The sequence below is a fragment of the Danio rerio genome, chromosome 19, assembly GCF_049306965.1.
Source record: "Danio rerio strain Tuebingen ecotype United States chromosome 19, GRCz12tu, whole genome shotgun sequence".
Lineage (NCBI taxonomy): Eukaryota > Metazoa > Chordata > Actinopteri > Cypriniformes > Danionidae > Danio > Danio rerio.
Window position 1 is genome coordinate 17,203,687 of NC_133194.1, and position 72,089 is coordinate 17,275,775.

General features: G+C 36.8%; 1 protein-coding gene and 2 non-coding genes across 9 annotated transcripts; all 3 read left to right on the top strand.

Moving 5' to 3' along the window:
• The first annotated feature begins 17,528 nt into the window (after positions 1–17,528).
• On the top strand, positions 17,529–17,666 carry snrnau11 (small nuclear RNA u11). Its single transcript, NR_037952.2, has one exon. It is a non-coding gene; the product is annotated as a small nuclear RNA u11 (small nuclear RNA).
• A 1,268-nt stretch (positions 17,667–18,934) lies between these two features.
• gmeb1 (glucocorticoid modulatory element binding protein 1) lies at positions 18,935–43,483 on the top strand. Of its 7 annotated transcripts, XM_073930994.1 has the most exons (12): positions 20,384–20,471; positions 23,944–24,074; positions 24,254–24,335; positions 26,087–26,238; positions 26,346–26,395; positions 32,524–32,645; positions 32,725–32,828; positions 34,394–34,542; positions 38,071–38,193; positions 38,332–38,469; positions 39,685–39,807; positions 41,559–43,483. In XM_073930994.1, the coding sequence occupies exons 4-12, from the start codon at positions 26,108–26,110 to the stop codon at positions 42,371–42,373; spliced, it is 1,755 nt and encodes a 584-aa protein (XP_073787095.1). In that variant the 5' UTR covers positions 20,384–20,471; positions 23,944–24,074; positions 24,254–24,335; positions 26,087–26,107; the 3' UTR covers positions 42,374–43,483. The 7 variants fall into 7 exon arrangements, with proteins under 7 accessions (NP_001188372.1, XP_021323796.1, XP_005159599.1 ...); NM_001201443.1 differs by lacking the exons at positions 20,384–20,471; positions 23,944–24,074; positions 24,254–24,335 and adding exons at positions 18,935–18,945; positions 20,167–20,191 and having other exon boundaries at positions 41,559–42,398; XM_073930993.1 differs by lacking the exon at positions 23,944–24,074 and having other exon boundaries at positions 20,384–20,639.
• On the top strand, positions 24,674–24,807 carry LOC137488581 (U11 spliceosomal RNA). Its single transcript, XR_011007658.1, has one exon. It is a non-coding gene; the product is annotated as a U11 spliceosomal RNA (small nuclear RNA).
• Positions 43,484–72,089: the final 28,606 nt, after the last annotated feature.

Sequence of the window (72,089 nt, forward strand, 5' to 3'; positions counted from 1 at the left end):
GTGGTATTTAATAAACTCATTACCTTCAACACAGTTCAAAACTCTTTTCAAATAAATAAAATTAACTGTTTGTAAATTTAATAACCACACTCATTTCATTTAATACAGTTGATAGTTGGGTTTTACAGTTTAGTAATACGAAAATGTCTATATGATTTATAATTTGACAAATTTGTAATATTTTCTGTCTTTCTTTCTGATATATTATATGAGACTTGCTTTGTCCCTAATTAGCGGATCTAATTGGATTCGCATTGTAAACATTAAATAAAAGTTAAAATTTATTATTTTTTATTTAATTTCATATATTAGGTTTTTAGTTAGGAGAGCTCTTAAAATCATTCTGCATAAATACACAGATTTTTAAACAAAATTCTCAGCAGAAATAGCAAAAATGTCTGCAGACTCTGTCTGGCCCTATAGTTATAAGTTTAAGTTAAATTTTTTTGTTGTTGTTGTTGATGATGTTCTGCAGAATTGCTAAATACATTTTTTTTCTATATTTAAATTAAATTAAAATGCCATGTAATATGATAAATAGAATTTAAATATTGTTAAAAAAAACTTAAGGAAGGTTAATAAATATTATTTTGTGCACATCAAATTTTAAAAAATAATTTTAGTATTTTTTTGAATAAATTGTTACAGTAAAATAACTATTAAAATGTTATACCCTGCAATTAAAAAAAAGAGTTAAATTTACAGTAAAATGTATTCACTTTTTATTCTACCGGTGAAAATATGGTGTAAACAACTTATGGTAAACTATTGTATTTCATTAGTTCATGATGTTAATATACCAATGTTTTAAAGTACTAACATCTACACATTTTATCTTTGTTATGCAAACAAAGACCAATGTGGTGAAGTCACACGATGAATCCATTATAATAACAAAAAGCTTACTCAATAGCAGAGAAACATCCGGAAGGCAGGGTTATTAACACAACAACTACTCACCATGATACACATATAAAAACTAAAGTAAACATTATTCATCAATATTAGATATAAAATAAAATATGTACAAAACTTTTAAAAAGTAGAACCAAATTAATGTAAAAAATAAGAATAAGTAAAAAAAAAAAGTTAAATTTGATTTCATGCCAAAAAAAAACAAAAAAAAAAAAAACAGGCCCATTCTTGAATCAAACTACTCCTGGGTGCTCTAGTTAGATTGACTAATTTTACTGTGATTGGCCATTGTGTTGAAAAACATTGTAAGAAACAGATGTGATTGGCTGTATTGTGCCATGTAAATAAAGAAGCATGCAATGTTCTCCATAGCAAAACAAATTTGCCCTGCATATTTACGAAATCCAAAATTCTACCAAAATCCTCTTATTGTTTTAACCTAATATGTTTTTTTATTTATTTATTTGAGGATGTTGATCTCACCCTCAAGCACACTCTGCACTATGTTGTGCTTTAATGAGTCTTGTAAGACTGGAAATGCAATCTTATAGCAATTTCTATCATTTTGATTTGAATGAAATGTATAATCTCAATCAAACAGTGAAATATGAACAGGCCTTCTTTTGAAGAAGTTAAAACTACGTATTTGTTTGGAATCTTTTTAAATGTCAAATTCCTCTCTAAAAAACATCCCTATTGTCTGTTCACTTTGAAGGACATGTTGCCTTGTATAGGAGTCTGAGGATGTAAAGGCACTCTTATGTCATTGTGAAACTACATTTGGTGAAAGGAGCAATAAAGCATTTCTTTTACAAGCATTGTTTTAGTGACACATTGTACAACAAAACAGTAGATCCTCATACAAAAAAAATTTAGACTCTGTATTTAATTGTCTTTTTTCTATACACTATTATGTCATCAAAATGTTGTATTAACGCAATATCACACTCTTAGAAATGTGTTATGGCTGTATATTGTCACTGGTGAGACACTACACACAACGCACACCTGCCACCAGTACTGATATACAGCCATATCGTACTGCTACTAGTGTAATATTGCGCATAAATATATATTATGTCACCTTGGATTTATAAGGTTCTATCTGCGTTCTGAATGTTATATATGATACACATATATATTCTTTTTTTGATAATTTAAAGTTTGCTCTATGTGAATTAATCACAGGTATGTTTTAAAGGACACTTTTCGAATTAATAATAAAAAAAAATTGGGGTTAAAGTCAGTGCAGTTTATGTTGTAGATAACAAATAAAAGGTACTGTCAGGTTTCCCACAAATCTGATTCATTAATTGAAAAATACATAATCTCTTGCAGTGATTAACACTGTGGAGAGGGGATCAGGGATTCTCCAGCAGCTCCTGTGTGAGTGGCTTGAGGATCATTTGTTATGACTTTTCTGTTTTTTTTTTGCCAGGCATTAATGCTCTACGTAAGCACATGGAGATCTGGCATGGGTAGCAAACTACAGGCAGGCATTCCCAAAGCAAAAGCAACCTTTTTTACATGACGCATCAGATGATCATGGATGATAAGACTTCCTCTTAATCAAGACCCAGATGCAGATACCTTAGGACATACCTTGGGATAAGATAGAAGAATAGAAGAGGCAGAGATTCGGTGTGGAGCATTAATGAAAACCGGCTGAAATGCTGAAATGTTGGTAAAATATAAACCAAAGACGTAAACAATAGTCAATGCTAACAAACTGCATGTTGAAGATGATCTAATGAGTGGTTATTTAAGTAACTGTAGCTTTTCTATCAGCTTAAACTGATAGTCATTCTCCTCTGACCACTGACATTAAAAATATATTTTTGCAGTCGGAACTGTCATCATTCAATAAATATTTCCTCTTTTTTGGTCCACTATATGTAAACTCAGATTGTCATGAGTGAACATTGCAGTGGATCAGTAGTTTCTGAAGTACTCAGATCTTCAAATATAGCCTTTCTCCCCTTTTTTGATAATCAGTTGGAATTTTAGTTGACTTGACCGTCTTGATTGTAAATAGATTGAGGCTCATGCACATCCTAACATGTTCTTGATAAAGTGGCATTATATTGATACTGGGATTCTAAAGTTTAAACCAATACAGAAAAATTGTTCACACTTATAATGGCTTTAATAATATGGCCACTACATAAAAATGGCCACTCATAGTAAATGCCTACACATCTTTTAAAGAATTTCAGGCATGGTTAGGTTTAGGAATGAGGCTTATATGTTAGTGTTTTGGGGGAAAGTTCAGATAAAAAAAAAACTGATGGAAATTAATGATCTAATGGAAATTAACTGATTATGGAAAGTGCCATCAATTTTTTTTTCTTCTAAAATGAGCATTTTTAAGGCTCCTGTGTGTAGGTTCAATATTTTCGATTTTATGGCAAAGAATAGACTCTTTTCATTACGTTTAAAGTGAAATAACTGAACAAAAACATATGAGCCTGATAAAAACATTCATTTAAAAAGAAAATGTCAGGCAACACAGAAGTTTTTGCATCTGATTTCTTCACATGATATGTATAGTAACCATTTAAAATGGTGTGAGACAATAAAAATAATTCTTCTTTTTGCAGTTTTCTAGTCTAAAGCAGTTATTTATGTTAATTTGTTAGCATAACAGCTGAGCTGTGTGACCGGTCCTCGCTTTACTCTGCGTTGTGTTGTGATTAGGCGAAAGGAACCAGTCATATGGGAATTAACAGGCTTTTATTCTGTATGAATAAAGCAAACAAATGGCAAAGCTGAGTATATGTGCCTTCCTTAGGAGCTCACCAACCTATTAGTGAAAGGGGTAATTCTCACTACAAAGCTTGCACATTCATGCTTATAAACTTTATCCACAATACATGCCTCATATATATTCAACCTCTCATACATGTTTAAACATCAATGTAATGCACTTTAGAACACCATTACATGTGTTATTATGATAAACAACACTTATATGTTATATTTTAACCGGAGCTTCAGTAAAACTCACCTCTCCTCAATCGCGTTTGCCGCGAACTGAGTGAGAGCAGGCGGAACCGGAAAACGACACTTAAAGGGGCCACGCGCAATTTTCCAAAATACACCAACACATTGAAAACAAACACAACTATGATTTCATTAACTCTGAAATATAAGATATATAAAGAACAACTTTGAAAATACACAATTAAATAAAAATAATTGATGAATAACAAGGAGAATTTTGAGTGAAATTAATAAAAATAATATAACACCTGTTACATTCACCTCCCCTAATTTCATCAAAATTTCTGCACATCTATGAAGAGGAGTTTTCAAGAAATCCCATTACATGAACATCATAATTACAGCACTGAAAGCTATCTGTCCTGACAGATACAGAGGAATTTGAGGTTGATCAGGCCTCAAAACCTCTTAGTAAAGTATGTTGCCAAATACACCATACCACATGTAATCATTTGTGTGAAATCCTCACTCACATAAAGTGTCTTATATGCAATTTAACAGCATCGATTATCTGCCAAAATGACCAAAAAAAAAAAAGTAGACTTGTCAAAATATAGTGTCATCAAAACAAACTTAAAACTGACTGAGACTTTTTTAGAAAACTGTTCGACAAGTTTGGCATTTTGAATGGCTTTTGGGCCATGGTCTCTATAAGACGGTTGACTCTCTTTACGACTCTACCAGCTCGTGTTGTAATTTTGCCTTGTTCGTGATCTGACGACAACACATCTACAATCACTGAATCACCAACGTCTGGATTGGACATAACAGAATTCGCAGATGGACTGTCACTGTTAGAATCACATGGACTTGAAGCCTCATCAGAAAGGATTTGGATTTGACTCCCTGAATTGGAATCACCATGGTAAGTGTCACTACTATCAACATCTTGTTGTATTGGTTCGTCAACAGACAGTGAATTTGGTGAATGTTCTCTGTTTAATGCCCCTGAATATGTTTTGTTTCTAGAAGTCTCATCCTCCAGACAATCAGTGGAATTGGATAATAGGCTCTCACACTCTGAGTCATCTGAGCACTCCTCAGTTGCTGATTCGTCTGATGTCTCCTCTGGAAGTGTTACAGGTAAGAAACTAATATCCAAGAGCATGTTCCGATGAACCACTTTGGTCAGTCCTTTATCATCCTCCACCTTGTATATGTGTGTTTTAGGGTCACTATCCACGATGGTATAAACGGTAGGTTCCCATTTATCTGCTAACTTCCGTTTGCCTCTTTCGCTTTTGTTGGCAATCAGCACTCTGTCTCCACAGTGTAGATGTACCCCTTTTATCCTGCGGTTATACATCTCAGCCTGTTTGTTTTGTTCTTGTGTAGCATGTTTTTGGGCAATTTCAGCTGCTTCTGAAAGGTGAGACATCAATGCAGCAGCATAGTTGCTATAATCAACAGTTACAGGATCATTTAAAACTTGTTTAAACATTACATCCACAGGCAACCGTGGTATGCGCCCAAACATAAGCTGAAAAGGGGCATAACCTGTTGTTTCATGTACTGTTGAATTATAGGCGAACGTCAGAGTCTGTATCTGTTGTGGCCACTTGTCCTTAGATCTCAAGGGCAATGAACGTATCATAGTCCCCAATGTTCGGTTAAACCGCTCTGTGATGCCGTTGCCCATAGGATGATAGGCAGTCGTGCGAGATTTGGAGACACCAGAAAGCGCCAGAAGTTCAGCGATAAGCTCGCTCTCGAAATTTGTGCCTTGATCTGTATGGATTCGCTCAGGGAAACCATAGACACAGAACACATGATCCCATAACTTCCGAGCGACTTGCTTAGCTGTTTGGTTAATGCAAGGAAAAGCATGTGCGAGCTTAGTGAAATGATCTGTCAAGACCAACACATCCACTGAACGTTGCTTATTATCCTCTGCACTCCAAAAGTCAAGACAAACCAACTCCATTGGCGCAGAAGTTTTTATGCTTTCCAGTGGGGCTCTAGCAGCTGGCTCAGGTGTTTTAGCCAGAATACACCTCCTGCAACACTTGACATACTCCTTAATCTCATGGTCCATCTTGGGCCAGAAAAATCGCTGCCTTGCTAAATGAATTGTTCTAGCCTGTCCTTGGTGACCAGCAAGATCATGGAGACCACTCAAAGCTTTTTCCTTCATACATTGAGGGAGAACATACTGGTGGCGTTTCTGTCTGCTTACTGGGTCCTTTGTCACTCTATACAAGATCCCGTCCTGGATTTTCAGACGATCCCACTGCTTTATGAGTGTTAGAGCTCTGATATCCAACTGGTCTCTTTCTCGTCGAGAAGTCTTTTCCGAATTACTAAAGGGAGAACTTTCGAAATAGTACTGTCAAGCTCTTGACTCCTTTGCAACTCATCATGAGAAAATCCAAGTAAAGAGATTTGGTTAGCAGCTGCAACCTGACAGACAGATTGTGCCAACTGGACTGCACGAGTAAATGTAGCAGTTTCCCACTCATCATGGACTTGGCAAAGTAACTTGATGACTACTGAGTCACATGGTTGCTCATATCTGGATAGACATTCCACACGATCATTACACTTGTGGCACTCAACCTTTAACCGAAACGCATCTTGTATACCATCTTCCTTAACGGCATCAGCTTCAGTCAGGAGATGGTTGTAGCTCTCATTCATGAGTCTGTGACTAACTGTTCTCGCAAACGGGTCTCTACTTAAAGTGTCAGCCACCACATTCTTTGTTCCTGCGATATGCTTAATGTCAAAAGAGTAAGGGGCTAGCTTTGAGACCCACCTTTGTTCACAGGCATCAAGTTTTGGCTTTGACATTATGTAAGTAAGCGGATTGTTGTCAGTCCAAACTGTAAAGGTGTGCCCTTTAAGCCAATGGCTGAACTTTTCGCACACGCTCCACTTCAAAGCCAAAAACTCAAGCCTGTGAGCAGAATACTTTTTCTGTGACACACTCAAGGTCTTGCTGGCGAAAGCAATAGGTCTGGCTATTTCTTCCCCAGCTGGAACTTGGGAAAGCACTGCGCCAAGCCCATCCAAAGATGCATCAATAGAGAGAATAAGTGGTTTTGAGAAATCAGGGTGTGCTAGAACAGCACATTTCAACAACTTCTCCTTAAGCATGCTGAAAGCAACATCGCACTCATCTACCCAGTCACTAGGATTCAGCTTCCGAAATGTGCCAACATGCTTCCCAGATCTCACTTTACCTCGTCTCTTTTGACCTGCAGTTAGAGCAAAGAGGGGCTTAGCAATCGCAGAACAATTAGGAATGAAATGTTGATAGTAAAAAATCATTCCTAAAAACGACTTAATTCTCTTTGGTGATGGAGTGCAACCATCCTCCTCCATGAGCTGTGACTTGGACATTTTAGATATAACATCTACCTTAGCAGAATCCACAGAAATGCCGCTTCCAGAAATAATATGGCCTAAAAATTTTACTGAATCACGCAAGAACTGGCACTTCTTGGGACTCAACTTTAGGCGATGCATCCTAAGCCGGTGGAAAACTATTTCCAGCCTGTTCAAAGCTTCTTCCTCAGTAGATGCAAATACAAGTAAATCATCCAAGTAGCAGAGTAAGCTGCTAAAGTTCATGTCTCCAAAAATGCTAAGCATCATCCGCATGAATGAAGCTGGGCTGTTGCACAAACCCTGGGGCATGCGGTTGTACTCATGTAGCCCCATAGGAGTAACGAAAGCGGTGTACTTCTTGTCCTGTTCCCTCATAGGCAAATTATAAAATCCTGAGGTTAGGTCCATCGTACTGAAGTAATTATTACCTCCTAAAGCAGCCAAGCAGTCCGACTGATGGGGGAGTTGGTGAGCATCTTTGAGCGTTCTTGCATTAAGCCACCGAAAGTCTGTACAAATGCGAAGACTTCCATCTTTTTTCCATACAAGCACTAACGGTGATGCATATTCGCTGACAGATTTTCTAATAATCCCTTGCTCCTCCATTTCAGTTAGCGCTTGCCGCAGTTTTTGGTAATGGGCAGGAGGAATCCGACGATATGGTAATCGGAAAGGCCTCTCATCTGTAAGTCGTATACAGTGTTCAAATTCCTTGGCTTCGCCACAATCTAACGAATGTTTAGAAAAGACATCATTGTACTTGATCAATAACTGAACAAGTTTCTCCTTAGATGCATCCGTGACTTTGCAGAGATCGATGTCAATTTCATCCAATCCAACATCATTTAGTTTTGAATTTGAAGTACAACTTGTATTCGCTTGTATCTCTGAATTAACCATCTGTATCTTTCCAGTGCCCTGCAAGATGGGGAAATCCTCGACAGCCAGACAAGGTGAAACATCTGCCAGTCTACGATTTTTTCTCAGTGTGACAGGTAGGTCAGATAAGTTGGTTATCTTCATAGGAACCCACCTATCACCCCACATAGATGTTATCACCCGTGCAACCATGATGTTTCTTGGCATAGTCTTGGAAGTTGTTGGTTCAACCAAAATAGTGCTCCCTAGGGACAATGGAGTCTTACTAGGCAGTCGACCCCACACTAAATGTTCTTGTCTAGCAGCAAGAGTGACAGCACGCTGGAGTTTTACTGTTCCAATCTTGTGAGGGATCTCATCATGTCGCCAGCGTGTGATATTTGACATCACATCCAAAAAGTGTTCCCCTTCCTGTGATAGCTGTGTGGGACTCTGTGATATGAAATCCCAGTACTCATCAGTGTTCTTCATTTTGCTCACGATGTGTTTTATCAAGTTAGTACCAAGAATCAAATCATCGTGCTGACCTGGGACCACAAGAATTGGAACTCGACAGCAAATGCCATAAACTTTCATGTTAACTTCGTACAAACATTTTGGTTGCGCCGTCCTACCTCCAACACCCACAAGAACAGTATTCTCCGGGAGTGCTCTCTTATCCAAAACAGCGTTTTCAGACAGCAACTTTTGTTCGGCTGCTTCACTTAGTGTACAGGACATAGAGCCGGTGTCAAGCATTCCGTTCAAGTGGAAGTGATCATTCACAATCACAGAGGTATAGAATAAATCGTCAAAAGGCCTTATTTTCTGTATATTTTGTGTGTATATAACATGAGTACCATCAGAAACTGCATTACATGCATTCTCATACTGTCGTTCCAGATCCATTATGAGGGTTTCATCATCACCCACACATCCCCTCACCGAATGTGGGTCTAATGGTTTAACGGACCAGTTCCTTGTGAGGAGTAGTTTACGTCTGGACTGTGTCGACTACTCCAGTTCGGGCACTCTCTCTTTCTGTGTCCATATTCAAAGCAAGACAGGCACAAACCTTCTCTTCTGCAATGCGCTACTGTAGAATGATTAGTAGCTCTGCACACTTTGCAAAACATCCGTCTCGCATTCGCATGTCTATAATCTTCAGGTACAGATGGAGTCTGTGCATTTTGTTTCAGCACACGATCAAGCAGATTTATAAGAGACTGTGTGCAACTGTCGCTTGACTGAACTGATGGTGGTAATGGTGACACATTTTGACCTGCTGATACATCTGGTTCATTCCCAGACAATTCAACATCCAAAGTCGGTGCTTGAGCATAAGTGGCAACAGGCTTCATAAAGGCAGAACGATTAGACTGTGCCTTCATCTGCGCTCTTTTCTCAGCTTGAAATTCATCAAGGCGTTCTTGTATTTCAGCTGCAGTCCATTTATCAGCAGTCTTAAATTTTAAGATGGCAGAAAGAGAATGATCAGGGCAGTATTTAACAAACATCATCGTCACTTCACGGTTGGGATCTTCAATACTTCGTCCCTGTCTCCTCAAACACTCATCTGCTATATCAACAGCTTTATTAAGCCGAATCCAATACTCCATAGCAGTTTCTCCTGGAACAGGTAAGGTACCATAAAAATCAGCTAGCGGCATCGAAGAATATGTCAAGTCACTGAAATGTTGCTTTAGTATGTCTGTGACAACTCTTGGGTCTTTTTGTGGCTGCAATAATGGGTTGCTACGAAGAGTAATCTTTATTATATCTTTGGCTCTGCCTGTTAAGTTCGACATAATTTCATCAGCTTGTTCAGGTAGAGGGATGCCTTTCTTTCTTAGATAAACGTTCATGAGTTCTTCCCACTCATGTACTGTCAATTTGTCAGATCCATCCCCTCTGAAGCAGGGGGGTGCCTTAACATCAGGCTTCATAACCAGCTTCATACCAGTTAAATTGAGAGACGGTGACTCAGTGAGAACCTGGCTTGTTCTTATGCTCTGTGGTTGATTATCAATAGTTTCATTCTTTTCGCTACCTTTTTTCAGCTGATCAGATATTGACTGACCTATTTGTTGAGCCAGCTGTGTGATCAAATTACTCAGGTCAGTGTTACTGCACTTATTATCATGTGACTCAGCATTTACACACTGTTCAGTATTGTGCACCCTATCAGAAGTACGGGTAGAGCAAAAATTGGGACTACCAAAATTAACAGCTCTTCTTAGTGGGGTATGTTCAAGTTCACCAAAGATACGCCCCCTAGCAAAACCCAATTCAAACCCATTACTAGCTGAAAGATCTGTCTTCTCACCCTCTTGTGACATCTTAATTAATAATGATCACCAAAAATAAACAGTTGATAAAACAAAAAAAATAGTCAGATCATTAACGTAAAATTAATTCACAAGTAATTGTTTTTTTTTTTTTTTTTTTTTTTGTCCTTTATATTTTTTCTACTGTCTTTGGTAAGATTAATTTCAAACTTTCAGCTTCTTTTTTTCTGTATGCACGGGTTAATATCCAACCTCTTCCCTTTTGACACAGATACCAGCAGAAATCAGATGTCCAACGATGCAGTACACCCCGGCGACCAAACTGGCGTTGATCAAGCAGAATCCATGATGACACATCAGTTGAAAGTCACGGCACCAATGTGACCGGTCCTCGCTTTACTCTGCGTTGTGTTGTGATTAGGCGAAAGGAACCAGTCATATGGGAATTAACAGGCTTTTATTCTGTATGAATAAAGCAAACAAATGGCAAAGCTGAGTATATGTGCCTTCCTTAGGAGCTCACCAACCTCTCCTCAATCGCGTTTGCCGCGAACTCACATAAATAAAGTTGAAGTGTGTTTAACATACACCAAAAAAAAGAAACATTATACATAAATTCAAAAACATAACAGAAGCATAAACACATATGTAAACACATACCTGTATGAATAAAGCAAACAAATGGCAAAGCTGAGTATATGTGCCTTCCTTAGGAGCTCACCAACCTATTAGTGAAAGGGGTAATTCTCACTACAAAGCTTGCACATTCATGCTTATAAACTTTATCCACAATACATGCCTCATATACATTCAACCTCTCATACATGTTTAAACATCAATGTAATGCACTTTAGAACACCATTACATGTGTTATTATGATAAACAACACTTATATGTTATATTTTAACCGGAGCTTCAGTAAAACTCACCTCTCCTCAATCGCGTTTGCCGCGAACTGAGTGAGAGCAGGCGGAACCGGAAAACGACACTTAAAGGGGCCACGCGCAATTTTCCAAAATACACCAACACATTGAAAACAAACACAACTATGATTTCATTAACTCTGAAATATAAGTAATATAAAGAACAACTTTGAAAATACACAATTAAATAAAAATAATTGATGAATAACAAGGAGAATTTTGAGTGAAATTAATAAAAATAATATAACACCTGTTACAGCTGCTTATGTGTAAACTCAAGGATAATGTTGTCCAGTAAGATTTAATAAATATCCAAATAGCATCTTGCGCAGCAGGGGAAGCAAGAACATCTGATCAATGTTGCAAAGTCACAATCGGCCTAGATTTAAAATTTTAATCCTGGTGTGCTGTTGGGGATGTTTTTACCCACTCTGAGGTGATTTTGAATCTTAATTTGGCCAGAACTTTCAGCAAATGGAATGATTTTTGGTGACAAATCTCATTTTGACATATATTTTAGGAAAATGCTTTGAAACTATTTTATAAATATATATTTATTTGCCATGGCAGGATATAATTATGCATCCTTGATTGTTTGTGATTTTCCCTGGGGGGAGGTAAAATTTGTAATTTTACTGCTGTACATCAGTTACAGCTTTTATATGGTGTGTGTGTGTGTGTGTGTGTGTGTGTGTGTGTGTGTGTGTGTGTGTGTGTGTGTGTGTGTGTGTGTGTGTGTGTGTGTGTGAGAGAGAGAGAGAGAGAGAGAGAGAGAGAGAGAGAGAGACCTTTGCACACTTACCTCAATCCTCAATATGTTAGAAAATCAAGCAGTTTTAGCTCTCAGAACATGGTAAACAGTGTACTATGTACGCACACTGTAGTTTGCTGTTTTACTCCATAGAACTTCACATAAAAGCCAGACACTTATTTGCCTAAAGTGCAAATGCTGCCAACTGTTGATCAACAGTAAAAATGACATATTTTACCTTTTCACAACAGGGAAAAGCACCAACAATCAATAATGTGTGATTACATAGTATAAAGGCTTTCAAAGCATAAAAAAATTGTCATTATAAAGGAGGTCAGTGAGCCAAAAAACATCCACAAACATAATGAAAGAGTTGTCAATTCGTTATTTATTTATTTTTTTTATTTGGTATATTGTAAATCCGATGGTTCATTCCACTGTGGCGACCCCTGATGAATAAAGGAACTAAGCTGAAGGAAAATGAATGAATGAATTAATGAATAATGTAAATCTAACACAATCTCACGGGAGTCACGGCAATTCATAACATTTTGCTTAAGTGGCTAATTTGTATGAAATCACATGATCTCATTTGTACAATTTAGTACGATTTGCTTATCCCCCAATGATGGTTGGGTTTAGAGGCAGGGTTTGGTGCCATGCCTCCTTTTTAAAATTGTACATTTTTGTATGACTGAACTTGAATTTCACGAATTCATCTGACTTAGCCACTAAACTGAAAAAAATACAAAACTAGTTAGGTTTTCTTGTAAGATCAGGCTAGTGAAATATCTAAGTGTGGTCTCAGATATTTGACCTGAATAAATACAAGGAAATAAAACAGTGCTGCATAGTAAACCATCAACCAGAAAAATGTGCACATACACATAATGGTTGTCAAAAATAAATAAATAAATAAATAAAACTATAATATACATCACAACACGCAAAAACAACACATGATGTATGTTTATTTATAATATAATGACTTGCTTGGCAAAATATTTATTCAGTAACTTGTTTTTGATATTCTAACAGTTCTTCCCACAAATTAAAAATCAAAAGATGTTATGACTTGATGTCCATTTAATCTAGTATCAACAATTAGGTGCTCTGCTCTTACATTAGGGAAAGTGAAGCAGCTGCAGCTGAAGTAAAGTTGATTCATCACTGATTTTATTCTTATTTTGATTGTGACAATTTAACAAATTGAGTGTGTTGTCACAGCAAATATGCAAAAATAGGGACAAGCTATCTAAGCACAGCTTGAAGGCAATTATCAACAGGCAGGTAGTAATGCAACATGAAACTTGAAAAAATTCTTGTTGAACCAAACATTAATAGCATGTGCTTTACTACAAAATTGTGTCAGTGTTCTCGATGATCCGGAAACAGATCCTTGTGTTAATAAACACGCTAGCAACCTCAAGCATCTATTAAAAAATAAAAAAAATAAAAAAACTTAACGTGGCCTAATTTGAGTACTTCTTACAATGTAAGAAGTAAATGTGTGTGTACCAAGACTGAGTTTTTGTTTAGCGTAATTAGCTGAACTTGTCATTTGTAAACCCTCTAAAAGTAGGTATAGCATCTTTAGATGTAATTTCCCAGCCACTTATATTTTTGAAATAGTGAATTTGTTACATCGTTCACATAGTGAACATCCTCAAATAAAAAAAAAAAAAAACATATAAGGTTAAAACAATAAGAGGATTTTGGTAGAATTTTGGATTTCGTAAATATGCAGGGCAAATTTGTTTTGCTATGGAGAACATTGCATATAGTGAACTGCAGAATGAACCGACACTGGAAGCTCATTTCTTTTGAGAATTGTGTTATGTTTGAGGAAAATTCATCACATTTACAGTAATAAATTTGCAGATGGTCACAAAGCTATATTAAGTTTAAATATAATTAAACTACATTTTATCACAATTGATCACATCCATATTTAAAATTTTACTTGCATAACATGTATGGGTATGTCACTTTAAAGCTAGTAATATCTCGTAATATCTAAAGTAATGACAAAACAGGTGATTTTGCTGACATTTTAGGATTATATGGCAGAACGGTATGCAATGCCATCAGTCGACAGAGACATTTCCCAGTATTTTTTTGTTGCAATCATGATATTACAATAATTAACCCCAAAAAAGTGAAAGCAATGCAAACACTTTCCTATAAGGAAAAATTCTAAACACATGCGGACATTTTTTCTTTCTTTTTACTGAACTTTCTTTTTACTGGCTTATTATGTGGTCTCTGTTGCCATCTTGTGGATTGACAACGTCAGCCATTTTTGCTCTGCTTAATGACAGGTAATAGCTGCAGATGGTCTGTATCTCCCAAATATATATATATATATATATATATATATATATATATATATATATATATATATATATATATATATATATATATATATATATATATATATATATATATATTTAAAATAGGCTCTATCCTTATAAATAAACCCAGTAGTTGCAATCTAAACAACTATGTTCTTGCCTAAAAAAAGCCTTAAAGGTACACTATAGTGTCCAACAGCTGCATTATTTGCAGTGTTGTAAAGTAACTAATTACAAATATCCAAGTTACTGTAATTGAGTAGTTTTTCTCAGAAATTGTAATTTACTAAGTAGTTTTAAAAATATGTACTTTTACTTTTCCTTAAGTACATTTTTAGTGCAGTATCTGTACTTTTACTCTCACTACTTTCCTTCAACCTGCAGTCACTACTTTGTTTTTTTCTTGTTTATGGGAATTAAAAAAAAAATCAGTCCTGTAATTCCTGTCCAAATCACACATAGAAGGTAAATTGCATCATGAAGTACTTCAAGACATTTGCACTTTACATTGCAGCGAACTGTTTGGAAGCATTAAGTGTCCAGGAAGATGCTCATAATCTTTACACGCATTGACCCAGAGACTGTTTAGATCAGGGATGCCCAAACACAGGCTGTTTCTCAATTCCATGAACGCAGAGAAGACGTGGAGACGGGTCTTGCCAGGTGTCCACGGAAGAATGAAATCAGGAGACCACGAGGGCAGAGAATGCATCCTTCAAGAAATGAGATGCTGCGTTCTTCCTGATGGTCACATGACCTTCACGCGTTTTAAATGTTAAATTATTTAAACATTACAGCATTCATACAGCCATTTATTGTTTCCCCCCTTTTCAAAATATATATGCATTAAAACATTATAAGCACCATTTAAACAAAACTGATTTTAATACGAATTTCAGCAAACAAACACTCTTAATGTGTTTATTCCTTTATTAAGATGTTCATGGTAATGTTTACTTTCACCGTTTCATTTAGGGAAACTCCTGAGGTAAATAAGTTAAATCTCTGAACTTTAATAATAAATATAGATAAAATGCTGTGCCAATGCTGTCGCAATGACTTCTGGGACTTCCAGAGTGAGTTTGATGAATCGTTGCTTAAGTCTGCATTGGTGCATCCTTGATATCAAGATCACATCCAGGAAGTTTCACGCATCCTCTGTTCTTGCAGTCTTGAGTATTGGAACTATACTTTGGCAGCTGATGATGACATTACACGAGAACACGAGGACGCAAGACCGCTGAAGAACACATATTGAGAAACAGCTACAGTCCTTGAGGGCCGATGTCCTGCAGATTTTAGCTCCAATTGGCCTCAACACACCTGCTCGGATGTTTCTAGAAAGCCTAGTATGAGATTGATTAGCTAGCCCAGGAGCATCTAATTGGGATTGGAACTAAACTTTGAAGGACACCGGCCCTCCAGGACCGAGTATGGGCACCCCTGGTTTAGATGCACGTCACTGAAGAGAAGATGATGGAAATTTACTGTATGATGACCGAAATGACCTTAAACACCCAGCAGACACAAGACGTAAACATGCCGTCAGATTGAAGTTGTACCCTAACGTCGTGGAGACCCTGCATTATGTTTGGAAATGAAAATCGGGTGTACATCAGAGCTCGACATCAGCCCGATGTCAATGTCCAACGTCCAACCTAAAACCAACCAAAATCAACGTCTAAGGATGTTACAGCTTGACGTTGAGTCGACGTTACCACTATGACATCTATCAGACGTTGAGTTTTGGTTGCCATAACTGATGAATAAATGTCAGTACTTGACGTCAATAAGATGTTGGTTTAAGATGTTGGATTTTAATCACTTTCTAACAACCTAAAATCAACCAAATATCAACGTCATTTGATGTCATTATTGGACATCAAAATAATGTTGTCCTTAGACACTGGCTTGACATTGAATTTTGGTCACCTGACGTCACAACCTAAATCTAACCTAATATTAACTTCTTATGACATTGTGTGCCTGCTGGGCAATAACTAAATGCACTACAGAATGTTACGTTCATACATCCACAAATTACATGTAAATGCATTAACTTTTAATAGGATAATACTCACTACTCATGAGTAGTTTTAAAATGGCTACTTTTTACTCCTACTTTGAGTAATGTTTACAACAGGTACTTTTACTCTACTCACACTAAATATTTAGGCAAGTAATGGTACTTTTACTTAAGTATGCTTTTTCAGTACTCTTTCCACCACTGATTATTTGTCAAACTGTAGTGATTTATTGATCCACTGTCACTCTATGTGGGCTTCTGATGTTGCAGAATATCACAGCTATCAGTCAATCAGATCCGAGAACCAAACAGAACAGTTATATATATTTAGATATATATTCTCATTACTGTTCAAATTCTCATTACTGTCAAGCACTTAACCTACTACTTCTGTAAAGATTCTGAAGTGTGTAATGTACATACAAGAGACACTACTGCCCATGGGGCCATAGAACCTCTGTGGATAGCATCTGTAAAGTGGAGCAACTGAAAAACATTCAGACTCCTTTCTTTAAATTGTCTTTTTAAAATAATAAGTTGTGGTACTCATACAGTAGATGCACAATGTTATAGGTTGACTTTGTTTGAAGCAATTATCTGTTGCAGACCAAAAAAAATCATTAAATTTTATAATTTAATTAGCTAATTGATATAACAGACAATATTTTACATTTTTTATCAACTAGTGTTTATAATTATGCGTGTAGTGGGAAATACATTCGTTTTTTTGTCATTCTAACGTTGTTTCTAGTTTGCTAACCAATCAGACGACACGATTGAAGCATCCGCGTATTATCATTGCACGAAATGCCTGTCACTCATTAACGTTACCGCCTCCTTCCCATGATGCTTCATCGTAAGATATCTTTATACCTTTTTTACATGTGTGTTTTGGCCGGATTTAGCATATTATCATAAAATATATACATTTTAGATTTTCAAAATTAATTATACATTGAAGAATTAATGAAGAGCTAGAATTTATTGTTGTTTTTATTTACCCCAGCAATGCTCGAGGTTACCCTCTCTGTGACGCTCAACTCTCTGAATGTGGTCTTCAACTGTGCTCTCAATAAGTTTAAAAAGGGCATCTGCTGTGAGTAGCATAGCTGTGGAAGGGATTCTCTGACACAGTTACGGAATCGCTATCAAGAGATTTCGGATGCATAATTTTTATGACACGGGGCTGCTAATGATCGTTGGTCTTGGCGCCCCAAATTAATAAAGTTCAAAAAGGTAAGCATTAATGAAGTGAGCTGAATGTGACGACCTTGGCGTAATTCATTCAGTTTTAAGGTTGGAAGTGCTGTCTTTAAACATACTAACAAGAATCTCAAACATATAAATTATTATTATAAACTTGCCTATTTACCCAAACCTGTTTAATTATCCTAATTAACCTAGTTAAGCCTTTAAATATCACTTTAAGCTGTATAGAAGTGTTTTGAAAAATATCTAACATATTTTTTACTGTCATCATGGCAAAGATAAAATGAATCAGTTATAAGAAATGAGTTTTTAAAACTTTTATGTTTAGAAATGTGTTGAAAAAAATCTCTCCGTTTAACAGAAATTGGAGAAAAAAATATACAGGGGGGCTAATTCTGACCTCAACTGTATGTTCTCCAGTTAAATTATAATTATTTTATATTTCCCCCTATGTACTGTTTAACATAATGTTCTACACATTTCTAAACTTAATAGTTTTAATTTCTAATAACTGATTTCTTTAATCTTTGCCACGATGAGAGTACATAACATTTTTCAAGATACTATAATTAGGTTGACTAGGTTAGCAATGGTTTATCTGTATAAACATTGATTTGTTCTTTTTTTTTGTTGTTTTTTTTTGGTTTGGTCAATGGTTTATGTTGAAAATAAAATATTGCTCAAGGAGCTAATAATATTGACTGCTTTTATTAAAGTCATTCATTTATTCATTTTCTTGTCAGCTTAGTCCCTTTGTTAATCTGGGGTCGCCACAGCCGAACGAACCGCCAATATATCCAGCAAGATTTTACGCAGCAGATGCCCTTCCAGCCGCAACCCATCTCTGGGAAATTATTAAAGTCAAAATAAAACAAATTAAACTCTCTAGAAAAAAAAAAAAAACATACATATATAATCGAAGATACTGAGAAAATTCCCTTGTTCTATTGAAAATCACTTATCAATATTTTAAAGGAGGGCTAATTTTACCCTCAACTGTATATATAGCTAACTCTAACAGATTATATAAAATTTCATCTTTAGGAATTTATTACCTACGCTTACTGCGTAGCCTGTTCGCCTTACAGCAAGAGCCTCGGCTGGGGCAGTTGGCATTTCTATGTGGAGTTTGCATGTTTTCCCCATGTTGGCGTGGGTTTTCTCCGGTTTCCCCCACAGGTATGCTATGTTAACCGTAGTGTATGAGTGTGTATATGGATGTTTAACAGTGATGGAATGTGGCTGAAAGGGCATCCGCTGTTTAAAACATATGTTAGATAAGTTGGCGGTTCATTTCGCTGTAGCGACCCCAAATTAATGAAGGGACTAAGCCGAAAAGAAAATGAATGAATAAATTATATTTATTAAAGATTATTCAGGGCCGTAGCCAGGAGGGGTTGGGTGATTCGAAAGATCCACCTCCCACTGACAAAGGTCCAGAATTTGTCTTATACAATTGAGCCAATACCATGGAATCATACTTGTGAAAATACTCAATTGCAGAAGTGAAACTAGTGAAATCCTCTGTTGGCTGTCGCTTTAGTATGACTCTAGCTAATTAGTTTTGGCCAATGCAAACAATTATTTTTTAATATCCAATATCCAGCTGTGTAGGAAAACATACAACATACATGTTTTAACAGATTTCTAAAACAACACACAAACGCACGCACACACACACACACACACACACACACACACACACACACACACACACACACACACACATATATATATATATATATATATATATATATATATATATATATATATATATATATATATATATGATGTTATCAACTTGTTTTTAAAAAAATAGAATATAAATATCCTTATTCTAAATCTTTAGGAAATGTTTTAGTTACATAAAAAGTATGGTATGATGACAATTAATCAAGCAAAAAAAACTTTGTTAAAATGTCACTATAAACGCAGTATTTAAAACCCATAGAAAATAAGGCGAATAACTGCAAAAAAAGTCTAGTTTTTTAGAAAAAAAAAAAAAAAAAACTTCCCTTCCACCAGTCTGGCTACTGGCCTGTTGAATAGATATTTATGTATAACTTCTGTCAAAAGTTTAAACAGAGTTTGATTATGTACTTATTTGAACTCCAAAACGTACTCCTAAAACGTATAATTATTGTTTTTACGTCAATTGCTTACCTGGCTATGGAATTAATATATTAAAATGACAATATATGTCATTAGTGTACTAAAAAATAAATAAATACAAATCCAGTAGGACTTGTAGCCTACTCGACAAGATGCAAGGGGCATTTAACAGGTCAATTACGTTAAAGCTGAAACGTAAAGTTTTTTTTTTAGATTGACCCATCCCAGTAATTAAAGATGACACTGATACTTAAGTGATTGTCGTTTATATTATAACGAAAAGTCCTGTGTGCACTGTAAACTCTCTCATGGCTTCAACTGGAACAGGGACGAGCTTGAGCAGGAAGTGTAGCTCAACAAACTGCGCATGTTCACTCAAAGCTTCTCGCTATGTAAGGATGACACCGACCGCGATCTAAACGGTAAGGCCAATCCAGCGCTTTTTAATCTATCAATTGTGATGGTTAAACACAACCACGCAGTGGAGAACTTCGTCCGTACGTCGACTAGAAGTGTTCGCGGCTCAGGTGGCAGCGGCAGCCCCCTCGAATGGCGGAGGAGCGTCTCGTCGTTTGTGTGTGTGCGTCCCGCCGCACGGGAGACGTCATGAGAACAGAACACCGCGGCGCGACGCCAGCGCGTCATTTAGATACAGTCCGCCCGTACGGCCGAGGAACGCATCGTGAATTAGCCGCGCTTGAGGTGTTTGTGAATGTGATGTTTGTTTGTAAACACACATTCACCCACAAACAAATAAACTTATATGAAGCGGAGGGTTAGCATAGCACGTTAGCATCACGAACAGCAGACGACTGAATGAAATGGCGCAACATGAAAAGCTAATATGCTAACTGAATTAGCAACCGAAGGGTACTTGTAAACACTTGTACAAAAGTGCAGTCGCTTAGAAACATTCACCATGGTAACCAGCATAGCTTCAGATTATTGAAACAGTTATTTGTACAGATGATCTATAAGAATAAAACGCATTAAATCTCTTTCAAACTGTTTAACAAAGTTATTTCATTCACAGTGTAATTTGACGAGACGGGTGGTTGACATTTCAGTTTCTAGCATTTTAGCGGAGTCTGTTGTAATCGTGGTAAATTTGTTATTACCGTGGCAAATGTCATGGTGTGGTGATGTAATATAACGTTAGCAATAACGGTACAAGGACACATCATGATGCTGTACTATTTTCATTAAAGTGGTATTTACTTAAACGTATTCAAAACATGCAGTATTAACAGTGTTCACGATCACGAGTTCAAAGTCTGTCATTATACGTATTTTTTTTTTCTTAACGTTTTGATCTGTGTAATGTAAAGCTGTGATTTAACCTGTGCATTAGCAAGGCAGTTGCTTTTACAATCTAACTTTAAATTAAAACTTACATAGATAAATATTTGATCAACTGACCGTATGTTAAATGCCCCTGCTGAAACGGAAACCATCACAGAAGTTCTACTTTTTTGTTTAATGGTTTCAATTGGAATGAATTTATATTTTTAATGGAAATATTATTTGTCCTTTGCGTCTCTGCTGTTTTGCTTTCAATTGGTTGCATGTTAAAACCAATACATTATAATCAAAATTAGAATACATTTACTGGTTAAATGTTATGCTTTACTGGTATTTTTAATGGAAACCATTGGAATGTTTTAAAACCTTTTATTTTTTTATTGATTTTTTTTTAACAGCAGCCAAAACCCTTTTGTATGAGGAACTACTTTTTTTCCACCATTCATTCACATCTGCAGCTGACGTCAGAACAGCAGAAACCGTTGCTACTTCACCAGCATCACATTAGAGCTAGTGTTTGAATGATTCCCTAGTGTCTAACCTGGTCAGATTACACAATTTATTTTGTCTGTTACGAAAGTCACTATGTCAGATTATACGATTTTTTTTTCTTGATATAATAGTGACTTGTCGTGCGTAGCAAATGTGCCAGACTACACGTTCCTTCACGATCAGTCATCCTGTGACGTCTACGACAAGTGTTATTTCATAAAAGCAGTCACATTGCTAAAACAATATTTATTATCTCATTTTCAATCTGTTTGTTTTTTTAAATCTTATTTTAATCTTAATAAACACTGATGCTTGCAAACAACTAATAACTAGGCTACATTATTTAAGGGCGCTGATTAGGATAGGATCACACTTATTATTATTTTTTTACAGGGTCGTAGCCGGTGCCTAAAATAGATGCAGATATACATACATACTAGGGATGCTCATTTCGGTTAATTTTGCTAAGCGACAACCGCCGCTCATTAATCGGTTATTAACGGTTAACTGATCAGATTACTATTAATTTTATATTAAACAAATTGACGTGTTTATTTTGTGTCTGACACATTAAATATTGCATAAAATACTGATTTATTTATATATGCTAGCATATTAATAATAGAACAATACAACAGCATTTTCACGCACCTGCAGTGTTTAGCACAGAAGAACAGAATAAGCTAAATAAAATGAATAAAATAAATAGGACTGCCCTAAATTATTTTCCACTTAACTTATTAATTTATATTACAAATCGAAAACACTGACTGATTATTTTTAATATCCGGCATAGGCTGTTTTTTTCCAATCATATTTTTGTCTTCCGTCAAATAAGATAGCAGACTTCTTCAAATTGCTCGCTCCACGGAAAATATGCATTTATTTAATGCCCCGCTTTTATTATTATAATCACAAAACCTTTTTACATTTTTAATAGAAATCATTATTTTAAAGATTATGTCTTGACGTGGTTTCCTTTCTCTCCATCGCGGCTCAAGTGCGCGCGCTGCGTGATGAAAAGACAGCAACAAGCGCGCATATGTTGACTTTTTGTCAACAGTTTTGTTGTTTAAATATGATATTGCATTAATGTGCATATATGCTTTATAAGCTGTAAAATAAAAGGTAAAGCCTATTTGTTACGTTTATGATGCAGATTCAGGTCAACATTAGCACTTTTTTTGGCATCAACACGTCTGTTTCAAACAGCAATATTCTTCTTCCATTTTGCTTCTTTGACAAATGTGTCTGTAGGCACGGGTTATACGTTATCGTCCCGCAAGTTAAGTATGTCTTGCAGTTGAACAAGTGGCTGACCACAGCTAACTTGCTTTTTTCATTCCGAAAACGCGAGGCACACCTGCCTTTATATGTTGACAAGGAAAAAAGAAGAGAAGAAGCGCGCTCCTCTTATGAAACGACTGAATCAGCTGGGTATCGCTTGTGCAAAAGTGTTGCTGTATATGTTGATAAAATTGTAATATTAAATAATATTATGATATTCAAGATTTGTACATTCATACAGCTCAGGATAACCTAAAACAGCGATTAGACCTTCAGAGCGGCAATAATGCATCCTGAAGTAAAGCGAAACGGCTATAAACTCCAGCACGATAGAGTGATTATATGCAGAGTCATACTTTATCTATAAATAAAGTATAACTATAGAAACTGTGTTCATCTTAACTGAAAGCTTCTGCGTGTTTGCTGACCTCACGCATCGCATCGCGCACCTGTCAGTCAGTCAGTCAGTCAGCACGTAACCCCAAAGAATTAAACAATAGCGCACAGCACTATACGGTTACAAAAAAGTTTGCGCTGTTATAATCCACTTACCTTTTAATACGTTTTGATGCGATTATAATCCGCTATTAAAAACAACAACAACAATAACTGAATGTTTTGAATGGGTATGTAGCCGTGGCGGGATGCATTTTGTTCCCCGCCATGGAAGAATGAATGTAGCAGAAACCAAGCTCTTTAAAAGTTCTCTGTAGTTGTCTTGACAACACAAACTGCTGCTCTGGGATGAGCCGCGTGCAAAGGCGCATTCAATCGGCCCCTTATGCAGCCAAACTGAAAATATATAAAATAATAATTTTAATCGTTTAACTGCTAGCATTAATCGGTCACAAACGCACCCTTTCGGTTAACGGTTAATCAATTATTTTGAGCATCCCTAATACATACATACATACATATATATATAAATTCCACAAACTGGAATTTGTTCAGTAAAAGTGTTTCCATTGCAGTTTATGCGCATCTTTTGTTTTCGAATTTAAAGATCATCCTTCTCAGTTATGCACATTTTATCATGCATATTTTCAAAAGTTAGGTGAATCATGACGTTTCCATCAATCATTTTCATGCGCAGATCCAAAATGAGCATTAAAATAGGTGGGTGGAAAAGCAAGGCTAAGGCAAGAAGTACTACTTCGTCTTTAAAAAAGGGGAGGAGACCGACAGAAACTCAGAGTCAAGAGAATAAAACCTGCTCTTGACCAGGTTAGGTTCACAGAGCAAGTTACCATGGTAACTGACTCTGGGTCAAACTTACCTCTCATTCAGAAACAGGCTTGACTTAACCTGCTTTCTCGAGTTCGATAAACCTGCCATTTTGAAACGGAAAACCCAGAGTTTTCACTTAACCTTGTTTCTGAATTTGGCCCCATGTTGTCCAACAGCAGCAATATTTTTCAAACAGTAGAGTGTCCTCTGCTTGCCACTGTATGTGGGTGGAGTAATACACAAGAGTGAAGAGGCCCGGTGAGTGCTGTTATTTGCAGAATATCACACGGCCATCAGCCAATTAGATTCAAGAAACAGACAGAACTGTTGTATAAATATTATATATATATATATATATATATATATATATATATATATATATATATTAGGGTATCCATATTAAAAATGCAATCAATGTGCATTTATTTAGTTTTGCAAACTTTTATGTGCTCCTGCAATTGGTCTGACACTGGCCTGATCAACCTGCTACAGTACTACTGTTTTGGATAATCTGTTGTCCATTGTTGTCATTGATATACCATTGTTGAGGTAACTTGACACATTCAGTGGGCCTTAGTTGTACAGTGTGAAAGGTTAAAAAGAGCATCTGCTGTGAATAGCGTAGCTGCGGAAGGGATTCTTTGACACAGTTGCGGAATCGCTATCAAGAGACAAGATGCACAATTTTTATAATCTGAGGCTACCAATGATCTGTTATCTTGGTGCCTCAATATATTACTGTTACTAAAGACATAGAATTTATATAAAAAATGTCAATAGCTGAAATTATCTGTTTGTGAAGTTTCAAAGGTATAATCACATTATACAGTTTATATGACTCATATTTTTTTTAAATTTTCTATGTAGAAAATATTTGCAAAGATTTTATTTAAAATAAATTGTTATTTTAAGTAAATTTTATTGTTGATGTTTAACAAACATTTACATTCTTTTTTTTCTTATTATTACTATTATTAAGCATTATTATTAAATTGTTTTAAAAGCGTGGGATAAATAATGTTTTTTTTTTTACTGATGATTAATGTATTAAAGGAATAAATATTGTAAATAGGTAATTGTAATATTTCTAAAAAAAATGTTCATCATTACACAATGTATTCTAATTTGTAATAGACATTTAATATATTCTATATTTTAATATAATATATTCTATAATTTAAAATATAATTTAGTATTTATATTATTCATTGATGAAATACTTTGCTGCTTAATATTTGTTATGAAAAAACAGTATACAGTACATTATTACAATCAAGCAACTTGTTACAAGTATTTGTATTAAAAAAAATAATCAAAGAATCCTCAAAAAAATGTAACAGTATGCAGAACGGTTTTCAATATTGACTTTAGTAAAATCATTATTAATAACTTATTAACAATAATAATCAAGCACCAAATCTAAATATTAGAATGATTTTTGCCAGCAGGTGTCATTGCAGACCAAAGTTATGGCTTTTGAAAAATCATATTTGTGATCACCAACCTTGGTGAGGTGAATATAATAGAATAAATCACAAACCTAATATAAAATTCATTTGTTCATTCATTTATTTTCTTTTTGGATTAGTCCTTTTATTAATTAGGGGTTGTCACAGCGGAATAACCCGCCAACTTATCCAGCATATGTTTTACACAGCAGATGTCCTTCCAGCCGCAACCCATCACTGGGAAACATAGATAAAATATGTAACAATATTTCACACTAGTGTATACAGTATATTAGTAATACACAACATTACGTTTTGAGGTAGAATAAATGTATAATTGGTAAGCATAAGGGTCTTTTTTCAAATACATCATCTTTTTTTTTTTGTTACTTTTCCCAGTGTTGGGTTGTGGCTGCGTAAAACCTATGCTGGAAAAGTTGGTGGTTCATTCTGCTGTGGCGACCCCAGATTTATAAAGAGACAAAGCTAAAAAGAAAGTGATTGAATGATATTTTTGTACTTGTGAATACGGCATATTGACCAGGAATGTCATGCATTCAGTGTTGAAGGGGAGTGCAGGCTATGGCTGAGGCAGAAGTCACTGTGACCGTGGAGGACATGGTGGTGATGAAGAGCTCTGAGGAAGAGGATGTAGAGCCTGACAACCAAAGCAAGACTCAAATGATCCTCCAGCTGCAGCCAATGACAGCAGGGTAAGTTTGAACAAAAATGATCCATCCGAAAAGGACTAAAACTGTAATGCCTTCAAAATGTAATGGGTATAGTTTGATGCTAAAGATGGATCTTTCATTGTTTTTAGGCTTGGAGATGAAAGCAATGAGACGGATGCTGCAGTTGTGGCAGTGGAAGGTAAACTTTCATAGTTTAACTTTAAGACTTAATTACAATTAAGTTATTCTTGCTTTATGACAGCAGCATAGAAGAACTGTATGTTCTCCATAGAAACAACTCACTTTTTCACCAAACGTTTAGGACCATGCAGTGAGTTAATAATAATAATAATAATAATAATAATAAATAATAATAATAATATTAATAAGGAGAAGAAGAAGAAGAAATAGCAATTGACCCTTCGCTAAGCCTCACCCTCCTTAGTTACTGTTGCTACGCCTCTCAAGCTTGGTGAGGTGAAATCTAAAAATAATGTAATAATATTACATAAAAACAAATTAAACTGAAATTCCTCTTTTTTTTTTAACCATAAAGCCTTATAGATTAATTGTTGTGCAATGAACTAGCGTTACTAACGATGAGGAAACACGCATGGACAGTGATTTTACATAATTCATTTATAGAAAGAACAGCTAGAAAGGTGAAACTGATGGATTTGTGCCAAATATTAGCATCATTGACCCATAACAATGTGCAGTAACTATAACTGACAGTATGCTTGTGTGCTCTTTATACAATTGCTATTCTAATTTGCAGTTAAGTGGAAGAAATAAATAAATAAATTGAAATGCAAATTAAAATATAACTAGCAGAAGTGAAAAAGTAGATTTTCCTTACCAGCAAATATTAATCAGACACCAAACTACTATGGCGAGGGCTTAAATGGAGCAGTGCTCATAATATCGAGTGAAAAAAAAAGACAGCTGGGAAACATAACCTGCTTTTAGGGCTGGACGATATGGGCAAAATATCATATCCCGGTATTTTAGGAGAAATGATGGTATACAATATATATCTGGTATTTTCCCTTAAATGGTCACCTGAGAATTAAAGCCTTCATTAAAACAGTATTAAACAGTTTTTGTGAGTAAAATATAATTCAAACACAGAGGTTTCCCTCCGTGTTTACAAATAAGCAACTGCGAAAAAAAAATGACAGCTGCACAAAATCTTTGATAAATAAATCAATACAGGTATAGGTTTTTCTCCTGCTTAAAACTGTTGTGTATAAAAATGAATTGAGCACAATAATAACCAGTGCTCATATCAAAGATATCTAAAGAGAAGTCTTATGCTCCATGTAAAAAATCCTACGCTTTTCCTTTTGTTTTGACTAAACTTGTTTTTACTAAATATTAAATAAGGAGATGAAAACTAATAGACTATAGATATGAGAGATAACAAAATAGTTTCAGAGTACTGTGATGAAATGCTGGTTAAGCATATAAATGTAAACAGTCATTATAACAGAGCAGAACACAGAGCTAAATGTGTTATAAAGTAAATGTAAAGAAAAGACCGTCGTGTAATAAATACTGAACTTATAATCAGTCAATGTGAGATGTTTCACTTTCGAAATGCGGTATAAATGCGTTCCATTTGGCTATAAATTTATTTTTTACATATTCAGGTGCTGCTTGTCAGTTTGACAAGGATTCTATGTTTGTATTTGCTGTCAATTGCGGAAGAAATAATCGATAAAATATTTCTAATAAACTGTTGTGAAAGTTGCAGGCACTGTGTGACGTGCGTGCACACAAGGGGGAGTCAGATTTGTCTGAGGAGTCAGATAGATTTCTCACCACACTGGCAATGCATACTCCTCCATTTCGCGTCAGTGATGGGTCATTCTTGAACGATTCCTTCATTTTAAACAAATCTTTTCTATGACTCAGGGAGTGAATTATTAATTTGCACATGTGCACATTTGTGCAAGTGGAGCTCGTGTGCTACCTTGGAGTTCCCGCAGAATGCGCACGTGTGGCCTTAGACCATATTGATATGAACGATATTGGATAATACCACATCGCGTTAGGGAATCATGTCGAAATATACCTAGAACTGGATATACCCTCCAGCCCTACCTGCTTTGTATTTTTGTAGGAAACACAGTTTAGATCTTTTTAGGGTAAGAGGTGTGTGAGTTATTGGGGTGTATGACTATGTCAGGAATATCAAAACCAACTCCGCTCCTTTAGCGCCCCTCACAGAGCTTGATCTATGCTGGCATTTCTCCTGTTGGCTTTTTGGTTTTAAAAAAGGGAAAAATTCCACCACCCTGTCCAAACATTTAGGATACCAGGTGTCAAATTTGCACAATCCATATGCACAACGCTTTGGCCTGTTTCCCTTGCTTGAAAGCTTGACAGAGCTCCTGCGAGTAGCTACGGTTGCTAAGCTACGATTAGTGGGTGGCGGTTTTTGGGTGTGGCTTAGCGAAGGGTCAATTGAATTGATTAAATCAACACTTCAGTGTTCGTGTATTTAAAGGGCCATGAAACCCCCTCGTTTCAGCAGGGTGTTTTCACACCTATACTTTCGAAAAAGTCAGAAAAGTGGGCGTGTCCAGCTCTGTTTAGGGGGGAGTGTCGGAGGAAGAAAAGAGGCATGGTGTGGGAGTGTCTATTTGGGCGCTCTGAATTTCAGAGTCAAAACACACACCCAACAGGGGACAAAGTGACTGTGTTTACATGGACATCTATAGTCGAATTATTTGCCAAATTATTAAATGGTGGACTTTAACTGCAGTTTGGCTCTTTCATTCAGGGAATTCATTCATGTCCCTCGTGACAAACGAGATATTTGATTCGAGGAACTGCTCTAAGCGTGTATTTTTTATGCAATGTTTGATACCGCACAGCGAATGAGAGAAAAAAAAACTCAGCATTTCCCGGAAACTTAGATGCACTCGGCAGGTAGCGTCAGAAAGTGTGTTATTCTGGTCACAAAATGCGGTAAAAATCCTACACGAGGTTATATTTTGGTTGTAATGGTAAAATGTTTACACTCGGTGCAATAGTTTGTTGGATACGAACAAACTGAATAAACAAAGAGCACTGGTCGCTCACTTACCAAATCTGTAGAGACAGGACAATCCACAGCAACTAGAGCCGCATCTTTATTAAGAGGAGACTACAAGCGAATCCGGATCTTAGCGTTTGCAGATGAGAACAGCTCTCAGGTAAACAATGTACAATGTGCCTCCTTATTAGACACGTAAGTTATTGTTGTCGCGCGTCGCGTACACTGTTAATCCATACGTGACTCCAGCTGAGCTCTCACAGAGAGAAAATGAAAACAAAACTTAACTGCAGCAAACTATAAAAGCAACACTTCACGCTTGTTTTGCCAATACAACGTGGCGTCTCTGTCGTCTAAACACTGTGACAGTAATGAATATTAATGAAGTTGCACAATAGAGCGCACTGATTGGTTTGAACCAAGCTTTACTCATGCATTAATGCATCACACTGTAAGACTTAATAAGACACACTCTGGCACAGACGTCCAGTCTGCAAGCTTGAATACAGGCTATTATGTCATGGCCGTGACGCAGCTTCAAAAATTTGTTTCAAACCGGAAGTACGAATTTGCTTAAAATAACGCAAAAGCAACCAATTTACACTTTTTAGTGAAATATAGGTGTCCTAATAGTGTTTTTAGCAGTGTGGGACACAAATACGACTATCAACAGCTCACAAAATGTGTTTTGGTGTTTCATGACCCTTTTAGAGCCCCTATTAAGGGTTTTTAAAAATAACCTTTTATGCAGTGTGTAACACATCTCTAAATTTAGTGAAATATCCAGCTAAGGCTTAAATCTAAAACAGTGCTGTTTAAAACTATTAATTCATCTATAAAAGAGTCAACTCAGAGTGGTTAAAATGAATTGTCTCGGTAACGAGTCTTTAGCCGTGTCACCGTGACATTGATAGAAAACTCAAGCAGACCCAGGAAAATTGAAACCCCCAGACCTGCTGTGCTCTGAAGTTTGAGGGAAAGTTAGTGTTATTTTCCCAACGATTGGTCTGTGAAGAGTCAGTGGTTACAGTTTAATTTTGGCAAAATACCTCAGCATTATAGCCCCAGCCTTGTGCTGTGTTCCCATCATTGGTTTCTTAGGAATCTACATGCTTACGATGGAGCATTCGTTGGCTGTTTTTAAAGGAAGGATCAGAAAAGACTTTTGATGTATGGGACTTTGTCAGAGCTTGACAGGAACTTTATCAGTAGACAGTTCATGGATCAGTTTTTTCCTCCAGTTCACAAGTGTAAGTTAGTGCGATTTAAAAAATGTTTGCCTCCTTGTTTTTCTTAAACTTGCAAATGATGTATTTAATTGTTTTGTTGTTTTTGTGCTCTACGCGGCTTGTACTGTATCTGGTTAATGGTTTATACTCTCATATTGTGTCCAAAACCACGTTGAAAATGTGACGCGTGCCGATTTGTTTACACATTTAAATGCGTTTGTGAGCTCGCGTTCCACTGCTGTTTGTTATTGGTATGACCACCATCAGCTTTTCCTATGCACATATTTCCTAGGTGAAATATTGTTAATACTGAATCTGTGTCATGGTTAGGAATAGAGCATATGCTGGTGTTAAACTTACTTCAATGCACTCCTGCATTGGGCTCACACATACACTAGCATCGCGCTAAGGAGGGGTTTGGGAACAAAAAAAAAAATCGCTGAACAAATCAAATGGGAGTCAGGATAATTAGAGTCTTTGAGATAATATTACCTTTTTAATGCATAATAGGGGCTCTTTAAACTTATACATCTATTTAATCTTTTTATGTGCTATATATTAAAGAATACATGCAACTTTTTAAATCATGACCTGATTTTTTAAACCACCACTAGTATAGAGCATGACAACTTTAACCTTAACATAAAGACTTTCCTTATCCATGCAGTGTTCTCACCTTTTTAACCTATTGTTTGCATCCCTGGTTCTAAAAAACATTGTCATTATTCTCATCATAATTAATAGACAGTAGGGCTGCTCGATTTTGGGAAAAATCATAATCACGATTATTTTGGTCATTATTGTAATCACGATTATTCCAAACGATTTTAGTTAAAGTCAAAATTATTAGCACTCCTGAAATTTTTTTTAAATAAATATTTCCCAAATGATGTTTAACAGAGCAAGGAATTTTAACAGTATTTGCTGTAATGTTTTTCTTCTGGTGAAAGGCTTATTTGTTTTGTTTTGGGTAGAATAAAAGCAAATTTAAATATTTTGAAACCTCTTTTAAGGTCAATATTATTAGCCCCTTTAGGCAATATATATTTTTGATTGTCTGCAGAAGAGACTACTGTTATATAATGACTTGCCTAATTACCCTAATTAAGCTTTTGAATCACACTTTGAATTTGAATGTTTGTATTTAAAAAATATATACTAAAATATTATGAGCTGTCATTATAGCAAAGATAAAATAAATCGGTTATTAGAAATGAATGATTAAAACTATTATGTTTAGAAATCTTCTTTCCATTAAACAGAAATTGGGGGAAAAAGGTTGCTAATATTCAGGAGGGCTAATAATTCTGACTTCAACTGCATATATTATTTTCCTCCCTGCAAAGGAAAGAGAAATAAATACAATAGAATAAAAATATGAAACAAACTGTGCTTTTAGCATCTTCACCGTAAGAAAAACACTTTAGCTACAAAAGTCTTCAGTCAAGAGCAAAGAGGGATTTTCTCATTGTTTTATTAATCATGATAAAACAGGCGGCAGCTGTGCTCTGTCACTTTAATGGTTTCGCTTTCACGTGTCTTTTGATCCTCAACTCGATTGTTTATTACAAAATGAGGGTTAATATAAATAATCACTAAACACCTCGTTTTGACACCTATTTGAACATTAAAGCGTTCATGTTAATGACTTTAGATGTGTGTGCTCTCTGCTCGTCACAATGTGCGAATGAGACCAAGTGCAGACCGTATGCCTCTGACTGTCTGCGTGCCGCACACACATAAGCATGCGGTCTTTCGCACTTTTAAGAGCAACAAGTGAGGACAACTGGACAGGGGGCGGTAAATAATGAAATAATCGTTTATCTCGATTAATGGTTTTTCATAATCGTTAGAAGCCATAATCGAAATCGGATTTTCGATTAATTGCACAGCCCTAATAAACAGTAATTTTCCTGTAGTTTCCCTGCAAATACACCTGAGCTGTGCAAACGCTCTGTCTGCCTGCTGAAATGTATCAGCTCTCTCCATGCAGCGGATTACACTTCAGTATTTCCACAATAAACTCTTGTTGACATGCGTGTGTGTTATGTTCAGATGAGGTTTCTGCTGAAGGAGAGGATTTGGAGCTTGGTTATCCCATTACATGCGGCGAGAGTAAAGCCATCCTTCTGTTCAAGAAGTTTGTCTGCCCAGGAATCAATGTCAGATGTGTAAAGGTTGGTGTCGTGCAGACTTTTAATACCAGAGTTAACTGCTGGCAATGTGTTTAATCTGACATTCTCTGTTTTTCTACAGTATGAGGATCAGCTGATAAGTCCAAAGCAGTTTGTGCACATGTCTGGTAAAGCCACCTTGAAAGACTGGAAGCGAGCGATCCGGATGGGTGGAGTGATGCTCAGGTGCGCTTAGCTATTTTATGCCATATTGTACATTTTGTGTTATTTTTTTCTTCCTCAGAAATTAGTGTTTTTTTTTTTTTTTTGGTTTGAAATGTAATTTTGATGACCATATCCATGAAAATAGCAGAGTTGGAGATTTGCTCTGTTGGTTTCAATATTCAATCCCATTATTCAATTTAAAAGAAAAAGAAAAGTCTTCGCAAAGTTACACTGTGAAACATAAAACAATTTGCTCAGAAATGTGCCAAGAAAATGCTTCAAATCAAATTGAAAAGCCCTTGTTAAATTAAACTTTAGTCCAATCTCCCCTAGCCTGAGCCTTAGGCCCTGTCCACACAAAAAAGGTTTTTCGTTCATTCATTTCTTTTTCTTCAGCTTAGTCCCTTATTTATGAGGGGTTGCCACAGCGGAGTGAAGCACCAACTGTTCCAGCATATGTTTAACCAGCGGATGCCCTTTCAGCTGCAACCCATCACTGGGAAACACCCATACACTCTCACATTCACAGACGCACTTACACACTAAAGCTAAGTTCACATGGGGCTTTAGCGTCAACGCTTGACAGAGGGTGTGTCTGCAGTTTGGGATCACGCGATCTTCATAGCAGCCTCAGGCAATGAAATTAGTCAGCAATCGGCTACTGTCTGAGCTGGTGTATTTGCATATAGCGATCTGATTTGCTGACGCTTTCATCAGCGATTAAAAAGTTGAGAAAGTCCCAACTTCTGCAGCGAGAAATGTCATTGAAACTGCGCTGATGAACCCACAATGCAGTTCGGCAACGCGTGACGTCACCCATTCAAAGTGAATGGGAAGCCTTGAAGCTGAATGGATTGAATTTTAGCAGCTGATGACGCGATGCCCTAAAATAAACATTTTAAGCACAGCACTTTGATTGTAGGCTTTACCGGTGTTATCATATGCATCAAATGATAAAAATTGTATTCATTTTTTTTCTTTCATTACTCATCGATTCCTCCGTGTACCACTGGATGTAAGCCCCCTTACCACTAGTGGTACACGTAATACAGTTTGAGAACCACTGCTCTAGGTAGTAAACAAAAAGTGCATCAGCTTATGTGTGATTTCGCAGCCGCAAATACGTCATTACATTTAGATAGATAAGACATTTTTGGGTGAATTATACCTTTAAATAGTGTGTGATGTTTAACACCATTTGGAGGTGTTCATGTTGCTGAACAACGTATATAAAACAATGTGAAGACTTGTGTGATTGCCTTTATGCTTCTGCCAAACTTGAAAATATAATTGGTTGATTCGTAGAGATGCTGGATTAAGATCGTGTGGGGGTTGAATTAAGATCCCAATCTCTTTTCGATTATTCGTGCAGCCCTACGCTTTACTGTTATTACAAATTCTCTTAACATCAGCCTGAATCTTTCATATTTTTGGGGTGAAGTTTTGAGTTCAAACTCGTTTGTTACAGTAGATCAAGGAACTCACTGCTTTGACCTTTTTGGGGGTTTTGAGTGGAAAGCAAATGTTTTAAAAATTTGCTGAGTATTGAGTCATAACCTCAAAAGCTGTATTTTTGTGTTATGTAGAAAGATGATGGACTCGGGTCAGCTAGATTTTTATCAGCACAGCACTCTCTGCACCAATACCTGCCGCAGCACCAAGTTTGACCTGCTGATCAACAACACACGCTTCCCACCGGACGGCAGCGGCCTCAACACACCCATTACAGCTGCAGGTTAGAACACAGGCACTAATGTAGGCTTTTCACTTTGTGTGGGAATTGTGTCATAGACATAAATGTTTGCAACAAGTATTTTCTAGGCCTAAACCCAACCGTCACAGAAAGCTTAAATTAAGAACAAAAACAAAAATCAATGTATCAATCAAACATAATTCATGAAAGATTATCCAGGGCACTTTTTAGAAATAGGTCAAATACATTTTGCTTTCTGCATCTAATTAAATGTACAAAAGTGATTTGTATACATAGAAAGCACATACACACAAGTAAAGTGCCTTTAATGTTTATAATAACGTCTGGTAACTAAATAACATTCAATGTCCATTCAGTTTAACAGATATGTTTTATCTAAAAATCTGTACCATGTTTATCTAAAAATCGAAAACTGTGCTTAAAACATTTAAATAGAGTGCGTAACAATTTATTTAGGAAGTATTTAAGGGAAATGTTTAAAAGGTTGTTTCTGGAGGAGATTTAGAAAATTCATCATTGATCAAATTGAAACAGCTTTTATATATTTTTATCAGTGTTTTTGTGATTTGTGTGTATATATTTTTTTGTACAATGAATGATGAAGAGACATGTATCATTATTGAAAAATATATATTGAATATTTAGTACAAGTGTTGCGATGAATATAGCCAATGCTGCTGAAATGGCATTAAAGCCAATAAGTGATCTAAGAACATTTTATAATCTTTTTAATGATTAATCATATATAAAAGCATCTTATGGACAGTTGGATAAAACCTATGTAAATAAGTATAAATATTCTAAATGACTTAATATTGTGGAGCTTTGTTGTAATGTTTAAATATAATATTTGTGTCTTCTAATGAATCCAGGGGTCCGTTCTTCATACGTGGATTGCTCAATTAGCTTGACTTGGTTTTTGACAACTTGACATGATCCAGGATAGTTTTGTTTATCAAAACTCATTCGAAAGTTGTTGTCATAGCAACAGTTCTGGTTGCTCAAACCTACTCGGGAGCAGGCTTGTAATTCTGACTTGACTTCAACTATATATATATATATATATATATATATATATATATATTAGTGCTGTCAATCGATAAAAAAAAAATTTACTAATTAATCGCACCTTTTTAAAAAAATTATCACGATTAATTGCGATAAATCACATTTAAAATACTGAAACTTGTAATTTTGGCTATTTAAATGTAAAATTCATGTAAATGCAAGACAAAAATATTTAAATTCAAAATATTATTGTTTAACAGAATTTTTCACAGATTTCTTCATGTAAACAACACACCCACAATAAACCATCAAGATACTGGCTTGACAGCCTTATTTATTACAGAAATTAAAACACAGGCATGTTAATGACATTTAAATTTCAAAACAATCAATGCCAATAAAGAAAACATTGATTTCCATGTTGGATTCTAAGTGGACTGCAAAAAAATTTCAAAATACAGGAATTGCAGATATGGAAAATGAAAAATTATAATAATAAACTATAGAATACAAACTGTTGCACTCATTGTAAAGTTTTATTGCTGTGAGTTGAGAACATTAATTATAGAGTAGAAACAATTTTGCTTAATCCTCCTTTACATTCATCCAGTTGCTAGGAGTATCCCGCAAGTGCACAGAGACTCCCAAATGCCCGCAAATGAATGGAAGTTTCTTGCAAACCGGTCGTTAAATATATTGCCCACCCCTATCGCCCCTACTCAAATACATCGCTCACTCCATCCCTGACACCCCTCAACAGGCCTGACACAGACACACACACAGACAGACACACACAATGCGCTGCAGACGTTTTGGCCCCAACGGCCTTCCATACTGGAGCGACTCCCCTCAGATTCAACACGCATGATCACGTTCATCAAATTTGCTTAAACTATTACTGCAAATTTGCCTAAAGTATTACTGTATTTCACAAGGATTCTGACACAACAACGCGAAGCATACGCTTTCGTTGCGTTTAATGAGGAAACACGCTAAACTTGGAGGGCGCATGCTGAAAGGCAGAGTAATGCCCTGACTTTGACAGCTCGCGACTTCACCAGACGTTCTGAGTACATTTACATAAGACACCAATACTCCGATTTTAATATGATTGAGATAATACTCTTATTAAAATTCTACCGTGTAGCCTTAAAAGGAACCTTACCTTAAAGGAACACCGAGTCACGAAATGCGGAGGATTTTCTTTCTGTTCGCCATGCGGTATCAACTTACAACAGAAGTCGAAAGTTAAAAATGAAACACCCGAGATTGCATGAAACTCTGGATAACCTGTGATGCAACTAATTGTTTTATACTGGAACTTGCCTTCAAAAAGTGCTTCCTTGGTCTTATCCACATTTATTGCATGCTGAACACACGTCCACCACAACAGAAATTGAAAAAAAACCTGAACTGCGTTAATTGCGTTAATTTTTTTTTAACGCATTAATTATTTGAAATTCATCGCATGCGTTAACGCGTTAATTTTGACAGCGGTAATATATATATATATATATATATATATATATATATATATATATATATATATATATAAGGTATGCAATCTGCACTCCAAAATAAAAGTACAAAGACTGTCACGAGGTTCTTCTTAAGAGATTCAAAGAGAAAAATATTAATATGCATCTTTTAGACACAAACGCATATTTTTCATGGTACCAGCTTTAGTACCACCTGTGTATAATACTGGACATGCAAAACATTTTACTGTTTTTTTTAAAGGAATAATAATTTATCCAGTCATGCACATTTTGACAGCTAATATGACAGTGATTTGAAGCTTCGCAAAAGTTGCAGACACCATTACCAATATCAAAATGCTTTTTTGGATGCAAAATTTATTTAAACTGCCAGTTATTTCTTACACTGATTAAGAAACTTTAATAGGCCTAGGCAATAATATAGAAAATCCACTCTAAATGTAAAACTAAATAAATCGCTAAATACTCCTGACACATGAAAGTGTAAAGCCTGCAGCCCACAACAAAGGTGGAAAGTTATTGTGTATCATATTTAACAACTTAATTATTACGAATTTTATGTAAGCTGCTCATATGGGTAATTGAATATTTATCAGATGGTGTCATTACGCTGCTGCACTGTCAGCCAATCGTTACATTGTGGATCGTGATTTCGAAGATCGATAGATTTGTCCTTCACAACACACGCAGTGATCTCTGATCAGTTCATCCAGACATTTTAATCTGATTTGCAAACTTGTTTAAAGAACCAAATTAGCCAGAGATCAGTTATCAAGATTAAAAGATCCAAGATCGGTCAAATCATCTTGGCTCATTAGAGCAAGGTACGAAGAATGGATCCCTGTTCTGAATAACCTTGACAACATTTTTTTTTTGTTACATAAAGTATTATTACTATGGACATTTTATTGGTTGTCTTCCATCAAACATGGTAAAATGTACAATATTTGTTGTTTTGAAAACAAAATCTAATTAAGCAAAATAAATTCCAAATCTTACATCATTTTAATCCACCAATGCACAGAGTATGTGTTTCCTGCAGGCCATGTCACTGTGGGTAATGGTGGTCAAGCGGCCACAGTAGAGGAAAAGAAAGAAGACGTGATCGGTGCAGTGGAGTGGAGCCCAGATACCTCAGACAAAAGAGACACATCTGAAATCTCAGGTAAATGCAGCAAATAAAATATTCAGAAAGTTCTGTGGTCAGTTCTGTCCATCTAATCTCACTCATGGCTGCCATACATTAATGATGACGGGATTTGTAGATGTAATAAATATAGTACTGTATGTGTGACCCCTATAGAGGAGACGCTGAGTTTCTGGAGGGGTATCGCTGAGGTGGGGCTGATGGGGGAGGTGGTGTCTAATATTCGCTCAGAGCTGTTGGGTCTGCTGAGAGGAGTTCAGCTACGCACAGATCAGAGCTCTCTACAGGATGCAGGTCAGTATGTTAAAGTATGATCCATGCCATGCTGAACTTGACAAATGCTGTGTTCAAATCCTCCTGTAAAGGTCATAGTTGGTAAGTTGTAATAATGATATTGATGAAATTAAATTCACGATTAACTGGTCAATAAACAATGTGCATCAGTACGTTTTTGTTTCTGTTTTTATTCAGTTTGTAATTTATGTTCTGCATTCAGAATAATTTTTTAAATATTTGCTTAAAAATACAATGAAGAAAAAAAATATAACTTTTATATATATAATTATTTGTATTTTTTACAAATTTATATTTTCCGCAATTATTTGTAGTATTGTTTATTTTTATCTTAAAGGGATTGTTCTTCCAAATAATCATGAAATCAAAACTAACCATATGATTTTGTTTGCTCACATTGCTAGTTTTGTGGTAAACAATTCATCTGTGCATGTCATACAGATAAAAAGTGTTTGCCCTTCTTATCTTTAATTGAAATCTGAAAAATCTGACAACAGAAATGGTGTGAAGGTGTCTGTTAGGTTGGCTCTCCCCAAACCCTTTACCTGATCTTTCTGAATGAAAGGCCCACTTTACTAAATTCGTTCAGCTCGCAGTAGAAAAAAAACAATCCATGCTCACTGCATTTAATATTCTTGAACTGATTTTCAAATTTTAAGTAGATAAAATATATTTTGAAGAAAGTGGGAACTGTTGACTTCTGTAGTATTTGTTTTTGAAAGGATGTGTGTTTTACTATAGATGTCAGTGGTTACAGGTTTTCCTCTTTCCTCAAAACATATATTTTTGAAGTGAAAGGTGAGGAAATAAAGACATTTGTGAACGTTTCCTTTAATAGTATAACCAAAAATTAAAATTCAGTGTTCTGTGGGTTTAAGATAAGGATTAGTGAAAAACAAGTGTAATGTATTATTAAACCAAATTCCTGACCTTGGATGCTTTTTTGCTGTGCATAATTGAGTGTTCATGAAACTATTAACACTGCACTCAAAAAAAGCACGTTATACTATGCATTTAATTCTGTGACAGCAGAGCTAAAAGAATAAAAAAATGCCATCTAAAAGTTATTGTTGGTGGTCAGTTTATGCGTAAATATATCCTATGAACCTATTTTTCCACATTTCACATGAAGTGGCTGGTCCAAATCCTCTATCCAACTGTATGGGAAGACTCAAGTAATGGCAATATATATATATATATGTGGTCTGTTTTCAGAGATTGCAGTACTGAGCAACTTGGCACAGGTTTTTAACCTGTTGGACTCCATCAAGCAAATTCTAAATGTTCGACGACAAATGACGGACCCAGAGCAGACGCAAGTCCTCAGAACACTGACAAGTGAGTGAAGAGACCAAAGAAAAATATCAGACATTAATCAGGACTTTTGTTGCAGCATGCTAAATTAGCGGACATAAGCTTTGTCCTAAATGGCACACTATACACTATGCACTCGTGCACTATGTACTTATGCACTTACACACTCAACAGCATAGTATATGTATGTAGTTTCATCCCAAATGGAACACAAATGTTCTTTTACCAAGTGGAAATTCAACCTGTTTCCCTGATGACATGTGACGGTTGCCAAATTAGTGAAATAAATGAACAAAGTACCAATAAATATTACCGCATTCTTCACTGGGAGGCGGTATAATCACTCTCATAGGAGATTTTCGCTTTAACAGTCCAAAATAGATAAAGTTATCCATTTGTGCGTGCAATACCCTTCCGCTACGTGAGCAAAACTGCGGTTGTTGAGTGCATGAAGTGTCCATCATTCCACACTTCATTTTACCGGCTGAATGAGTGCATCATCAGGGTAATTAAACTGTACTTTATTATTTTTAGAGTTTTCAGTGTAAACGCACTACTTACACGCTCATACTTTATATTAAGTGGCCTTAACTAATATGTACTTACACAAGAATTAATGTACTTAATTACATTAATGTACTTAATTAATGTAAGGAATTACTGTGTACTTGTGCTTGATTAAATACATGTATGTAATTACATCTGTAATTACCTTTTGTAATTACATTTGTAATACACTGTTGACCATCCCTTACACCTTAACCTACCGTTAACCTACCCATGCCACCAAACCTGTCCATAACCCAACCTCTAAGTTATTTCAACTCAAAAGCACCACAAGTGTTCTCAAATACATTATAAACACAGTAAGTACATTGTATTTATTTTTTTGCTATAAGTACATAGTAGTTAGGGACACTTAATAAAAAGTGTGACCACTTACACTATTTAAACTACAAAATGGCATAGAATAGTGCGTAGGTATGCGATTTAAAACACACCAAATTTGAGGTGAACCATTAATCTGTGATTGGAATAAAAAATGTCTTCATTACATTTCATCAAAATCTGAAAATGTTTTGCGCTTGAATGACATTCCATTTGTAGCAAGTGATAATGAGGAGTGCTAAAATAAAACTTCAGCCTCTATTCAATATTCAATTACCACTGAAATTGTCGTCGGTAGAAAATTCTGGTTCAGACAGACTTTAATAATAAAAAAAAAAACTTTTTGCGAAAAACATTTTTGATTCCCAGACCCATTAGAAAAACCTGCCTATGGTGACATTTCTACAAAGGATACTACATTAATTCTTGTCCCATTTGAAATGACTAGTAAGTGTAAAGCATGTTCATATATATTCAAACACGATAAAAATACTGCTACCTGAGCACGCCACATAGCAAGTTCAGTGCAGTACCAGTATAGCCACAGAGTAAATTTACCAAGTCCAAAAATTCATATATGTCAGCACTTGGGCTGCTCGATTATGGGAATTTTTCGATTATTTTGGTCTTAATTATAATAACGATTATTCAATTGTTTTGAGAAGGACACAAGGAATTTTGTCCACAAACAGAGGAAACCGGTGCATTCGCTCGCTCGTGCACAGCCCTAGACAGCACTGATATTGACAAAAGCCATTGTATATAAAAGTCATATAGTCATTGTGCCTAAAGGAGCACTAGTTAAGTCACTTATACATACTGTCCCTCAGGATGTATTGTTTTTTAATTCTTTAATAACAACAGTGTATGTTGTGTTTTATTTTTAGCATTGGAACAGCAGTTAGAAGAACAAAAGATGCAGCAGTCCCTCAGCTGGTCATCTCAGTCACAGGCCCTCAGCAGTCTGGTTCTCCCCTCCACCCCTCCAGCCAAGCGTGCTCCCAAACGCCCCCGTCTCCAGCGTCCCGCCTCCACCACAGTACTCAGCACATCCATAGCTCAGCCTCTCACCCTCCAGCCACAGCAATTCACTGTATTCTCTCCCATCACCCTTTCTTCCATCGGCCAGTCATTCGCAGTGGCCAACCTCAGTCCGCCATCCAACACTGTAACCCTACACGCTCTACCCGCAGGCTCTCAGCTCTTCACACGAATCGCCGGAGGCTCTGATGGAAAAACTGAAGCAATCACACTCCATCCCGCGTCTGGGCTTACGCTGCTGGGAGCCACAGCCATGCAGGACCCCTCACAACTCGGGACAGTCGTAAGTCCGGTTGAGCTCGTCCAATTGACGCAGAAAGCGACTAATGCTGGTGTAACCCAAGACGGTCAGGTGGTCACAGGTACGGTAGTCATGCAAGAGGGCGTCGTCAGGGTTGTGCAAGAAGACGAAAATCAGGAAAACGCCACCCTGATCGAGATCGACCCAGCAACCGCTGACCAAAGTGTGAGTGTAATGGAACTGCAGCTTGAGGGCGATGAAGCGGCGGGTGCTGCGACCGTTGTGGAAGGAGGCGAGGAAGTGGTGCAGGGAGAAATGGAGGAGACAGGGGAGATACAGCTGGATGCCAATGGCCAGTTTCACAATTTGCCCATTGTAGTGGTGGAGGAAGATGAACAGGACGTTGGTAAAGCCAAATGAGACGACGGCACGCTCACACAAACCGTCCTCAGAGACTGACAGACCAAATCAGATAGGGACGGCCATTGTGTTGCCCTAGGTGGAGTGTGCGTGTGTGTGTCTCATTTTTTTCATTACTCATTTCCTGCACAGCTACGCTCAGCTCTTCAAGCCTGATGTGTCTCGTATTTGTAAGCGCAAGTTCAGTATTCCTTTTTTAACAAGCGAAAGCAACAATTAGTGATGTTTTGTTGGAACACATTCAGTATTTGCTTTTGTTTTCGAGTGTGGAAGAATAGGCACTTATTTTTTTAATTATCCCTTTGTTTTGGTGCCAAACAGTCACACTGTAGCTATGGCCAAATTTACAGTTCGTGAATGCGTGATCAGAAACCCTCAGAGTTAGACTGATGCTTCAAACACTCCCATAATGTTCTCTATGTATTTTCTGACATCAGGGCACTAATGTTGATGATATTTTTAGCACTGTGGTTTTCAAGTCTGGTTCTGTGGACTCACAGCACCACTTTAACTGACAGACCATGTTCAAATCATGTCGTTTTCTGCTAATGATATGATGATAAAAACGCAGTGTGAGCCCCCAGAATCAGAGTTGAGAATTGAGCTGTTATCACACATAATGAAATGTGTGTTTAGAATATTTGTGAGTGGATCCTTGCGTGTCCTTCACTAAAAATAACACAGATCTTCCTTTCCCTTGGTAGAACGCGGGATTTGTGCATTTCAACGTCTGTTACAGTTTTGTTTTGAACAATTGCAAGAAAACACTTGATTTGGAGGTATATAAATACAAAGTTGTTAATTTTAAAAAAGAAGTTAATTTATTACAAGTAGTTATTTTTGATTGTTTACTCAACCTCATGTCATTCTGAACTCACAGAGCTTCTGTGGACCACAAATGGAGATGTTTAGCAGAATTTTCACACTTATGCAGTTTGCTGAAGAAATTATTTTGCTGCTTGTTTGAATTAATTAAAATGAATTAATGCCACAATTCTTGAATATTTTCCACAACTTTAATTTATTATCTTCTGTCAATTTAAACGGCAGGTTATTTTATTGATTTGTATTGTGTAACTTTTAATTAAAATTTAGTTTTAGATAAGATTCGACGAGGGACGATTAAGTGTTGTTTGTTTGTTGTTTGAGATGAGCGTTAGTGTTTTATGTGTTGTTATGTGAAAATGTAGATGACGACATTCCCACCAGTCAGGACCACTGTTGGGTTTAGTTACAGAGTAACTAGTTACTGTAATTCAATTAGTTTCTGCAGAAAAAAAGTTAAGTAAGGGATTATGTTCTTGTTATGATTATGATCATGTTATGTAAATTAATTACTTGCCTTAAATACTGTACATAAATTCGAGAGTTCTGTATAAATCAATTCAGAAAAGAAAATTGTTTTTTTTATGTATATAAATGTTTTGTTATTCAGATATTTATAGCTCCTATAGAAAATATTATTTTAAAAGAGTTTAATCTATATTTCCAACATCAAGTCACATAATTAAATAACTTTCATAATTAAGTAATTCTATTACTTTTCAGACATACACTGTAAAAAATAATATGATCAATTAGCCCCAACCGCAAATGTTTTTAGGTCATTATAACTTATTAAACTAAGTTAATCTTGTTCTAACTTAATTTTATAAGTCAGTTTAGCATAAAAAATTAATGGACTCATAAGATAAATTGGATTCAGCTTAAAAATTTAAGACAACCAGGATTTTTTTTTTTTAAAGTGTAGTAATTGAGTCATCTTTACACAGCCGATTTAAGTTGGCCCTAAAGCAACATGTGTCTGCTCAGAATTCAGTGTAAGACGCTATATAATTTTGTGGTTTTATGCCATTTAGGGTTGGTTTATGTGCCTCTTTTGTGGTGTAAAGCTTTTAGAAAGGTAATTTAATTAGTAATTTGTAATTATTTATTTTTTAAAGAAACTTACTCAACACTGGTTAAGACTCAGAGTTATACATGACCTTTTAAAAGTTTGGGTCCAGTCAAAAGTGTGACTGTATTGTGTTTTTGTTTATTTTATTACATATCACTATTTTTATTCAGATATAATTCATAAAATGGATCAAGAATCACAATGTTAAAAATGACTTTCAAATATTGGTTCATGATATCTACAAAAATACTGAGCAAAAAAAAAGTTTTTAACATTGATTATAGTTTTTTTTTATTTTTAATCATAAAAAAATTTGAATTTCTGATGGAACCTGAAAAATTCTTTGTCATTATTGCACATTATGTGTAATTTACAAAGTTATTTCACAATTTAATACTCCATTACTGTTGTTGCTGTCTTTTTCATTAAATGAATGCAGCCTTGGTAATAAAAATAAAATAATTATTTTAAAAACATTATTAAATCCATTTTTGAATAAGATGACTTATTCAGCTGTGATACCTCAAGCATTGCATGTCACCCTTATTTATTTAGCACACTACTGACAAATGTGACCTTTTACCACAAAGCTTGTTATGTTGCTCATATATGTATGTACATATATGTATGTGTTGCTCATATATGTATGTACATATATGTATGTTTGTATGTGTATATAATAATTCTATGGGGCTAATAATTCTGACTTCAACTGTATATATATATATATATATATATATATATATATATATATATATATATATATATATATATATATATATATATATATATATATATATATTGTAGGGTCCAGCCAGTTGGTCCAATGACGGTATCTAATGGTGGATGAAGGTTTACTGCATGTTCGGTCTTTCCAGTGCACAATGTTGATTTATATTAAACTTAGCTCATATCTGACTCCATTTTTAGTATGAGATGGTTTAGAATATTAATATGTTTATCCTCGTTTTATCTGACTCCAATTATAAAACATTGAGAAGATTATTTTGTTTCCTTTCATTTTATTTTAGATTATGATTGAATATTCTTTTGATTTGTTATTATACCTTATTCTCATTTACTCAGATTCCTATAGCATCTCGAGTCTTGCACCGGCCGGGTATACAATCTCTTAATACAAGCTTGTCAGTCTTGGTCATTAAACAGAGGCGATTAACCACTCTCCTAAAAAGGCAGAACCCTACTTACTCAATTTAGGAGATTTTTATGTGGTCCCCATAGATCTGTTATCTACTTAATCAAGACAAAGTATTTTAATAATAATCGCACAGGATTATAAGTTTGTAGATGAAGGCCTAAATATCCACATTAAAAGTAATTTCAACAATATTTTGTTGTTCTAAATAGTTGGCCTTTTACAGTCCAAGTATACTTGAAATAAATGCCAATTTGTTAGTCGGATCTCTAACAACATTGTATAGCGTGCCACACTGCTCTGTCTAACATGTTTTAGTCCGTTACTAACCTGTACAGTGGCTTGTAGTGCTATGGACAACAACATTTATCAGTGATAATAACACGAGGTTTGAATAATTCAAAACATTACAATTTATTAGTCAGGTAAATGTATTATGCCAATTCAATCAGTCAATTCATAAACGATGAATACAAAACATCAAATTATCAAAGATAAATCCAAGATGAAAAGATGCATTCCTGACCTTTTACATAACGTGTAAATTTTACATAACGTGGAGCCTAGGCTCCATGTTATGGGCTGATCTGGGTAGGCAGAATCGCGCTGAGACTTTCTCAGACCTTACCTTAAATAATCCAAGAATTCCCTCAAGGAAGGGGGTGTGAATAACAAAAGGCATTCACACTTAGTGACAAAGTCACACCCTTCTCAGTGGTTCAAAAGATGCCTGAAGTTATTTCAAATGATATCAAAGACATTTCAAATGATATCAAACATGATAGTTAAAGTCAGTTTGGTTAATTTAGAACATTCAAACATTGAAATGACCATATGTGAGATGAGGTGGATGAAGCCGGGTTTCAGCAGACTCAGATGCAAATGCAGCAGGAACTAGTTTTTCCCGCATTCCCACCTGCTGGGTTGTTAAGTCACCAGTCTCTGTTTTCAGCTCATGTTTTGAATTGTCAAAGATATCAAAATATTTGTAATATTTCAACTCTTACAATATATATATATATATATATATATATATATATATATATATATATATATATATATATATATATATAAACAGTTGAAGTCAGAATTATTAGCCCCCCTGAATTATTTGCGCCCCTGTTTATTTTTTGCCCCAATTTCTGTTTAATGGAGGGAAGATTGTTTCAGCACAATTCTAAGCATAATAGTTTTTAAAAAGTATTTTTAATAACTAATTTATTTTATCTTTGCCATGATGACAGTAAATAATATTTTACTTGATATTTTTCAAAACACTTCTATACAGCTTAAAGTGACATTTAAAGGCTTAACTAGGTTAATAAGTTGAACTACGCAGGTTAGGGTAATTAGGAAAGCTATTGTAAGAAGATGGTTTGTTCTGTAGACTATCGAAAAAAAAAATTAGCTTAAAAGGGCTAATTTATTCTAGCCGAAGTAAAACAAATAAGACTTTTTCCAGAAGAAAAAAATTTTCTTGCTCTGTTAAAAATCATTTGGGAAATATTTAAAAAAGAAGAAAAAAATCTAAATGGGGCTAATAATTCTGACTTCAATTGTATATATATATATATATATATGTATATATATATATATATATATATATATATATATATTAGCCCCTTTAAGCTATTTTTTTTTTCAATAGTCTGCAGAACAAGCTATCGTTATACAATGACATGCCTAATCACCCGAACCTTCTTCCAAAAGCCGAAACTACATTCTGGCTAAAAGATTTGTGATTTATAGTGAATTTGTGATTTATATAATGTAAGGCTTATTTAATATAAAATAATAATAATAATAATAGATTAAATCAATTAAATAATTTTTTGTAGTCCCGGGTCAAAAACATTCATGTGTCCATGTTTGATTATCAAACATCCAGTGCTTCATCAGTCTCACAGTTAACTTGTAGAATATGTCTTGTTACTAAGACAACCAGTGTGGACGTGCTAGTGAAAGTGACATGACTACAAATAGACCTGACTACATGTAACTGTCAGTCAGAGGCTCAGAGCAGTTGATTTGAGAAATTATATTTCCTCTGTAGTATAAAAACAACAGTATCTAACGTTTAAAGTAACCAATAAGCGTTTTTTTTTCTCCAAATTTTTATTTTTTTTATTTTAAATATATGTAAGCACAAAAACATGACGAAGACGATCAGCATATAACAGTGAGCATTACAAAAATACATGTAATAAACAAAATACAGGAGGTTGTTAAATAATAAGATTATTAATAATGATGCCAACTTCAACAATAATAGTGAAAATAAAAAGCATAAACTAAAGAATAATTGACAGAGATCTTCTAACAAATGAGAAGTTGGTGTCTGTTAGTTTGTAAAAAAAAAAAAAAAAAAAATCCAAAAAAACACTTTTCCCAATCTTTCTGATTGAAATGCCTACTTTGTGAAGTTCATATATAAACTAATTTCGAGAGCATCACATGCTTATGATTAACCACATCCGGTCCCACATTAGCTAATCATGATCCTCCAATCAGGTCACTATAAATAATCACAGTCTTCATTCCACAACCATCTTTGGCAGGAAAAAACCCTCCTTCCTACACTTCTCCTTCCCTCTTTACCTTGATTGGGTGTCACGACGGCCCAGCTGTTAGCACTGGTGCCCCACAGCAAACTGGCTCTGATTCTCGCTGGGTCCGTTGGCGTTTTTGTGCAGAATTTGCATGTTCTTTCTGTGTCCATGTGGGTTTTCCCCCGGGTTCCCCGGTTTCCTCTCACCATCCAAATCATGTGTCATTCGTAAAACCAACTAAGCCAAATGGACACCATAATCCCAGCATCAGTATTTTTCCTTCTTAAAGCAGTTCACCTTTAGCCCCATCAGCGGGAGATTTTTTGAGATCTACCTGAGCTCAGTCTCCCCTCTCGCCCTGCAAATGGGAGAGAGCCCTGGGCTCGAGAGTCCCTTAAGCTCAACACTTTCTCCTAGGACAGCATGCCAAGCTTATTATAAATCATCAGCGAAGTGAACTCTTGAAATTACATCCATTCAGCTCACAGTAGAAAAAACATCCACACTCAATGTTTGCTCATTTAATATTCCCTAGGAACTGTCACAATATGAAAAAATAAAAAAATGGTTACAGCTTCCGGTTCATGTGGACTTTATGTAAGGGTAATATTAACCCAACTCAAACTAAATAAAAGATTAATACGTTACCAATAAGTTAAACCTTGAAGAAAGTGTTTATAACACTGGCATGGAACAATTATAATCATGGCAATGACATGTAATGAAAATTGATATTTTATGCATGCTTATAACAACTGTCATTTACTTAGTTAGGCTATTTAAAATGCAAATATGTCATTGTCTGAGATGACTTGTTATGGCAGCTTGACAATCCATTACATCACACTCTTTGTCATTACAACAAAGACAACATGACTTGTCATAAAATGTCAAATGATTTTTTTTTATCATTTATGTCAAGTTGTCAACATCTCAGATTGTAATATTTGTATTTTAAATGACTTATCTAATGACACTAAAGTTATAATATGTGTCATGTATTGATTGTATGTGTCATGATAGTCTCATGAACACCTCCCTTAAGTAAAGCGTTACCAAATATTATGTTCATTTGGCAAAAAGTTGGCTCAGATTGGTTTGTTTTAACATAAACGTGGAAATTAGCTAATTATTGGTTCAAATTCTTACCTTCATTGTGTAATAAAAAATTATGTATATATACATATATACAAAGAATGAAATTAAAATCCAGCCCCAGAGTGATTTTATTAGTTTATGATAGTTTCTATATTCTGTATTATCGCTGCATAATTCTCGATCTCCATCTTTGATTTGTGGCGCCTCCAGGAAAATCTGCACCAGGTGGAGGCCAGAAAGTCTACAGACAGCTCAAGGGGTTTACAACTTGCTGCAATTTTCATGAGTCTATGTTCTAGCAATAAACTTCTTTACTTGGCAGTGTTTCACTGACTGCAAACAGTCAACATGGACATATAATTTAACAAATTACAGCTTTCAAAGCTCTATATTTTAAACATGTTAACCAGAAAGATTCAAAATCAACACCAATTCTGCCATGACATGTGTATTTTAAAACTGTCAGAGGATAGGAAAGTGCTCAGGGAATTATTTAAATGACGTTCTGTTCTTCACACAAGGCTGTAATCACATCACATCTGCAAACAAAACTTCTTTTGCTAGTTTTAGTAACTATATTGCTTGTTTTAGTTTTTTTTGTTTTTTTTCAACATTTGTTGGTTTATCTGTTTTTGAATATTACAGTCTAGTGCTCAGTCTCTTAGACTGACCTCCTCCTGAAACTGAACTTCATAGCAGAAGTATGTGTGTCTAAGATTTTTTTCTTATTCATTCATTAATTTTCTTTTCAGCTTAGTCCCTTTATTAATCCTGGGTCGTCACAGCGGAATGAACCGCCAACTTATCCAGCACATGTTTACTCATACACTGCGGACAATTATAGCCAACCCAATTCACCTGTACTGCACAGTCTTTGGACTGTGGGGTAACCTGAGCACCCGGAGAAAACCCACACGAAAGCAGAGAGAACATGCAAACTCCACACAAAAACTTCAACTGACCCAGCTATGGCTTGAACCAGCAACCTTTTTAATGTGAGGCGACAGCTCTACCTGCTGTGCCACTGCATCACACTTATTATTATTATTTTTTTTTTGCTGTAGGACAATTCTATATATTTTTCTTATTAAAAAAGTTTTAGTTGTCTAAATGATAAATCATAAAGAGACACATAAAGACTGAACAGTATTTTTTGCTCAATATGAATATGTATCTGCTAAAATATGCATGTGTTCACTCAAATGTACAATACTATTCTTTTTCTTTTATTTCTCTCACATTTTATTTTTGTCCTTTTTCTCATGATAGCATTTGCTTTAAAATAAAACTGAAAGCATTTGCTTTTATACACACCACAGTTTATAGTTTATTTTGTTTGTTTTTGAAATAAACATTTTATGCCCATGTTTTCTAATAAAGTGTCATTTACCCATGTAGTGAATTATCAGCCTTGACAATCCTATGCTGACTTACTGCTTAAAATATATATATTTATTTATTGTTATCAATGCTGAAATGTCAGTTCGGAACTGTTTAGAAGTCTGCCTGTTTCAGGTTATGGAATTTCTGCAGAAAAATTGTTTTTATTGGAGAGAAATACAATATTTGTTTCTTTAGTCTAGGAACTGGGCTGAGAAACAATGCAAAATCATTGGGCATGTGCTTGTTTATATATATATATATATATATATATATATATATATATATATATATATATATATATATATATATATATATATATATATATATATATATATATATAATCAAATATTATTTACGGTCATTATGGCATAGATTAAATAAATCAGTTATTAGAAATGAGTTAAAATTAAATTAAAAATTAAAAAAATTAAAAAATTAAAATTATTATGTTTAGAAATGTGTTGGAAAAAATCCTCTCTGGTAAACAGAAATTGGGGGAAAAATAAACAGAGCAGCTAATAATTCGGGGGGCCAACAATTCTGACTTCAACTGTAAATATGGAGAGTTAATGCTTCAAAATAATTTATATCTCGCAGTTGCAGTGTTTGCTCATAGTAGCACTGAATAAAACACAGTAACGTCTTATCATTTTTAAAAATGTGCTGAAAATGAATTAAATTTAGAAAGCAGCAACATTACAAAAAAGCTATAACAAAAAACATTAACAGCAATATCAAAACTACGTTGTAAAAATGCAATATATTAACGTCCCAACAAATATCAATAAAGTTAACTTAACACATTTAAGTGGACTGAACATAAAACAGTTAAGTTACATTGATTTTACTCCTGGCACTTTTGACAATACTGCACAGAAACCATAGGTTCAGAAAAAGTACAACCAAAGCTCATTTGTGCAAAATGAGGCTTGTGTGTTGTTGGTTAAAAAAGAAATATATATCTAGTTTGTCTTACTCCATTACCTTGTTCATTGTTTGGTCAAAACCAAAAAGTGTTACTTTGTGCCCTGCTCTCCTCAATGTTATTTGGCTACTTTTTTGTCTGCTTAATGATTAGCATAACATACTTCTTAAGTCACTTTTTTTTTTCATATACAATATAGTGGGAAAATATGCCAATTCTGATACAGTCAAGATCAAAACAAACAGGAGAAAAAAAAGTCATAAACCTCCATTACTAACAAGATGATGTTTTCAATCAAATGAACACATTGGTCACTAGGGGGCACTTGAGTTCCACTGGGACCACTGAAAAAGGCATTCAGCAAATATGTAGTAATCCGCTGTGTAAGTGGGTATCATCTTCATAGTGAGAGTGATTATGAAAGTCTGAACTATGTGTGGGTGTATCTGCTTTAATAAAGAGCAGAAATAAGTCGAGTAGACTGCAGTAATCGGCATGTCGTCGTCTCTCTCTCAGTGAAACGGCGGCTGCTAAATCAGGCCTGTCAGCTCCAGTATCTCTGATGGGCGGCTGCTGTTTCTGGTGCTGACGGCCTGTTTGAGCCACCCATCATTACCAAGCGCAAAAATCGGAACGCTCTGAGACAGCTGAAGTTGCACTCGGAGGACGCTCAGGACTTGTCAGTCCTCTGGGTGAAATCTTTCTGCTCTTAAATCGTAGTTCTTTGTGAGGCGATTAAGCTAAGTTGGGACAGATTGATGGTATTTATGAGATGAATGCCACCAAAAAGCCATAATTACTGGAGGGAAGCTCTGGACATTTTCTTCAAAGACTTTTCTTTGGTCATAAGTGATAAAAGACAGACAAAGCATTGATTACTCATCTAATGCATATATTTTGCTTTTCATGTTTGTAGCTTTAAAAGGCTTCCTTTCTTTATTAAGTACTGAATGATAAATCTGAAATTGGTCATGGCGTCCACTTCATTCAGACTAAAAGCACATCACACAATTACACTCATAAGCAGATATGCTTCCCATGGACTTCAAGGCTGTGTTACCTGCTCGGCATAGTAATTGTTATATACCTTTTTCTTTTTTATTTAATGTGGTCATGGCAACCCAACCAGCCACTATTGTAAATGAAAAATAAACAAGATGTTTTCTGAATATAGAATGTGCCCTTTGGCCTTTTGTTTCAAATGACTAGACATGATGTCATCATATGCCTGTGGCCAAAACAACAGCTGACATTAGTTTTCTTCTCAATACCCGTTTGAATGAGTCGAGTGAGGCTGCAATTCTTCACAACAACACACCTCTATACATAATTATGCTGATTTAAGGATTGAGATTAATAACCTTTCTATAGACTTCTCGAATGAACCCCATTTGATTTCAGAATAATACGAGTTTATGCAGTGATGGTGCTAAAAACAAACACTTACAGCTGCTGATTAAGTCACACAGGTGGGTGAATGTGACTTTTTACTGAGATATTGTGCAGTGGTAATCTGAAGAAATTCATCAAAAATGGATAATGTGCTAGCAGAAAATTACCACTTCATTTTCATTCAAAAAAAGAATGTTGATTAACAGCTAGTCCTATTTAGCAGATGGTGTTCATTGATTGCGTGATTGACTGAAAGTACAAAAATAAAAAAGACATTTCCAAAGCTGCAATCCTGTGAGTTTTATGTATATGCTAATTTTCTGCCACTACATTTTCCTTTTTTTTTAATAATACATTTTTAGACTTTGCTTTAGGGTGAAATATAGCTGTTTATGCAAACAAACCACCAACAACACTTCAAAATGCAAAAGTCATAGTGCAGAAAACAGATTGCACCATTACCATCATTCTGGGATTTATTTATGTCACCATGTTACACATTTGCATACTACCTCCTTACTGTCTGTTTTGGCCCACCCAAAACAGCTGGTTATTTTGCTCTATTAAATAGACACTGTTTTTAGTGTCATGTGTTTAATCACTGCAATGGTGTTGTGTGGACAACCAATACCAACAGTATGAAGCTAATTACCATAGATTTCACTGGCATGGACCACGTCCCACTTTGAGCTGGAATTTATTGTAGGGATGTAGGGGTTGGTAAGAGAACAATGCAAGGGAAGGGGAGGAAAGAGAAAAAAATAGTGAACGGGTAGATAGGTTGATTGGGCATCCTATGATGATGCTCAGAGACCTAGAAAGGGAATACCGCCTTTGTAATATGTTGGTAGAGTAATTGGACCCCCCGATTCAACCTAGGAGGGAAGAGAGGGTTATAGGATTGTGAATAGAAAGAGAGGAGATACAGGAAAAAAGGGTGGGTTTGAAAGAATGAGAATAACAGTGCTAGAGGGCTGGTCTGCCTTAAATATGTTTCAGGGAGTAGGTGACAGGTTAAAGTGAGGCTTGGTTCCACCAATAACCTTTGTTAACAAGTTGACTCCATTTAATTGTTACAAAAGTTACAAGAGTGAACCTCCAGTCATTATAAGGAGAATTGCATTTAATTATGACAAGCTTTAAGTAGTTGACCATTAAGTAGCAAACTGGACAATTTGACCAGAGCATCCACAACCCCCCGAATTCCCCACCACCACTCACTTTTGTATTAAAGGAGCCATGGAACTACAAAGATATGTTTTAGGGAGAAAAATACAGTATGTATGAACATTAATGATATTCATTTATTTGTTTTCTTATTCCCTTTATTAATCAGGGGTCACCACAGTGGAACGAACCGCCAACTTATCCAGCAAATGTTTTATGCAGCAGATGCCCTTCCAGTTGCAACCCATTACTTGAAAACACCCACACACTCATTTATATTTATGGACAATTTAGCTTACCCAGTTCACCTACAGCGCATCTTTGGACTGTGAGGGAAACCAGAGCACCCGGAGGAAACCCACAAGAACTTGGGGAGAACATGCAAACACACAGTAATGCTAATTGACCCAGCCGAGTCTCAAACCAGAGACCAACTTGCTGTGAGGCCACTGCGGCACCCAACTTTAATGTTATTCATTCATTTTATTTTCGGATTATTCCCTTCATTAAAATGGGGTCTCCACAACGGAATTAGCCATCAATTTATCCAGCACATGTTTTTTACGCAGAGGATGGCTTTCCAGCTGCAACCCATCACTGAAAAAACACCCACACACTCTCACTCACTAAGGACAATTTTAGCTTACTCAATTTACCTATACCACATGTCTTTGGACTTGTAGGGGAAACCGGAGCACCCGGAGGAAACCCACGCAAACTCGGGGAGAACATGCAAACTCCACAGAGAAATGCCAACTGTGCCAAGGCTCAAACCTTCTTCCTGTGAGGTGACAGCATCACCCACTGCACCACTGCGGAAACCAACTTTGATGATATCCTAATCTTAATTTGTAGGGCATCGTATCGAGTTGGCCCATCATTCGCAATTATTACATCTTCAACTCTTCTGGGAAGCTGTCCAGACAGTTTATGTCTTTTTGACCATTCTTCTAGAAGATTGAGCTTTAATCAATCCCAAAGCTTCAATAAGGTAGAGGTCTGGACTCTGTGCCGGCCAGTACAGTTTCCCCACAACAAACTAAGTTATCCATGCCTTTATGGACCTTGCTTTGTGCACTGGTCCACAGTCATGTTGAAACAAGAAGGGGTCATCCCCAACCTGTCCCCACAAGGTTGGGAACATGAAATTGCAAAAATAAATAAATAAATAAAATTAAATAAATAAATAAATACAACAATTAATTAATTATTTAATTAATTGGTAACACTTTACAATAAGGTTCATTAGTTAATGCATTTACTAACATGAACTAATCATGGACAACACATGTACAGCATTTATTAATCATAATTGAACATTTACTAATGCATTATTAACATCCAAGTCCATGTTTGTTAACATTAGTTAATCCACCATGAGTTTACATGAACTAACAATGAACAACTGTATTTTCATTAACTAATGTTAACTAACATAAACAAATACAGTAATAAATATATTGTTCATTGTTTGTTCATGAAAGTAAATGCATTATTTAACATTAACTAATGAACCTTACTGTAAAGTGTGACCAATTAATTAATTGTATTTGTATGCTGAAGCATTACGATTTCTTTTCAATGGAAATAAGAGCCAACCCCAAACCCTGAAAATCAACTCCACACCATTATGCTCCTTCATAGAACTTTATACTTGGCAAAATCAGTCAAACATGTATAGTTTGCATGGCACCCACCAAACTCAGAGTTGTCCATCATATGCCAAAAACGAAGAGTGATTTGCACTGTACTTGACAATGTTAGGCTTGACTACATCTGCTTGCCCATGGAAACCCATAATATAAAGCTCTATGCACCCTGTTCTTAAGCTAATCTGAAGGTCACAAAGTTTGAAAGTCTGCAGCTATCAGTAATATTCAGCTGCAGACCCGCAGACCCACACACACATTACCACACACACATTACACATTACAATCCTGGACAAACAATCCAGGCTTACAAGTGGGAGTGACTTACGACTGCTGGTTGATTACGTGCTTAAGTCTTCCGGCTGCAGTTACTGAGAATGTGTACATACAGTTGAAGTCAGAATTATTAGCCCCCCTGAATTATTAGACCCCTTGTTTATTTTTCCCCATTTTCTGTTTGACGGAAAGAAGATTTGTTTTCATCAAATTTCTGATCATAATAGTTTTATTAACTCATTTCTAATAACTGATTTATTTGATCTTTGCAATGATGACAGTAAATAATATTTTACTACATATTTTTCAAGACATTTCTATAAAGCTTAAAGTGACATTTAAAGGCTTAACTCTGTTATTTAGGTTAACTAGGCAGATTAGGGTAATTAGTCAAGTTATTGTATAACAATGGTTTGTTTTGTAGACTATCGAAAAAAATAGATAGCTTAAAGGGGCTAATAATTTTGTCCTTAAAATTGTGTTTTAAAAATTAATAACTGCTTTTATTCTAGTTGAAATAAAACAAATAAGACTTTTTCCAGAAGAAAAAATATTTTTAGACATACTGTAAAAATCTCCTTGCCCTGTTAAGCAACATTTGAGAAATATTAAAAACATTTAAAATATATAAAAAAATTAATTTATATATTTTTTTATTACTTTACGGGGGCAACGCAGTGGCACAGTAGGTAGTGTTGTCACCTCACAGCAAGAAGGATGCTGGTTTGAGCCTCGGCTGGGTCATTTGGCGTTTCTGTGCGAAGTTTGATTGTTCTCCCTGCGTTTGCATGGGTTTCCTCCACAGTCCCAAGACATAACTTCAAGTGAATTGGGTTGGCTAAATTGTCCAAAGTGTATTAGTGTGTGTGTGAATCGGTGTGTGTGGATGTGTGTGGATAGGTTGGCGATTCATTCCGCTGGTGCAACCCCGAATTAATAAAGGGGCTAAGAAAATGAATTAATGAATTACTTTACGGTGTAGGGTTAGGGTTGGGGTTATTGACAATAAATATACACAACAGGTTACTGTAAGAGGTAGGTTTAGGGTTGGGGTTAGGGTTAGTTGTAGGTGTAGATGTTAGGTCATTGTTATGGTTCATTGTACTAATAAAAAATGCATATTAGTAAAAAAAAAAATAATTGAAAAAAAAAATGTGTATTGTAATAAATATTGTACATATATAAATCATGTCAGCATTGTTGGGGTAGCTTATTTTTAAATTTACATCTAGTACAGTAGGTGGCGAAGGACTCCTAAGGAGTTAGTGGGCATTAGAAGCTCTGTCATTAACCATTAATGGTTCATCCTGGCCTAGATCTTGAGACCAGGGCTGCATTTGAAACCACATAATGAGTTGGTACTTAATTTCAATAAGTACTTACTTAACGAGGACTAAAAGAGTAGGCACTTAAGTATGAGTAGGATCATACGTCATCCGCCATGTTTACGTTATCATGTGACTGACGTTAGAAACGCAATAACTTTGCCCACAACTGCTGCACTTCTTCATCATCAATGCACACGGGACCAGTGTGAGGACATTTCAGATCATACAAAACAAAGAAGTCATTTTAACAGATAAGTGTCATTTTGCATTCGAAAATAAATAAAATTAATTCCTCATTATCACCTATACAAATGAACAAATAAAACAAATGAAATATGGGTTTATTTAAATGTAATAATATTATATGTAATGTAAGCAGTGTCGGCAGCAGTGAATTCCACATCATCACAAACACATCACTCACTCGGGTGTCTATTTATTGTTGTTATTGCTGATTTGCAACACTTCTCATATATTAATGTCAGACATTTAATATTCATCTTTTGTTTATGTAAATTCACGTTTGACAAGTAGCATTATGTGCTTACTCAAAATACCACATATTTAGTTTTAGTGCAAAATAAAACAAGCATAACATTACTATAAAGCGTTTATACTCTTTCAACAACTCTACAGTATACTGTACACTAATGTTAACGTTAGCTCAACACATGCGATTTAACTCAGGGAAGCGTCTCTTTGCTTTTTAATGACTTACATGTCAAAACGTCCCTGTCCCGTTTTTCCTCAATATTATGACTTATCCTGTTTTCCTACTTCTTTCTTTCCATGCCAATGGCTTTCCAATGGCTTCCTGGGATAGATAAGTAAGAATCTGAGTATACCCGGATTCCGGGCTAAAGCAGTAGGGCATCCAGGGATTTCTTGCCTACCCTTTTATGATTACTGAAGTTTCAAAGGAACTTATTTCTTCACATACTGTTTTCTACTAGTATGTTCTAGGAGAGTATGCACATATATAGACATATAGAGTATACGTATGGCCGAATCTCGCGAGGATTGAAGTAATTCTCGCCTACTTTTTTTTTGAACATTGGGGATTCAAACATACTCAATCACTCGCCTACTGCTTTTTCCATACCAAATAGTAGGAAAGTACACGATTTTGAATACAGCCCAAGATTGTGTGTCCTGAAATATTGGTAACTTTTTAACACTATGTGCCTTAGCATGAACTGAGTGTGAATCTAGGATTTTACATGGCCACTTTGTGGCTGACTTGCTGTTATCCAAACTTCCTTTCACATTGTTTTAACACGACTAACGGTTCACCATGAAATATTTAATAATGATAAATTTATATATTTTATATAATTTAGTTTTTTTATAGTTAAATTATAAAGTCAAATTTGTCATGTGTACACTGTTTGTTTTCAGAACCTGGTGTACTTTCTTTGTTTAGTTTGTTAAGCCAAATACTGTGTATGAACATAGTGATAAACAAACAAAAATATTAGATTATTCACATTGAAATCAAACTCTGAAGTGGTTCAGTTGAGATGAGAAAGCGAACAACCTATAAACCAAGAGGTATCATAACTCAAAGCAGCAAAAATGTTACATGAAAAGCAGCAGTGTCTGATTCTGTGAGTGAGCACATTAGTCTTCACAGATGAAAACCAATGAGCGCCTCTTCATCTTAAATTATTGAGTAATTGCTCTTCACTGTGCATTGCAAGAATACATCCTGACAAAATGTTGATTTCTGCTCTGTTATGAATTAGAATCTATAATTAAAATATTTATTCACTTATAAGTTATGCATATACAACTGACACACAGGGGGTATAGTTAAATAAAAACGTGAATAAAACATTTTGTTGTGCTTTGATAATTTGTCCTGCACAAACTGAATAATAAAAAAAAAACATAAAAAAAAAGTTCCTAATTCAAAACAAAGCTGTATTTGCAAAATTGGCATGCATAATTATCCCAACTTCAGTATCTCATGAATTTAGTATATTGCTTAATACCAATACAAAAAGAATTTTTAGAAATCTTTGACAACTGAAAAGTATGAACATGAGAAGTTATAGCATGCACAGCACTCAATACTTAGTTGGGGCTCTTTCTGCCTGAATTACTGTAGCAATTCGTTGTGGCGAGTAGATCGATCTCTGGCACTGCTCAGGTGTTATAAGAGCCCAGCTTGTTGTGAGATAGATGTGACAGCTGATAGGCAGGCAACAACTGATAGGAATGCAACAGCTGAAACCCATGTCTTGCATCTGGCTGTGTGTATTGTTTTTTTGAAGCTCTGACTCCAGCTGCAGTCCACTCTTTAAATCTTCCCCACAATTTTAAATGGGTTGGGTCTACAATTCTCTCCAGGGTGTGGCTTTGCCTATTGCTTATAGACTTTTTTAATAACATTTTTTCTTCCCTCTTCATTAATGTGGTTTGACAGAGCTTTGTGAACAGCCAGCCAATGCAATGACCTTTTGTGTCTTGTCCTTCTTGTACAAGGTGTCAATTGTTGTCTTTTGAGCAACTGTCAAATGAAGACGTGTCTTTCGACATTAATGGGAGATCGCTAGATAACCAATCACCCTGAAGAGTAAGAAAACCAGCTCCCAATTAGGGAGCATGGCACAGCAAGCGTTTTTGACAACAAGCTTAGTTTCCTCCTGATTGATCAGGTTTACCTAGCAATCAGGAGAAAACTGGCTTCACTCAAAGATTCTAAAATCTTTTAAATGTGTTAAGTGTCGCCCAGCTCGCAGCTTTACAGATATCTGTGAAAGAGGCATCGCATTATAATGCCCAAGAGGAGGTGACAGTGAAGTGCTGTACAGCTGTACAGTGAAGTGCTGGAGGACACGGCTCGCCCTGTCACGGATATGTGAGGACGATGGCATCAACTATCCAGTGGGCCAACCTCTGTTTTGATATGGCATTTCCTTTCTGACAACCACCATAAAGAGCTGCTCAGAATAACTTACATTTTGTGTACAGTTCATGGAAAGACACAGAGTGATAATGGGACAAAGCAGTTAAAGGGCTCGGTCTACCTCCCTCGTAGGCAGTGGTTGCAGGTTCACCACCTGATCTCTAAATGGGGTAATTGGAACCTTGAGCACATAGCCATAGGCCGGCCCGAATTCTAGGCATGATTCATTGACCAAAAATGCCTCCAGATGCCCGACCTTCTTGATCTATGCCAATGCGACCAGCAACGCTGTCTTCAGGGACAGAATTTTTAAGGATACTGAGTCAAGTGCTTTGTTATCACCTCGCTATGCACTCCAGCTTTTCCTGAAGAAAGGAAGCACAATGCTAATCTGGCAAGTTTTAGGGCCTTCTCTGCAAATAGACTCCACTTCAGGGCATAAGCATGCCTCATAAAGGGTGCTCTAGCCTGATTGATGGTGTTAACCATTGACTCTGGTAGGTCACCTAAGTCTTTCAGCCTCTGTCTATGGACCACACGTGGAGGTTCCATAGATCTGGGCATTGGTGTCAGTGTGTGCTCCGCTCAAAGAGAGGAGGTCCTCTTTCAGAGAAATACGCCAGGTAGGGGTCGGCATGAGGAGTTCGAGTTCAGAAACTCTGGACACGTTGGGCAAAAAAGGTGCAACTAACAATACACAGGTGCAACTGCTCATCATCCTCACTGACCTAGCACAGGGTCTGTGCGAGTAGGTTTATTGAGGGAAACGCATGTTTGTGCATGCCAGGGGGCCAGCTGTGAGCCAGCACAAACAGGTCAAGGGGGGCTTCAATCAGAAAACAAAACAACTGGAAATAGGCATTTTTGGGAGAAGCTTTCTTTGGTCGACCTGGGCTTTCCCAAAGCACTCCAATACCATCTGGACCATGCCGGAGTAAAGTCTCCATTGTCCTTGGGATGCTTGAACTCATCCAGCATGTGAATGGCATGCAGCATTTTCAAGCATGTGTGACATAAAAGGGGCCGACGGCGAGCAAGCTGAGACATGCGATGGAAGCATATATCCCCCATACGATTGATATATGTCACCATTACCATGCTGTTCGTCCTGACCAGCATGTGTTTCTGCTCTAGAACCGGTAAAAATTGGCAGAGTGGGAAACACTGCCAACAGCTCTAGGCAATTGATAAGCCATTGCAGCCAGGGTCCAGTCCATTTAAATAGCGCATTTATCATGTATGGCCATACACCCAAAGCGCTTCACAATCATGAGAGGGGGGCTCTCTCGACTCCACCACCAGTGTGCAGCATCCACTTGGATGATGCGATGGCAGCCACAAGACAATGGCGTCAGTGCGCTCACCACACACCAGCTATAAGGGGAGTGGAGAGACAGTGATAGTGCCAATTCAGTGAAAGGGGATGATTGGGAGGCCATGATTGTAAGGGCCGATAGAGGGACTGCTCTTTCATGAGAAGTGCCTTGGGGTTTTTAATGACCAAAGAGAGTAAGTGCCTCGGTTTAACGTCTCATCCAAAATGTCTCGATACTTGTTCTAAGGTCACCCCAGCCTGAATAAAAGGCAAAATCTGTCCCAGAACTGAGGGTGCGATGACACAATGGAATGATGGTTACCCTGTGCGCCATGCCCAGTTAGAATATTTTTAGTGGGACCACTGTGTTTCTGTCAAGGATAGCACCAGCCTGGCACACTCTTCTGTGAATAGGACAGTAGCATGGAAGAATGGAGACATAAAAGTTTGTGCTTCTGCATGAGCATCCTGAATGGCATTTTATAAAGATCTAGGATTGGCCTTAACCCATAACTCTTTTTGGCCACGATGAAGTACATGTTGTAAAACCCACTCTTCATCTTGGTTGGAGGGACTGGCTCAATTGCATCCTTTACCAGGAGAACAACTATCTCCACTTGCAAGACAAAGGCGGACACGGGACTGACCTTTGTGAAATATTTGATTGTGAACTTAGGAGGCTGTGAGGTGAACTGAATCACATAATTGCGTCTGATCATCCGCATGAGCCACCGCAATGGGATGGACAGTGCTAACTGGGCTGGCAGAGCTTGTGCTAATGGCATCATCAGAAAGATCGCTGACATGCCAGCGGAGGAGCAGCTTGGGAGGGGAGTGTTCATTCCGAAAGCGGAGCATCCCAGGGAAAGTGCTGAAAATAACAAAATGTCTCTTATCCTCCTCCCTGGATCCCATGATGAGGTTGAAGGCGTAAGAGAAAGGAGACCATTCTTTTGCACCCTCAGAGCCTGTTGTGATATGGACCGGTGCTGCGAGCTGGAAGGTGGAGTGTGCCAGACTGGCAAGGCTCAGGTTTGCACACCACAAGAGAGAGGAAACTATTTTCAAAATTTAGTTACCACCACTCTGGAGACCAGCAGTAGTTTTTTTAAAGTAAATTTTGTTGACTGTAGTGCTCAGGCCTTCAATGAGAAAAGAGCAGGTCCCCTCTTCTCCAGGTGGCCTATCTCAGGGTCGCTTTATGGTCCTGTTACTAGATTTAATGGCACCCTGAGACGAGGCATCTCCATTCTGTGGGGGGCTTGGCAGTGCCGCTTGGCTGGTATAGCAGGCTGCAGAGGTCGAGCAGATCTTGTGACCGAGGTGGATGGCTCAGATGGGAAAGAGTTTTCCTGATGTCAAATGAATGATGATTTCCTGCTCTTTGACTGCAGAAACCTCCTGGGTAAAGTCCTCAATGGTTTTGCAGTATAGGCTGGCCTGGGATGTGAAATCAAGCATATCGCACAGGTTCAACCATGGGTAGTGCTTCTGGATCACTATTGTGGTCACCGTCTTTTGCAGGGCACGGGCAGTTGACTTGCTGGTCGTGAAAACATAGCTGGTTGTCGTGTGGAGCCCCTATATTAAGCCTGGGGAAGAACTGCCCTTGTGCAGCTCAGCCAATTTCTGCACCTGGTAGCGCTGATATGTGGCCATATTGTCAAGGTGGAGACAGCTTAGCCTGTGGCAGTATAGGCTACGGCCACGAGGGACTCAGACAACCTACACACCTTGGCCAGCAGTCAAGGAGGACTCCTCTAGGTGGGGATAGTGTGCTCCACCTGGGGAATCGCATCCTACCCCCTGGCTGCTCCATCAGCAAGGATGGTGATTATGGGAGTTCATGAAGACCGGCCAGAAAAGGGTGCCCTCCATGCCTGCGTGAGCTCTGTGCACGACTGGGGGAGACGGGGGAAGGGGAGCTTGAAAGATTTGACCTTCTTCTTGGCCCCGACATAGCACCCATCGAATCAGTCTGGAGGTCAAGCTGAGGGACAAGCTATCTCCAGCCCCACCTCAAAAGCAGCCCAGGTTAGCATAGCTAACATGTCCGATTCCAAGTCCAAGATCTCACTGGCAACCCCGGAGGGCAACAGAGGGTCCGAACTGTCATCAAAACATGTTAGCCCACCCTCCAATGCAGCGATGAAAATCTGGTCCATGAAGTCATTTAATGAGAGAGCGGCCTTCCTGGGGGATGCACCGCCACACTCACTTGAAACATGAATGTAGCGCACTATGGAGGAGTGAGGGGTCCACTGTTTAACCCTTAGGGTTCACAGAAGAGTGTGCCAGAAAACCACCACATTCAGAAGTGCATGGTTGAAACAACATCTTTAAAAAATATGCGTTGTTTGACTATGTTGCTGTCTTAGGGGGTTCTGTTTTTTTAGTAGAAACTACCCAGGGGACAAGAAAAGAACTCAGTTCGACCGCCACGGAATACGTTGTTGCCTGCACTGGTGGAATTACTGTTTTTTACAGCTCAGTAGAAGATCTTTTCAGGTATGTGTGAGAGGCTCTGAAGCGAAAGTGTTACCACTCGCACTTTTTATTTACTCTACTAATGATTAATCACTAGCACCTGTCGACCTGAGGTTTGCCAACTCATTGGCATTCATTATCCCATTTTCTTACTCTTCAGTGTGATTCAATCTCATTAGTGTCGGAAGACACAGGCCAGAGTTCCCACTGAAAAGCAACTAGACTAAGAGAACATTTAAAGGCTTTTGCAGGTGTTTTGAGTTTATTAGCTGATTAGAGTGACACCAGGTGTCTTCAATACTGAACCTTTTCACACTATTCAAATTTTCTAAGATACTAAATTTGGGGTTTTCATTATTTATGAAAATCATTAAAACAACAACAACAAAAAAAATGATAATAATAAACACTATATACTATATCAGTCTGGGCGACGCGGTGAGGTAGTGCTGTCGCCTCACAGCAAGAAGGTCGCTGGTTCGAGCCTCGGCTGGGTCAGTTGGCATTTCTGTGTGGAGGCTCTCCCCATGTTCTCGTGGGTTTCCTCCGGGTGCTGCGGTTTCCCTCACATTCCAAAGACATGCGTTACAGGTGAATTGGGTAGGCTAAATTGTCCGTAGTGTATGAGTGTGTATGGTTGTGTTACGGTTTATTCTACAGTTAGCCTTCTATATTATTATTTTTATATTTATTATTATTATTATTATCTTCGTGATTGTGTTGTGGTGGAGTTTGTTTTATTAATTGCTGTTCTCTTTTCTTTGAGGCTGGCTCCGCCTTGCATCTGCAGCTAATTCGGCTTGTCGCCTTTATAAGCCGAAGATGAGCGTGTGTCAGGGTGGCTCTTGTTTTCCAGTGCGTCTGCCTGATCTTCCCGATCTTGTCTCTCTTTTGAGTTCATGACCCGTACTTGCTGAGAATCTCTCTGTACCTTGTCCTGATGAAGGTCCGAGACTTCTGTGCGCGTCTTGTGCAGCCGCTGCTGAAAAGCCATGCTGTTGTTGTGCCGTTTCTTTGATCTATGATTATTTATACTTTCTCTATATTTTCTTTATGGGTTATGTTTTGTGTTTTTTGTTTAAGTAATTGTTTTGATAGAGATATTGTTTAATTAATGATTTTTATTTTTGTTGCTACTTTAATTTCCTTAATTTGATCGGACACTTATATTCTGGTCTCTAAATAAATAGAGCATTGTATTTCTGGTTTCCGTGTCCTTTTATGTTGCTAACCCGTTCCCTAGACGAGCCTTAAAAAACTGGGGTTCGTAGCAGGTTGTTTCCCAGGGATGGGTTGCGACTGGAATGGCATCCGCTGCATTAAAACATGCTAGATAAGTTGGCGGTTCATTCCGCTGTGGCAACCCCGGATTACTAAAGGGACTAGGCCGAAAAGAAATTGAATGAATGAATATATCAGTCTGTGTGGAATAAATGTATACATTATACAAGTTTCAATTCTTTAATGGAAGTGAAATAAATACATTTTTTGAAGATGTTCTAATTATATGTCCAGCACGTGTGTGTGTGTGTGTGTTTGTGTGTGTCCGCAACACTGTTACTTATCCTCCAAAGCATCTTATTTTTGACTTTTTTTATGTAATATATGGGCAGTGGTGCAGTAGGTAGTGCTGTCGCCTTACAGCAAGAAGGTCGCTGGGTCGCTGGTTTGAACCTTGGCTCAGTTGGCGTTTCTGTGTGGAGTTTATATGTTCTCCCTGCCTTTGCGTGGGTTTCTTCCAGGTGCTCCAGTTTCCCCCACAGTCCAAAGACATGCCGAACAGGTGAATTGGGTAGGTTAAATTGTCTGTAGTGTATGAGTGTGTGTGTGAATGTGTGTGTGAATGTTTCCCAGAGATGGGTTGCGGCTGGAAGGGCATTCGTTGCGTAAAAAAATTGCCGGATAAGTTGGCGGTTCATTCAGCTGTGGCGACCCCGGAGTAATAAAGGGACTAAGCCGACAAGAAAATTAATGAATGAATAAGTAATATATTGGTTGCTCTTGTCCACACAATCAGAATGAACTATAGTTCCAACTTATTTTTTTAGGATTTGACATATCACACAATATGACTTATGTGCCATATTTCAGATCATTAGATATGTGAGAAACAGAATAAACATTTACTTGATCTTGTATGTAGACGTGTGTACCTTGTATTTTACTTTGTGGGGACCAAATGTTGAAATGTTGCTCAAAAATACCAGAAAACGTTGAACTTGAGAGAAGTCCTCTTAAAAATATCTGCATAAGTGGGTTGCTGTGTGCGTTTTGTGGATTTTGCTTCTTATCCTTAGTTCCCATTTATTTTTATTATCGGTGAAAAGGTTTAGAACAACATATGAGGCATGTTTTAGTTCTTTTAAGTATTAAGATTAAGACCAAGGACACATTAATGGCATCTCTGAAATTTGTTTAGAGGCCAGAGATCAATAAAATACATCCTAACTCAAACATCAAAGACTAATTGTATATTATGTCCCACCATGTACGTTTGAAGAAAACTGATTAGTGCTGTCTATATGGGAAAAAAGTAATATAGCAAGTAAATTTTATATGAGTTTGTTGCCACTTCATATCATTCCTAACATGAATCATTTCAAACCTGTCTGCGACTTGTGAAGCATGAAATGCCTTGTATGGGCTAAAGTTAACCAACTGTGAAAGTAAAACCATTATCAGACATCACCATTATGTTGTAACAGACTGTACATCATTTGTGAACCAACAATTTTATATAATTATGATGATTTGCAATAGCTGAGATTGGAAAACCTGCAAGTTTGTTAGTTGTTAGTTTACATGACTGCCGTTTTGCTACTTGAATGGGGAGAAATTAAAAAAATAAACACAGTTGTCGTGCTTTTTAAATAGCAAGGTTAAATTCTCAATAAATCCACAATGCGTCTTAAGCTTAAATCATGATAAAATTATATTAGCTTGGCGAAGCTAATGGGCAGTGATTAACTAGATAATTACAGCCATTATGTCCCTTTTCTATACCACCTGAAAAATCAACCTGAACATCATTAGGGTCAGGTTTCATTCTCTGAAAACAACCAGCAGGATGTACATTTAATAAAACTGTATTTCCATGTTAATTCATGTATGTAAATAATATTAATCCACATTTATAATGTTACAACAATTGCTATCTTAAATAAATTCTGTTTAGTTCATTAAAAAATCCTGGGGAGGGAAAATTACCATACAATGAACTAGAAGAGTTTTACTTTCTCTTTTGGGTGAGAATATAGTTGTTTATGTTTATTTATAAGGATAGTAAGGATATAAGGATATTTGAAAATGTATTTTGACAGCACTTCAGCAGCTGTTCATCACTCCCTTATCATGCCGAGAGACTCTGCTGTATGTCTCTATAATGGTTAAAAATGAAATATTCCTTTAGCAGTGTGTGTCTAATGGTCATATTTGGTCTCAACCATCTATCATTTGCTCCAGAGCAAATGGATTTGACTGAGGACAAAGTATTACAGCCTTGGATATATTAAATGCTTTGTCAAATTAAAGCGCACGTTACATTGTACTACTATCAGATAGAGGAAAGAGACTGTCTTACAGTATGAATAAGTCCTAAAGACTCCTAAAAGCAGTGTTGTCAGGAACGGCCCTGGCCAAATTGCTGCCATAGGCAAGATTTTACATGGTGTTCCTTGCCTCGCTGCCCCTTCCAGCAATAATCATTTTGTTTACACAAAAACAACACAGATTTGTCTTGATTCTATTTTACGACACATCCATTCCTTACACCCCCCACCCCCCTACACACACACACGCATGCATGCATACAAGATTATTGCAGTAGAAAACCATTTATATAATAAGGTATTTTGCTGGGCACAATACTAAATATAATATTGAACCCTTTTGTATGACCTCCACAGTTTATTACCTGTAAGTAAACTGCTGAGGATTTTTTGTATTGAAATGTAAAAATTGCTTTTGAAACTCTTCCTATTTCGTCATTTACTCTCTGAACTGAAGAGAACTTGCATTCAAGATTTGAGATTTTCCTCATCTGAACGTCTGAATGAATGTTATGACATGCAGTTTAGTCTTCTGAACGGTAAACTCAATAATTTTGGAGTATTCAATCGGTTATCTTCGATCGTAAACATTTGAGAAATGACTTGTTATTTGTACCTTTCTCAGTGTTCTGCATCAGATAACATCTTATTCATGCTGTCTGTGTTTTTTATTATTGAGCAAACAACAGTCGAGTAAGTCAAGATGGCAATTTGTGTGTAAATTGATGTTTTTAACTCTTGTTGCTATGCTGCTGAGGAGATTCTATTGTAGTAAGCAAATAAATCTGTTGTTATCATACAAGCTCTGTTTTGTTGTACATGATTAAATTGTTTAAACTGTCTGATATTGGTTTTGCAATATTTCTTTGTGCACTAACAAAGCATCCAGAAAGGGTGTGTCACTTTTCTGAGCAGACATTCAAGTCATTTATTAGGATAGAAATAGTTTTGTGAGTTTTTAATTAGTTGGATTTAATAAGAAGAATAAACAGATGAAGGAATCCCGTTCTCTCATCATTTAACTATTATTTAAACCCAATATCACACTTATGTGATAGCATATTTGAAGGGGAGAAAATAAACCTCACTCACTTATTCACTCACTCACTTTCCTTTGCCTCATTCCCTGACCATATCAGGGGTTGCCACAGTGGAATGAACTGCCAATTATTCTGGCATATGTTTTATGCAGTGAAAAAAATGTTATTTTTTTGCTCTCTGTGTTTTTAATAATAATTGAATTAATTTTTGTATTATTTTGCTTGAAGAGTTTTTGTTCTTTTGTTTTTTATTTGACAGTGTCTTTTTAGTGCTTTAAACATAAAATACTGAACCATACTGAAGCCTTGACCTAAAGCTGAAAACCAAACCGAACCATGAGAAGTCTGTGTTGTTTCACCCTTATCACCTTTACTGCATGTCTTTTGACCATGGGGGAAACTGGAGCACCAGGAAAAACATGCAAACCCCACACATAAACACCTTCTGTCTACCCCAGGACCTAGCAACCTTCTTGCTGTGAGGCGACCGTGCTTTTTAATAGCAATTGAGAATATTAGCAATTTTTTTTAATTAGAAGAATTTTAATACATTTTCAGTCCTGCTTGTAATGGTTTGGTTACACTTCACACGTCTCAAATTTGATCTTGCTGAAAGCCTCACAGCAGTTTAAACAGTGAATTTATTATATGTCTGATGCTGTTGTGAAACGGGTAATGGCAAGACAGGAGCAAGAGCCTTTGTTATGAAGGTCTCTGGAAGGTCTTTGGCAGAGTAGAGATGAAGGCTTGAAAAAAGACTGTTGGATCAGAACTTGCAAATACATGAGTCGGAGCCAGAGTCAGCGTGACATTACAGCTGATACGCTGTCACAACGGCAACCGCATCAATGCGCTCGCTGCACAGCCAGCCATTGTGGGCAGCTTTCAATGGGCCCTGACAGCAGGTGTGACTTCACATTCGCTGCTTTAGGAGGATGAAAAGAGAAAACGAGCAAAATGGAAAAAGATGGACAAAGGTGTGAACCCCGTCACTCAGGTGGGATGATAGGAGTTCACTTGTTTATAGAACCCAAGTGACATGTTGGAACAGGAAGAAAAAGCAGAAGACGAATGTAAGAGTAGAAAAAATGCATTGGTGAGACACATTTTCTCACATTAAATTAATTTACATAATGCTGGTATTTCAATGCAATATCACTCTTATATCAATATATCAAATGGAAAGAAATTCTGATTACACCTTTAAAATGTAATTAAAGTATGCAATTGATAATAATTATGGGCCAGATGTCCCCAACAGGACAAATTTGATGTCATGGTCACCAGCTATCCAGCCTGTGCACAAATCTGCCACTTTAATGAACTACAAGTGCCATCATGCATGTTATTTAACCCAAGCTCATTCTGAAAACGTAGTCCCGCGGACGTTTCTGGAGACAGCGGAATACATTCCGGCGGGTACGTACGGCCACGTTTATTTTTTTTAAGCAAACGCTAAGGGGCGGTGTGACGCTGTTCCCTATCACGATTGCCTGCCGGCCGACCGCTTACCTCCTTGTGGAGGGCTTCCCCGCTGCAACCCGTTTGTCCACTCAGCTCACCGTGTACGTCGGCAGGCTTGAGATGCGGAGAGGAGTCGACCACGGCGATCGGTTTCAAGTCCGGGGAAGAGCGGTTCCAACAATCAGGTGAGACAAAAACAGAATCCCAAAAATTAAGTGAACGAATTTCATGACAGGGTGAGAACACGGCGAAATCCAAAAACGCGGTAGAAAAAAATTATCGGGGCTTTTATGTTTTTGGACGGCTTTTTGTAAACTGTTGCTCGGGTTTAGGGAAGCGAGCGGGCGGGCGGGTCGATCTGTAAAATTGGTTGGGTTCAGGGAAGGACGGCGGGTTGGCCGATTGGCTGGTCGCGCAGTCAATCATCCGGTCAGTCGGACAGCGGCCTCCGGCAGGTTCACGCGAGAACAGCGCGGGCGCGAACCGCACTCGCGAAGGGCGTCTGAGATGCGAAAAAGCGCGCAACAGCTGCCTCTCGCGGATTCGCAAAAACAAAAACTGCAGCCATACGTACCCGACGGGCCGTATTCCACGGCCTCCAGAAACGTCCGTGGGACTACGTTTCCACAATGAGCCCGGGTTGATGTTACTCATACACCTGGTCTAGATTCCCTTTAATTGCAAACACATAGCTCAAACAGATCAGGACAAATCAGTTCAACAATAAACACAGCACACACATCTGTGCTGAGTCTTGTTTCTGTTTTAGAACATCACATAACTTTTTTTCTTGCCTTGTCTAGCTGTACTTTGATCCTTGTCTTGTTTTACCATTTATATTGATTATTAGCCACCTGGACTAACCTTTGCCTGTTTTGACTATGATCTTGTATGACCTTTATGTTCCTGTTTGTTACCTGTTTGACTGTTACTTGTTCTTTTTAAACTGCATGTGGATCCTAACCTCTGTTGTCCCAGACCCTTACGTGACAACCGATAGGTGTGACAACGCAGGGAACGCAGGGTCCCGCGTCAAATTTTGCAGATTGCTGCGTTGCAAAGTTCAAGCTTGGTGAACTCTGACCTGCAAAATCGCATTACTTGACTGCGTAAGACCAGTCAAGGATCAAAACATGACTTCTCTGGACAGAAATTTAAAACATGAAGCAAACGCTCCCTTTTTAAAATGTCTAATAAGCTTGTTTATTACCGCCCCTTTTAGCAGCGCCACACGACAGAATATCGCATGCTCAAACTCTAATGTGACCGCAGCTTAAGAACAGCACAATTTAGTTGCAAATAAGTAGTTTTAATGCTCATAAGGTGCATGTGATCTACTATGTCCAAGCACAACACAATTTTTGTTGCATGTTTCAGATGTTCAATTCTCAAGTTAGTTACATACTATACATTTTGTTATATGTTTCAGAAACACATCCTCCTTGTACGTGTCTCATTTGTAAGTCGCTTTGGATAAAAGTGTCTGCTAAATGTAAATGTAAATGGCTAAATGTCTATGAGAAGGTGGGGCTTGTCATACAAATCACCAAGCAGACGTTTAACCTGAACCCCGCTGTCAAACTCTTTGTTTTTAAAAAATGTACCTTGCCTATAGCTAACCCTAATTAAACACCTAATCAGTCCTTCATGCTTGCTTGAAACCTACAGCTAAAACTGTGGTCACACTAGAGTTTGTGCAGGTGAAAATCTGTAGTGCGGCGCTGCAAAAAGGGGCAAAATTAAACAAGATGATTAAATTTTAAAGAAAGCAAGCAATTGCTCCATGTTTTAAATTTCTGTCTAGAAAGGTCATGTTTTGATTTTCGATTGGTCTCATGCAATCATGTGATGCAAGTTCACCAAGTTTCAACTTTTTAACGCATGCGTATGAATGTGAGTCTATAGGGAGAAAAGTGTAGTGTGATCGCAGCTTTAGTGAGTTGAGCAGGGTTGAAACTAAACTCTGAGTTTGACATGATTGACCTATACTTTCCTAAACCACAAATGTAGAAAAGTGCCAAGTGACCACCTAGTTTTACCTTGACTTTACATTGCTTTCATCTGCCTTGTGGAAATCTGCCTCATCGGACTTAAAGCTGTTTTCTTCATCCCTAACACAACAGCATACAAA

Bases quoted from the DNA above. Each gene is read 5' to 3' on its own strand.
- gmeb1 (XM_021468121.3), top strand. From the start codon at position 26,108: ATGGCTGAGGCAGAAGTCACTGTGACCGTGGAGGACATGGTGGTGATG. The intron at 38,470-39,684 runs GTCAGTATGTTA...GTCTGTTTTCAG, and splicing joins GAGCTCTCTACAGGATGCAG to AGATTGCAGTACTGAGCAAC. The intron at 39,808-41,558 runs GTGAGTGAAGAG...TTTTATTTTTAG, and splicing joins AGTCCTCAGAACACTGACAA to CATTGGAACAGCAGTTAGAA.